Source organism: Gossypium arboreum, chromosome 1, assembly GCF_025698485.1.
Source record: "Gossypium arboreum isolate Shixiya-1 chromosome 1, ASM2569848v2, whole genome shotgun sequence".
Classification (NCBI taxonomy): domain Eukaryota; kingdom Viridiplantae; phylum Streptophyta; class Magnoliopsida; order Malvales; family Malvaceae; genus Gossypium; species Gossypium arboreum.
The window spans coordinates 119,598,082-119,670,170 of record NC_069070.1 but is presented as its reverse complement, the minus strand read 5'-3'; the positions used below and the strand labels follow the sequence as shown (position 1 = coordinate 119,670,170).

The window sequence follows — 72,089 nt, the reverse complement described above, 5'->3', positions numbered from 1 at the left end:
CTAGAGGCCATTTGCTGGTTTAGGCCAAATGTGCAGTGCCTACTACAAAAAGATGGGCCATGTTGAAAAGGTGTGCAAAAACAAGGGCAAACCAATGCATGGTCAGCCACAACAGCCAAAGGCTGAGGCTCGAGTAGTTAAAGAAGGCAGTGACTATGAGGAGCAAGTCTTTGCAGTATCTTGCTCAACTGCTCAGGAGAAAATATCAAATGGATGGCTCCTAAATAGTGGTTGCACCAACCATATGACACCAAATGCTGCTATTTTCAAGTCCTTAGATAGAAGCTACAAAACCAAGGTAAAGGTGGGAAATGGACACTTTATCAAGGCATAAGGTAAATAATATGTCTTGATCTGGACTCCTACAGGTAACAAGCTCATTTCAAATGTTCTATTAGTACCTGAAATTGATAGAAACCTGCTCAGCATAGCTCAGTTGCTTAGGAAGGGCTATAATGCGTTGTTCAAGGGAAATGAGTGTCAAATTAGTGATCCATGTGGATCTATGCTTATGTCAGTCACTATGGCTGATAAAAGCTTTGTTGTTGACTTGAATAAAGCCTCAAACTTAGCTTATACAGCTTCTCTTGATGAATCCAAGCTTTGGCATCAAAGACTCGGTCATGCCAACTATAGATCGATTGACCAGCTAACCAAATAGGATCTGGTTGAAAACTTCATCAACTCAGTTGAGAATGAGGATGTTTGTGAGGTGTGTCAACTAAGAAAGCAGGCCAAGCTGCCATTTCCTTCAAACAAGACCTAGAGAGCCTTAGAAAAGCTGCAGCTTGTGTACATTGATGTGTATGGCCCTATGAAGACTCAGTCACTGAATGGTAGTAGGTACTTCATTCTGTTTATTGATGATTACTCAAGATTTTGTTGGATTTACTTCTTAAAGAACAAATCAGAGGTGGCCTCAGTGTTTTGGAAGTTCAAGTCTGCTGCTGAGACTGAAATAGCCTGCAAACTCAAGACCCTAAGGTCTGATAATGGAACTGAGTACACCTCAGCTCAGTTTCAAGCCTTTTGTGAAGAAGCAGGAATTAAACACTAGCTCACCAATATCTATACACCTCAACAGAATGGTGTAAGTGAAAGAAAAAATAGAAGTTTGATGGATATGGTTAGGTGTCTTATGTTCGAAAAGAATTTTCCCAAAACCTTGTGGGCTGAGGCAGTTAACACTGCTGTTTACATTCAAAACAGGCTCCCAACCAACGGATTAAGTCACAAAACACCATTTGAGGCATGGTTTAGGTTTAAGCCATCACTAGCTCACCTGAAGGTCTTTGGCTGCATATGCTATACACATGTCCCAGCTGTGAAGAGGGACAAATTGTCTAAGAAAGCACAACCTGGTATTCTGATAGGCTACAGCATAGTCAAAAAGGGCTATAGGATCTTAGATCCTTTAACAAACAAGATGCTAGTTAGTAGAGATGTAGTGTTCGATGAAAGATAATGCTGGAATTAGGAGAAGAATGAGTCAGAGGTAGTTTCTGAAGACCTTATGGCTTATCAGACTGAGGCTGATCAAAATGGTCTTGAATTGGACATTGATGATGAACCAGTCAAGGGTACAAGGACTTTGGTTGAGATTTATGAGAGGGCTCAAGTAGCTCAGGAAGAACCAAGTTGTTTTGAAGATGCTGAAGCTTATGAAGGCTGGAAATAGGTAATGACTGATGAGATTGCCATGATTGAGAAGAACCAGACACAGGAATTAGTTGTAAGACCAGCCAATAGGAAAGTCATTGGGGTGAAATGGGTCTATCGAGCCAAGCACAATGCTGATGGAAGCTTGAACAAACTAAAAGCTAGGCTAATTGTGAAGGGTTTTAGCCAAAAGTATAGCTTGGACTATCTGGAGACCTTTGCACTAGTGGCCAGGCTAGACACCATCAGTTGCTGGTTGCCTTAGCAGCACAAATGTAGTGGAGAATCCACCAACTTGATGTGAAGTCTGCTTTTCTTAATGGTTTTCTTGAAGAAGAGATCTTTATAAAGCAACCTCAAGGCTTCAATGTGGCTGGTAAAGAAGAAATGGTATACAGACTAAAAAAGGCCTTGTATGGTTTGAAACAGGCACCAAGGGCCCAGTACAGCAGGATCGATGGCTACTTGATCAGCTTGGGGTTTGAAAGGAGCATTAGTGAGCCAACTTTGTATATCAATAAGGAAGGAGTCAAAACACAGCTCATTGTGTCTTTGTATGTTGATGACTTGCTGGTGACAGGAGGAGACTAAGTAATGTTAGCAAACTTCAAAGCCAAAATGGAGTAAAAAATTGAGATGTTTGACTTGGGACAAATGTCCTATTTTTTAGGCATGGAAGTGACACAATCTCAGGAGGGAATTTTTCTAAGTTAAAAGGCCTTTGCTAAGAAGATTTTAAACAAGTTCTCAATGTAGAATTGTAAAGTAACAAGCACACCAGTTGCTGTTAGAGAAAAACTATCGAGCCAAGGTGATTTTGAACAGGTTAGTGAATCTGCCTATAGGAGCTTGGTTGGTTGTATATTGTACTTGACTGCCACTAGGCCAGACATTATGTTTGCTGTAAGTTTGCTCTCAAGGTTCATGCATTGTTGCAATGAGAAGCATTTTCAAGCTACAAAAAGAGTACTCAGGTACATCAAAGGTACCCAAAGTTATGGAATGTTGTATAACAAGGCTGAAAGCCTAAGACTAATTGGCTATACTGATAGTGACTGAGCTGGTTTGAAGGATGATATTTTTTCACCCTTGGTTCAGCTATTTTTTGTTGGAGTTCGAAGAAGCAAAATGTAGTTGCTCAGTCAACTGTTGAAGCTGAATATGTAGTAGCTGCTGAAGCTATGAATCAAGCATTATGGCTAAGGAAAATTTTGGCTAATCTGAATCTGCACCAAGAGGGAGCAATAGAGATAAAATGTGATAATCAATCTGCTGTTGCAATTGTAAAGAATCCAGTTTTCCATAGAAGGACAAAGCACTTCAGCATTAAACTTCATGTTGTCAGAGAAATGGAGCAAGCAAAGGAAGTGGAACTAATTCATTGCAATTCTGAAGACCAAATTGCTGACATCTTGACAAAACCTCTTAGTGTCTCAAGGTTCATCGAGTTGAAAAGGAAAATAGGAGTATACAACATGCTAGCCAATGAGGAGTGTTGAAGTTGGCTAGCTTGTGGCACAAGAACCATCCAAAGACAGGCCATGCAGCCCGAGCCAAGCATATGTAGTTGAAGAAACTGTTCCATTTTAGTTTATTTTGTTACTCTAAGTTGCGTTTATGTAATTTAGTTTATTTTCAACTTGTTACTAATGCATTTGATGTAATTATGTAGTATTGAGCTGATAAATCAGCTTGTCAAAGTGTACAAGAAATGTTTAACAAGTTTCAATGTTGTTTAGTGGTGGTAGGTAAATGTTTAGGTAAAAATTTGTTCATTTTGACCAGCTTATGTCTGGTATATGTAATGATATTATGCCAACTTCAAGTTTAATGAAAATTATCATCATTTTTCATTCAACATATTCTCCATCTTTCTTTGCTTTTGTTCATTTTTGTTCTTGAGTCTTGGTTGTTTCTTCAGCAAGTCTCGAGCCTTGCTGTTCAAGCTTCAGCTGAATCTTGCTTTCACTTGTTCTTAACACCAATAGATTGCCTCGAGTTGCAAAAACATGAGCATCTGGAGCAACATGATTGGAAGGCAATAACGGATCCATAATCGATGGCTTTTCACAAAGCATTAATATATTCCAATATGTTTTTCTTGATAGGTGTTTCCATCATACTGAGGCTCTTCTTTGGGATACCTTGTTTGCTTGTGCTTGTAATCTACAAATGGAGAAGAAGACATTTATCCATGGATGATAAGATTGAAGAGTTCCTTCAAAGCCACAATCCAGCTCCAATTAGATACTCTTTCAAACAAGTTAAAAAAATAACTAAAAATTTTAAAGATAAATTAGGTGAAGGGGGTTATGGTTCGGTGTTTAAAGGAAAATTTCTTAGTGGGCATCATGTGGAAATAAAATTGTTGTGTACATCAAAGGATAAAGGCCAAGGTTTCATAAATAAAGTTTCTTCTATTGGAAGAATTCATCATGCTAATGTGACAAAACTTATTGGATTTTGAGTGGAGGGATCAAAACAAGTTCTCATGTATGATTTCATATCAAATGGATCGTTAGATAAGTTCATTTTTTCTAATGAAAAAAGGAACACTTTAGGTTGGAAAAAACTATTTGATATTGTGCTTGGGGTTGCTCGAGTAATTGACTACTTACATCAAGAATGTGACATGCAAATTTTACATTTTGATATCGAGCCACACAACATTTTTCTAGACGAGAATTTTAATTCAAAAGTTTCAGATTTTGGTCTTGCTAAGTTGTACTTAGTAGATGATAACATTATATCTCTCACTGTAGCACGAGGAATAATAGGGTATATGTAACACCCTAAACCCGGCTTGGACGTTATGGTCGAATCTTGATATTTTACAAGGAATGGGTTTTGAAAACAAGTTGATTCAGTTAACCAATCACTATTAAAACTCACATTCCTTCATGTTTATTACAGAAACATTATTTTAACAGTTCATTTTCCAAAACACTTATTACAGCAGAAGTTATACAAAACCAATACATTTTACAAATCTGTTTCATATTTTTAAAAACCTCTTTTTGGCGTAAAATCTGTTTCCATAAAACATTTTATCAAGCATGCAAAATATATCGAGCAATTAAGTTCAAAATCAAGTTAAAACAAAACAGTCCAGAGAGTCCCCAAAAATTACAACTCTCAAATAAGTCCAAAATTTAAAATAAACCAAAAGTACTAAGTTTAACAGTTTTGCGATATAGTGGACACTGCTGAGTCTTTGTCACACCGATCTGCCTAAATCTGTGGATTACCTAAATAGAACCAGACAAACAGAGTTGAGTTTACGTAAACTCAGTGTGTAACCCAGCAGAAATAAGCAAGCAATCATACAGAATCATATACACAGATAGTATTAGATTCAGATTCAGATAACAGATTCAAAACAAATATGCAAAAGTCCTACCCCCATCCTCTACACACTAACTCCGACCATTCCATCACCGTATGGGGTTAAAAACACCCACTCATCCCTACACACCATGCTATTCCATTAAGACACATACCAGATAGTATGTAGCCAAGCTGCCAGAATAAAGGAGATTAACGTCGAACATAATATTTCCTCCGCATATACAAATCCCACCCCAAAGCAAATACAGAAACAAATACAGAGTAACATTCTAGACATGCTCAACATGTTATGTACATATATCAGAATAATCAGATATGTATGGCATTATCATACTTAAAACAAACTATCAGATTTACAGTTTTTTTATCATACTTAAAACAGACTATCAGATTCATAGTTTTAGGGTTTGATTAGCCCTTATTGACCTACAGTAGGCCTACAGTTGATTGGGATGACCCATGCGACCTTAGGAGAAATTTCAGAAATATGGTCCCCCATGCCCATGTGGCTTACCTGTGTGGCCCACAAGCCCAGATTAGCCTTGCCCGTGTGGTCCACGCAGCCTTGCCCAAAAACCACACGCCCGCGTGTCATGCCAGTGTGGGCCCACACGCCCAGTTTAGCCATGCTTGTGTGACCCACATGGTTACACTCGAGCCACCACACGACCGTGTTCTTGCACACGGCCTACCACACGAGTGACCACACGCTCGTGTGGCATCGACAAAATAGTGTTTCAACTTTTACCGAATCTCGCTTTTCTGTGTTTAGGGTACATACCTGGTTCATTTTAATGCTAAAACGACCCCGAGCCTTCTGCAACCTAAAAATAAAGTACCTAACATATAAATTAACAATTAAGTCACGAATTCCTCAAACCCAAATCGAGCCAAACACAATCACTTATTGTGATCACATCCGTCTACTCGCACAAATTAGACCGTTGGGTGACAACCACTGCCTCACCGCCTTCTCCTATACCACATAATTTAACTATTACGACCATTTATCGGCCATCAATAAGATCTCCAAAAATTCCAACAATCAGTTGTTAACAATCAACCCAATTTCACTTACCATACCGATTAACGAATCCAAAAGAGATCGTAGTAACAACAGTTACACCAGGAAACAACTGAAATCTGAAAAAGAAGCATAAAGAGATTGAAAATGGAAAAAGAAACAGCAGAGAGAACGAGAAAAGAAAATAAGGTAAAAAATTTTGGGAATTTTCTTCAAATATAATATGACACTAAATCCCTTAATTTCCTCCCACTTACCCACTATCTCAACTTCTTAGACTTTCAACTCAATTGAGACTCTACAAGCCAACCGGGCAAAAATTAATCTCCCACGCTCACGCAAGGATTCGAACACAAGACCTCCAACACACCAACACCTTTACCATTCAAACCAACAAGCTCATTCTAATATAGTTTCACAAGCAATTTAATATAAGCCCACTTAGAAAGGTAAGGCTTAATTCCAAAAATAACAAAAATTTACAAACATGGGACTTGAACCCAAGACCTCTTACACATACCCTAAAACACTTAACCACTAAAGCATATACACATTTATGTTAAATTTTACAGCAAAAGAAATAAATTATTTGGGGCATTACAGTATATTGCTCCTGAATTGGTTTACAAAAATCTTAGAGGCATTTCATATAAAGCTAATCTTTATAGTTTTAGAATGTTGGTGATGGAAATGGTAGGTAGGAGAAAGAATTTGAATGCATTTTCCGACCACACTAGCCAAATATATTTTCCATCTTGGAGTTATAACCAGTTAGATAAAGGAAACGACATGGAGCTAGGAGATGTTTCTGATGATGAAAAAGTATTGGTAAGGAAGATGATAATAATAGCCATTTGGTATATACAATTATTACCTTTTGATCGTCCTTCAATGAATAAAGTGTCGAAGATGCTTGAATCTAATGTTGAACTCTTTGAGATGCCTCCAAACCCATTTCATCAACTTCCTCTTGAAACATCAGTAGAGGTTTATAGCTGTGAGAACTCCAATGATAAGGGAAGTATGTCGTTGGATGTTGTTACTATAACCAGTTTTAATGTCGTTTAAGATTGGAAACATTTACTTTCATTATCTTGGCTTTGTAGCTTTATATAATTTTTGCCTTTCATATGTGTATTGGTATCTTGTTATGTGTATTGCATATATATGTACGTAGATATGTATTTAAAAAAAATGTTGTTTTGATTTTAAATAAATAATATTGAAGTGATACTTTGTAGGATTCTTGAGCTCCTTCACAACCTAAGTGTCTTATGAATTGACGCAAAAGGAGGCTTGAAATAGATTGGAAATAAGGGAAAACTAAATAGAGAGGAGAGAAAATATATGTTATAGTGATTAGTTGAAGCACTTAGTCTTCTTCATATAGCTGAATTTGGCTACTCAATATAAGATTTGCTTTGATATATAATATACAAATTTGTTAGCTTATGATATCCATTCTCCATAATCATCTCCCTTACAATTTTACTTAGCATGCCAAAACCAGAGTCTCATTATAGTGGGGAAAGCAACCAAGAGGCAAGAGTGCTGTCTTGCTGCTCAAAATGCTCAAAATCCAGATTGACTTTGGACACTCCAACAGCATTTGTGATCTATTGAGGTGGGTAATTGTTGAAGCATCAATAAATTTCTGATGAGTTTCGAGGGCTAACAACACTTGTTGACGCCATAGAAGGTCATTAAAGACATCAAGAACAATGTTAATTTTCTTGGTAGAGAACAATCGATTGTCCACAGCTCCTTCAGCAAGATCGATAAGATTGCCTCGAGTTTCAGAAACACAACAATCTGGAGCAACATGATTGGAAGACAATGGCGGATCCATGATCGATGGCTGTTGTGCCATGTTAAGATACAGCTAAAATATCATGTTTTGCTACTAAGAAAGTAAAATAATTGAGAGAAAGAATCAAGAATTTGTATTCATCATACTTGAGAATATGAGACTGACAGACTTACAATTTATAGAACTTGAGCTGCACAACTAACTATTGTTATAAGCTGAACAACCACTAGTAATTACAATCTAACTAACCAACTGATCAATTGACTTAACAGTCAAGCTAACAGTTGATAGTCTAACCAAGAGGAATTTAGACTAGTATTGCATTGGTCGTCCTCAATATAGTTGAGATGGTAATTATATTTATAAGAGTATGTGATCCAAAATTATCGCAAATTTTTTCAATGTCTTCGAAGATGTTCATCATCCTTTATTCCTTTTCTACATCTTTTGTTCTTTCAGCATTTGTTCCTTTTTTACGTATTTTGAAGATTTGCTTTGATTTACTAGGGCAGAATAATTGATATATAATGTACTCGAAAAATAATCAAATTCGTTGCATCATCATTCCTAATACTCTTTTTTATTTTCGTTTGTTGAGGGTCGATCAATTTCTTCGAAAGAAGTCTTTCGAGATGTTGTATATTGAGAAAGAGGATTTTGAGCTTTCTCAACATTCCTTAATCCATGCACTGCTAGTTGTGTAACCAAAGACTGCAGTTCTTCATGGTGCGGAAATCTTACCATTAGGTACCCATTTCGATTAAAGATTAAAACTTGAAAATGGATTAATCAAAACCTAAATTCAATTTTTTATTAAATATTCAAACAAAAAAATTAAATTTAAATTTAAAATTTTTATCTCAAATTCAAGTTTGCAAATGAAGCATAAATCCAAATAAAACCAAAAGAATTTCGAATGTGGCTTGTGACGTATTGGTCAAATTCTTTTGCTAGTCCTTATATATTGAAAAAGTTATGGATCTAATCTTTATACTTTAATTAGGTCAATTGTTTGTCCGTTTTCTTTTCAAATTGATCAATTTTAGTACCTATCTTTTAGCATTTTAAATTTTAATCTTGACTGGGTAACGGTTAAATTGTCCAATATTTTTGAAATTGATCAATTTAGTCCTATACTTTTAGAATTTTAAATTTTAATCTTGACTTGGTAACAATTAAATTGTCCATTTTCTTTTCAAATTGATCAATTTTAGTCCCTGCATTTTTAGAATTTTAAATTTTAATCTTAACTTGGTAACACTTAAATTCGTTTAATTAAAATAGACTACTAGTCTTATAATATTTGTGAAATTATAGATTAAGGGTCTGTTTGTTTACATGTAAAATGTTTTCTGTATTGTGCTGTGTTTGTTTCACAGAAAACAGCCTGGTCAACCGGAAATGACTTACAGGTCAATGATCAACCGTAATATATACATATTTTTACCCCATGCTTGGCATATTTATGAATGATTTTTCCTTGGTTTTAGTGAATTTGATGCTCCTAATCCTTTAATTTCATGTTTTATACTCAGGAGAGCTTAGGATAGCAAAAAGTGCGAGAAACGGGCCAAAAACAGACAAATTGGGCCTAATTCAGTGTTTCACATGGCCTAGGCTCTTCCAGACGGGTGATCCACACGCCCCGTGTGTGACACACGGGTAGACCACACGCCTATGTGTCATGGCTGTGTCAACACTAAACCAAGTCAGAATTGCACATGGCCTGAGCATATTCACATGGGCGTGGCACACGATCGTGTCCCTGTGGAGCCCAAGTCTAATTCTACTCGAAAAAGGCTAATTTTGGGCTAATTTGGGCATTCCAAATTCTATGACACGAAGAACAAAAGGCAGAAAATACTCAAGAACAGCCATCGGGATCAGCTTAGAAGGAGGATCTACATCAAGACTAAAGATTTCTATCCAATTTCCTAGAAGTCCTTTGCGTTTCTTTATGTTTTGTTGTTTTCCAATTTTTGAGATGTTTTCCATTATTATGAACTAAACTCCCTAAATACCTAAGGGAGATGAAACCTAAGATGAATCTTATTACTAATTGAGTTATATGATAAATACTTGTTCTTATTCTTAATTGTGAGTTTAACCCTTGTTTTAATATTCTAGGATATTAATCCAGGTTTTTTATGTGCTTATTCAGTGGAGGAAAAGTCCCTATTTAAGAGTAGATCATTCATATTACTAATTGAGATAGGATGACATAAATCTACCGGTTTAGAGTCAAATCTAATAAAGGAATCCATAGATCGAGTTAATGTGACAATAGGGGTTTTAATTAGAAAGAGATTTCATTTAATCAACCTAGAGCCAGTTGTTTTTAGTCTCGAGAGAGATATTAACATAAATCAGGGATTTCTACGGATTAAGTCAAGTGAATAAATCGTCTAATTCAAAGGTAATAAGTGAAGTCTAGGTGGATTCTTCCTTGGGTATTGTCTTCTCCATCGGTTTTCCAAAAGTATTTTCCAACTTTAATCTCTGTCACAATCTTAGTTAATTAGATAATTAGTGTTAGTTTAAAAACAGAGCCAAAGTCTATTTCTCCAATTTGATCATTCTTAATCCTTATTTTTTTGGAAATTTGAAATTCTAATCTTAATGCAACATTAATTGACTTGTTTTTAATAATATGAAGAAATAGAAAGTTGTCATGATATTACACATGTTATAATATATTTGCTATATAATATTTTGAAAATAATAGCATAACTTATTGAATTTAAGAACGATCATTTGGTCAAGATTGAAATTTTAAATTTTGAAAATTACAAAAACTAAAAATCACCACAAGATTGAAACTTTAAAATCTGCAAAAGTTCAAAACTAAAAATTATACTAAAAATAACCAAATTTAAGCACAAAGACTAAATCCACAAGTTATGCATAATTTAGGGATTAATAGTAGAATTTAACCAATACTTTTTTATGACTACCTAATAATTGTTGTTCTCTATATTAAGTTCCAAAATAAAAAAGGGGAAAAGAAATGAGGGTTGTGGCTATCAACCTCTTCAATGTTTTTGTCTTTTAAAGAAGACTTGCATTGTCTTGGTTGTCTGTCATTGTTGTTTATGAAAAGTCTTACCCTCTTGAGGTATTTCTAGGAAGGAAAAAAAAGTAATAAACTTGTTATTCTAGTTAAAGCTCACATTCGTCAAAGTCTTCTATCCTCATTAATGCTTCTTCTCATCTTGAGATATTCTCTACATATTTCCCTGATATAGATAGTGTTGATAATTTCATGGTAAATTGTTGAAAATTGCATGGTTTTGCAGCATCAAATTGCATGGCAGATTATTAACATTTATGGCAGCCATCAAGTTTGACTTAAATGTCAAAAATAGGAGGTGCAATTGGTACAAAAAATTTACTTGAAAAATTTGGCATGGGATATTTTCTTTTTTGGTCCTTGAGATAATGGGCTATTTAGGGTTTGTTCCTTGAATTTCAACTATAAATAGGCCTTCCCATTTCTCATTTCAAAATCCCAACCATTCTTTCTCTATTATTTTCTCTTTTTTCCCATTTGAGAATTCTTAAGGAATTCAATTTGTTTGTAATATTTTGGAGATAGTAAAGTTATCATCTATTGTTAGTGCCCGAGGACGTAGGTATAATTTACTGAACCTCGTTAAAACTCTTGTGTTCTTTCTTTTCTTATTTTTCTTTTAATATTTGAGGGTATAATAGTAGTATTTAATTGTGGTATTAAATTACTATAGAAGGGATATTCTGACTAATGAAAGACTTGGTACTTAAGAGATCCTTGTGATCCACCTCTCTTTCTTGGGAATTAAACTTTGTGTGATTTTTTAGTACAATAATTTACACGCTTCCAACCCTATTGGAACAACAAGTGGTATCAGAGCCGAAGGTTAATCATAGTATGCTCTGTGGTTACAGTTTAAACTGATCTTCCACATCAGAAAAGATTTCCTTAGGTATATTGAAAGATTATAGAGATAACGAACGGTTTAGGAACTTCAACATCATCTACGTGGACAAGACCGACAATGGCAAGTACAAGATTGGCCGTGGAGATCTTTGATGGCACGAGCATTTCAGTATGTGGCAAAGTGAGGTTCTAGATGCCCTTTTTCAGCAGGGTCTAGACATTGCCATTGATGAAAAGAAACCAGATGATGTACAAGAGAAAGATTGGAAGACGATCAATCGGTTGGCATGTGACACAATTTGATCATGCCTTTCTCGAGAGTAGAGGTATGCTTTTTCAAAGGAGACTTCTGCAAATAAGTTGTGGGTGGCACTTGAAGAAAAATTTTTGAAGAAAAACAGTCAAAATAAGCTCCACTTGAAGAAAAGACTGTTTCGTTTCACTTACGTCCCAGGTACCACAATGAATGATCACATCACCAAATTTAATCGCTAGTAACCGATTTCTTTGAATATGGATGAGAGATTCAAAGATGAAGATTTGGCTTTGATGCTGTTGGGGTCACTTCCTGAGGAGTTTGAGTTCCTAGAAACTACTCTACTTCATGGCAAGAGTGATATATCTCTGAGCGAAGTCTATGCGGCCTTATACAGTTATGAACAGAGAAAGAAGGACAAACAGAAAAACTCAATCAGAGATACAGAAGCTTTAGTAGTCCGAGGCCGTTCATACACTCGAAGAAAAACTCAGAAGGGGAGATCAAAGTCAAAGTCCAAACTTGGGAAAGATCAATGTGCCTTTTGTCATGAGAAAGGCCACTGGAAGAAAAATTGTCCAAAGCTGAAGAATAAGGGAAAAGTTACTCTAGATGCTTGTGTTGTGAAGCATGATACCAGTGACTCTGAACTATCACTAGTTGCATCATCATCATCATTCCATTCAGATGAGTGGATATTGGATTCGGGTTGTACCTATCATATTTCCCCTAACCAGGAGTGGTTCTCTGATTTAGTAGAACTAAATGGAGGAGTTGTTTATATGGGCAATGTCAATGCCTGTAAAACTGTTGGGATAGGTTCAATCCAATTAAATAATAAAGATGGATCAACCAGAGTTCTGACTGATGTTCGGTACGTGCCCAGTTTGAAGAAAAATCTCATCTCATTGAGAGCCTTGGAATCCAAAGGTTCAGTTATTACTATGAGAGATGGGGTTTTGAAAGTGACATCTGGCGCACTTGTGATATTGAAAGGCATCAGAAAAAATAACTAGTATTACTACCAAGGTAGTACAGTTATTGGAGCAGTAACTGCAGCTTCCGGTAACAAAGAATTGGACTCAATGCAGTTGTGGCATATGAAGTTGGGACATGCCAGTGAAAAATCCTTGCAAATTCTAGCAAAGCAAGGATTGTTGAAAGGTACAAAGGCTTGCAAATTAAAATTTTATGAGTATTGTGTTTTGGGAAAGCAAAAGAGAGTGAAGTTCGGCACTGCTATCCATAATACAAAAGGTATTTTGGAATATGTTCACTTAGATGTGTGGGGGCCTTCCAAAATACCTTCATTGGGAGGAAAACACTACTTTGTTACTTTAGTTGATGACTTTTCCAAAAGAGTTTGTGTGTATACCATGAGAACTAAGGATGAAGTGCTTAGTGTTTTTCTTAAATGGAAAACTATGATCGAAAGCCAAACTGGCAAGAAAATCAAGTGCTTAGGACGGACAATGGAGGGGAATATAAAAGTGATCCGTTCTTCGATGTGTGCCAAGAGTATGGTATTGTTCGACACTTCACAGTTAGGGATACATCACAGCAGAATGGAGTGGTAGAACGTATGAATCAAACATTACTGGAGAAAGTTCGATGTATATTGTCCAATGCTGGGTTGGGCAAGCAATTTTAGGCTAAGGCTGTGACATACGCTGGCCATCTTATTAATCGTTTGCCATCATCTGCATTAGAAAGAAAAACTCCTATGGAGGTATGGTCTGGAAAACCGGCTACAGATTATGATTCCTTACATGTGTTTGGATCCACTGCATATTGCCATATGAAGGAGTCAAAATTAAATCTGAGGGCAAATAAAGCTTTCTTTATGGGAATCACCTCTCGAGTAAATGGATTTCGTCTTTGGTGCTTAGACACAAAGAAAATGATCTTTAGCAGAGATGTTACCTTTGATGAATCTGCCACATTGAAAAAGGTAGCAGATGAAGATATTCAGACAAGTGATACTCCACAGCAGGTAGAGCGTACTCCAAAACAGGTGGAGTTTGAGCAGGTGGGGATTTGCCTAGTTAATAAGTCTAATTCTCCAGCCACAATGGAGGAATTAGAGGTTGAAAAGGTTCTGACCCAAGAATCGTTGAGTATACCAGAACCAGTTGTAGTTGCAAAGCCAGAGAGAGAAATTTGCAGACCTGTTCGATTTACTGATATGGTAGCCTACGCCCTTTCCATTATTGATGATGATATTCCCGTCACTTATCAAGAAGAATGCAAAGCTTAGAAAGTGACAAATGGAAAAGTGCCATGGATGAAGAAATGTAATCTCTCCGGAAGAACAATACTTGGGAGTTGGCTCAATTACCGAAAGGTAAAAGGGCAATCGGATGCAAGTTGGTATTTGCAAAAAAAAAATGATCTCCTAGCAAGAAAGATGTTCGCTACAAGGCAAGATTGGTAGCTAAAGGCTACGCTCAGAAGGAGGGAATTGACTATAATGATGTATTTTCCCCTATTGTGAAGCATTCCTCCATTAGAATTTTGTTGGCCTTGGTAGCACAATTGAATTTGGAGCTAGCTCGACTTGATGTAAAGATAGCTTTCTTGCATGGTGAGTTAGAAGAGGAGATCTATATGACTCAGCTCGAAGGATACAAAGATGCTGGTGGTAGAAATTGGGTTTGTAAATTTGAACAAATCGCTATATGGATTGAAGCAATCCCCGAGGCAGTAGTACAAGCGATTTGATATCTTTATGAGAATATAGAAGTATACAAAAAGCAAATATGACAATTGTGTGTATTTGCAGAATCTGTATGATAGATCTTTCATTTATCTTCTCTTATATGTTGATGATATGTTAATTGCTTCGAAGAGCCAAAAAGAGATAGATAAGCTGAAGGCTTAATTGAATCAATAGTTTGAGATGAAAGATCTAGGTGAGGCTAAGAAGATTCTCGGCATGGAGATAAGTAAAGATAGACAGAGAGGCAAGTTTTGTTTGAATCAGAAGCAATATCTAAAAAAGGTATTACAATGTTTTGGTGTAAATGAAAACACAAAACATGTAAGTACCCCACTTGCTTTTCATTTGAAACTTAGTGCTCAATTATCTCCGAAGACTGAAGAAGAAAAAGAATATATGGCAAAAGTCCTATATGCAAATGCAGTTGGGAGTTTGATGTATGCAATAGTGTGTACGCGGCCTGACATTTCACAAGCTGTTGGAGTTGTGAGCAGGTATATGCATGATCCTGGAAAAGGAAATTGGCAAACTGTGAAATGGATTCTACGGTATCTTAAAAAAACCGTAGACGTTGGTTTAGTTTTTCAGCAGGATGAAGCACTTGGCCAGTTTGTAGATGGATATGTTGATTCCGACTTTGCTGGTGATTTAGATAAACGTCGTTCAACTACGGGGTATCTGTTTACTCTTGCTAAAGCCCAGTGAGTTGGAAGTCTACCTTACAATCTACAGTAGCTGTGTCTACTACAGAGACAGAATATATGGTAGTTACAGAAGCTGTTAAGGAGGCTATTTGGCTTGATGGATTGTTGGAAGACTTGGGAGTTATTCAAAGTCACATTAGTCGCTATTGTGATAGTCAAAGCGCTATTCATCTAGCGAAAAATCAAGTCTATCATTCAAGAACCAAGCATATCGACGTAAGATATCACTTTGTGCGAGAAGTCTTTGAAAAAGGAAAAATTCTACTTCAGAAGATTGGGTTTTAGCGTGCAAGGAGATTAGGGAATTATTATCGAGGAGTTAATGAGGATCGATGGCATATGATCGGGTGCTTGGGGGCTCCTATTTTTTTGGGTGAGTGTTCTCTTTTTGAGCTTATGCTTTGGTATTTCTTTTGTAGTAGGAGTAATCTGAATTTTGTCATGGAATATTAGAGGGTAGGGTCGGCTCCCAAAATAGAGGCTGCGAATAGAGTTATTAGGGAGACAAGAGGCGGACGTGTGTTTTCTTCACGAAACCAAGTTAGTGTTGGTACCAATAGAATTAGTTAGAAATATATGGGGATGACAATTTCGACTTTAAGATTTACTGCTATAGAAAAGTCGGGGTTTGTTAACAATTTGGAACAAGAGCAATTTCGTGGGGTAAATATTATGTATAGGCGAGATTTTTCGTGGTCGAAGGCAAATGGACGCTTGAAGGGAAGGAGGTAGTGCTAATAAACATTTATGCCCCTAATTGCATTTCGGATCAAAAATTCTTTAGGATGTGATTGCCAAACTGAATAATCATTTTAGAAGCACTTGAGTAAGGAGATATTAATGTTGTTAGAAATGGAAGTGAATGTAGGAATTGCAAGTGTATAGAGTAGGGCTCTAAAGTTTTTTGGGCGAGTTTATTGATAGGTGTAATTTGATTGATTTGCCGCTAATAGAGAAAAATTTTGCGTGGGTTGGTCCGAGGATGTAAGCGTAGCAGATTGGGTGATTCCTATTAGAGGAGGAATGGTTGTTTTTCTTTATGGACCTTCAACAAGTAGGGACTAAACCGTTCCATTTCAGATCATACTCCAATCTGTTGCTTTATGAGTCATTAAATTGGGGGTCCCAAACTTTTAAGTGTATAAATGCTTGGTTTAATAAGAAAGATTGCATGAGATTGATTGAGAAATAATGGTCGGATCTAGTCAGTGTCAAAGGAAAATTAGAAGTGAAATTGAGAAAGTTTAAGGGGGTACTGAAGAAGTGGAATGTGGAGGATAGTAATATGTTGGAAATTAGAATTATTGTTAGCGAGTGTAGATTAAAGGAGTTGGATGAAATTAGTAAGATAAGAGAGTTAACAGCGGAGGAAATGGAGGAATTAAAACATTTGAACACGAGCTTTGGGAAGCAATATGATTCAAAGAATCCGTGTAGCGTAAATCAAGATTGTCATGGTTAAAAAGGGTTGCCTTGACGCCTTGTTTCATAGAGCCGTGAAAAGAAGTTGGTTCGGTGGTGGCTTTTGCGTGTGCGTTAACAAAGCGGCGAGGCCTTGGTCACTTTAGCCGATTTTTGCGAAATTGAGTCGCAATTTTGTAGGTGGGTAATGTTGTTTTCTCTCGGCTGATCGGAAGGTATTGTTTTGGCTTCGTCTTTAGCGATGGATGGTGTTAATCACCGCAAATGTTTAAAGCGTGGTGGTGAGGTTTTCTGTTCAAGAATTAGCAGTTTCGTATGTTGTATTTGGATTGTGACTTTATTATGCTTTTTGTTGCTTCTTTTTCTGTTTTTGGATGTTGCTCTGTTTTCTTTGACAAGGCAAATCGAATGTTGCAAAAAAAAAAAACATAATTTACATTGTTTGGAGTTTGCAATCTTTTCATCAAATTAATTGGGCAATAACTTAAATGATTTGGTGAATGTTTGCTAGCCCATATTTGAAGACTCATATTGTGGAGCAACAAATATTTGAAGATCGAGTGAATTAAATCAAGAAATCAAATTTCTTGAGCTAAGGAGATTATAAAATTATAATGTCAAAAATTAATTTTATAAATTTTATAAGAATTATAAATAATTTTATACCTATATTTTGGGTTGACTTAAACTTAAGTAATTATGTATAGTATTTATGAACTCGACCCGAACGTAAGTCAATCTATCATCTCAACCATTTGTAATTATTCATCTTAATAATATTTTTAAAAATAATTGATATCGAAGACGATGACTAATTGTTACGTAAAACAATACAATTCATGTGTCAAAAGAAAAATATTATAGGAGGCACCAAAAAAATTCAGAGGAATTTTAGTCGTTTACTTTGATTTTTCAAAGTTTCATTTACCCTAAACAAAACGTTTCAATGCTTTCTTTACGTATTAAACTTGACTTGTCTTAAACGTCATTCATTGTAGTTGGGGTAATTAAGATGATTGAGATTTGTCTACGAATATGTGGTCTAAAATTATTAAACTTGTTATCAATTTAGAAATAATTTCATTTTGGATTACTAAATAAATTTTGATGTCGTCAACGAAATTAAATTATATTTTTAATGAGAGTTAAAATATAAATTAATCTTTAATACTTTTAAATTTTTAAAATTAAGTTTAAGTCTGATTCTTTTATTGGAAATCTTGTCTTATTTAAAGATATTGAATGCTGTTGTAAATTTATTGATATAATTATAATTTAAAAATTATTTGGTTTGGTTCTATATATATAAAACAAGAAAGAAGTAAAAAAATGTCACTCGGTCATCAGCTATATATATTCCTCGTCTGTTATTTAAGTACAAAGATTAAACCCATAAATTATGCATAAGGATTAATAGTAGAATTTAACCAATATTTTTTATGAATATCTAAGAATTGTTGTTCTCTATATTAACTTACAAAATAAAAACGGAGGAAAGGAAATGAGGGTTGTGGCTATCAGCCTCTTCAAAATAAAAACTTGCATTGTGTTGGTTGTCGGTCATAGTACACTTTTATGAAAAGTCTTGTCCTCTTGCTTCCCACTCCACATGGTGCCATATCTCATCTTGAGATATTCTCCACATATATCCCTGATTTTGTTAGAAGCTTCATTGTTGCTCTTCTTCTCTACCAAAATATTAGCATGTCATATTTAAAAGCAAAACTCCCATTGTTTGGTCACCTAATGCCCACTTTTGCATTATTTCTTATTCTATTCCCTGGTGCTTCTCTCGCTAGGCATCTTTTTAACCAGGACTGCGGCTCTACTTTCTGTGGGAATTTGAATATCAGTTATCCATTTCGATTAAAAAACCAACCTCCTCAATGTGGCTGTTATGAACTGGAACTTGCGTGTGAGAATAACAACCGCACCACTTTGGTTTTGAGAGAAGGGAAATTCGTTGTCCAAAATTTTTTTTACGAAAATAAAACAATCCAAGTGATGGATTCAAATCTGGATAAGAATGATTGCAACTCCCTTCCTCTTAGTTCCATATATTTCAAGTATTTAGATGGACAATTGTATTCCGTTTTTTCTTCTCCTCATTATTATTCTCATTCTCATCATTATTATACTTCTTATTATTATTATAGTAGAGAGTTAGAGGCTAGCATTATGTATGTTGTGAATTGCTGGAAACCTATAAAATCATCTCAATATATTGATGCCTCTCGTTGTATCACCAAATCCAATATCTCTTTTCCTCCAACTTTCTTCTATTTTTTAGACAGAAATACAGTGCAGAATCTCAATCAAGCTTGCACCGTGGAAGCGGAAGTTCCAATTATGGTTAAAAGTATATCAGGCATGCCTACGTTGGCTATCTACAATAAGCTATCTCAGGGTTTTTACCTTTCATGGTATGAGAACCCATACTTGGAACTTTCTGGGTAAGTTTCTACTAGTATTTAAGTTATATACCCTTAAGTTGAGTATGATTAACTTTCTTATTTCTCAGCTAAAGTAAAATATATTACTAAATTCCGAAAAGGGTAGATCTGACCCAAACGGATAGAGAAGTAAAAATAGATGAGCATTGAAATTTTGGCTCAGAGAAACTCCAAGCAAAATAGTGAAAATTATGATTTTAAAAGTTTTTTATATAGACAACACAACTATTTAATTAATATTTACAATTTATTAGACTTTTCTATCTAATAAAATAATATTACTATAACATTATAAATAGCTGACAGAAATGACATTATCCATGAAGATTAAATAATTGTAATTAAATTTTTTAATATTTAAAACACTACTTTTATAGTTAAATATTTTTCCTTTTATTTTGTGCAAAATTTAGTATATAAAAAAATCACATCAAATGTCAGTAAACAATAATAGTAATGAAATTTGTGATTTTAATATGAAATACATGTGTTGTTAATATAAAGTTGTATAAAATTTAATTGTGCTTGACTCATTCTACTCGATATTGCAGATTGCGATATGTGATGTTTTGCTTTGGACTTTGTCTTAATGAAATTGGTATGCATATGGTCTCACTTTTATATATATCGTACTGCAGAATGCGATATATGATGTTTTGTTTGGAACTCTGCCTTTACGGAATAGGTATGGAAATGGTCTTATTTCTATATATACCGAAGCATAAATCACAAGTGACCAACAGAAAAGCATAACAATCACCCAAAATCACCAAGCCCTTATGTCAAGTAAAATAGTCACCGAAGAATGCCACACTTTTACCAGATCGGATTTAGAAACTAAGCCAATCCTCTTGTTTGCAATAAAGGCATCCACCACCTTCCCATGTACCCAAATAATTGTTTCAGCCAACGCCAGTTCATCCTTTCTAAGCCATTATTGTGAAAAACAAAACTATTCAACTTTAATTTTAGGAAAATTAAAAGATTCTTTATATCTATCTGATTTAGAAAAAGAAAAATACAAGGCATCAATGGGAATATCAAATAATTGAATTGCTATTTTAAAATTAATTGCATAAATTAGCGAAAGGATGTGTTTTAAGGGAATGAAACTGTCACATACATAGAAATTTTGAGAATGTAGATAATATGTTCATTTTACAATGCATCGACGTTTTCCAATATGTTTTTCTTGAAAGGTTTTTCCATCATCTTGAGGCTCTTCTTTGGGATACCTTGTTTGCTTGTGCTTGTAATATATAAATGGAGAAGAAGACATTTATCTATAGATGATAAAATTGAAGAGTTCCTTCAAAGCCACGATCTAGCTCCAATTAGATACTCTTTCAAAGAAGTTAAAAAAATGACTAAAAATTTTAAAGATAAATTAGGTGAAGGGGGTTATGGGTCGGTGTTTAAAGGAAAGCTTTGTAGTGGACATCATGTGGCAATAAAATTGTTGTGCACATCAAAGGGTAAAGGCCAAGATTTCATCAATGAAGTTGCTTCTATTGGAAGAATTCATCATGCTAATGTGACAAAACTTATTGGATTTTGTGTGGAGGGATCAAAACAAGCTCTCGTGTATGATTTCATGTCAAATGGATCGTTAGATAAAATCATATTTTCTAAAGAAAAAAATAACACTTTAGATTGGAAAAAACTATTTGATATTGTGCTTGGGGTTGCTCGAGGAATCGACTACTTTCATCACGGATGTGACATGCAAATTTTACATTTTGATATCAAGCCACACAACATTCTTCTGGACGAGAACTTTAACCCAAAAGTTTCAGATTTTGGTCTTGCTAAGTTGTACTCAGCAAATGAGAGCATTGTCTCTCTCACTACAGCACGAGGAACAATAGGATATATTGCTCCTGAATTGGTTTACAAAAATCTTGAAGGCATTTCATACAAAGCTGATGTTTACAGTTTTGGAATGTTGGTGATGGAAATGGTTGGAAGGAGAAAGAATTTTAATGCATTTGTTGACCACACTAGCCAAAAATATTTTCCATCTTGGATTTATGACCAGTTAGATCAAGGAGAAGACATAGAGTTGGAAGATGTTTCTAATGATGAAAAGTATCTCGATAAGGAAGATGATAATAATGACCTTTTGGTGTATACAATTATTGCCTTCGATCGTCCTTCAATGAATGAAGTGTTGAAGATGCTTGAATCTAATGTTGAACTCCTTGAGATGCCTCTAAAGCCATTTCATCAACTTCCTCTTGAAACATCAATGGAGGTTCATAGCTGTAAAAACTCTAATGATGAGGAAAGTAGGTCGTTGGATGTTGTTACTATAACCGCTTTTAATGTTGTTTAAGATTGGAAACATTTCTGTCATTACCTTACCATTGTAGCTTTATATAATTTTTTCCCTTCATATGTATTAGTGTCTTGATGTGTATTTCATATAAATCTTGTTTTGATGTTTAAATAAATAATATTGAAGTGATATTTTGTAGGATTGTTGAGCTCCTTCACAAATTAGTGTCTTATGAATTGATGCAAAGGAGGCTTGAAATAGATAGGAAATAAGGAAAACTAAACAGAGAGGAGAGAAAATATATGTTATAGTAATTAGTTGAAGCACTTAGTCTTCTTCACATAGCTGAATTTGACCACTTAAAATAAGATTTGCTTTGATTTACTAGGGTAGAATAATTGATGTATAATATACCAATTTTATTAGCTTATGATATTCGTTCTCCATAATCATCTGCCTTACAATTTTACTTTCCATGCCAAAAACCGGAGCCTCAATTGTCCTCTCTTTTTTTTTTCCTTAAGAAGAATTGATTTGCATTGACTTAGTGGGTCGTGGGGTTGGCAATGAGGTCTCCTTATCACTTTTTTTAAGAAATATTATTGATTAATTTTGGTTATTAGTTTTTATACATGAATTTGGTTATCTTAACCTCTATACTTTTCGAATTTAAGAGTGCGTCATTGCGAATGATAGTCATTAAATTCATTAAGTTCTACTTGTTTCAAATTTTGGCATGGCAAGCATATTACCACATGTGTATTACAGTGTTAACTTTCTATTTCGACAAGTTACTCACAAAAAACCTAGTTAATAAATTTAATTCTTGTCATTTGCATTAAGATTGACATGTCAAAATTTGAAAAGTATAGGAATTAAAATTTATGGACTAAAACTACAATTTTACAAATAGTGAAAATTAATAGTAGAATTCAACCAACCAAATTTAACTACTACCTTTATGTTAGGACAAAAATTTTAAATTTTGAAAAGTACATGGAGTAAAATTTATTGAGGCAAGTTTTGGACGCAATGATTCGAGCAATGACCACTGCACTTGGCACTACACAAGTTTTATAAATTGTTTTATTTGTTGACATGTTTGACCAAAATATCTTGATTATTTTCTTGCATATGTTTTGAGGATTTTTGTGTACAGGATCTTATATTTATCATGGAAGAAGAGATTGAATCAAATAAATTTACTTTTCAAGGATTCCTATGTGATCTATTTGTCTTATATACTAAGATATGCAATCTAAGACGATTTGGGCATATCATCATGGATAGAAGTTTGCTTAGTGAAGCTTGATTCATGCTCGATATATAAGTCTTGTTCAACCTTAATAGAAGTTTGATTGTTGAGGTACTGTTAGTACAACAACAGGTAACATAATTTGCATTATTTGAAATTTGCAATCTTTTCAATCAAATTAGTTGGGAACAATTGAATTTGGAGCTAGCTCGACTTGATGTAAAGATAGCTTTCTTGCATGGTGAGTTAGAAGAGGAGATCTATATGACTCAGCTCGAAGGATACAAAGATGCTGGTGGTAGAAATTGGGTTTGTAAGCTGAACAAATCGCTATATGGATTGAAGCAATCCCCGAGGCAGTAGTACAAGCGATTTGATATCTTTATGAGAATATAGAAGTATACAAAAAGCAAATATGACAATTGTGTGTATTTGCAGAATCTGTATGATAGATCTTTCATTTATCTTCTCTTATATGTTGATGATATGTTAATTGCTTCGAAGAGCCAAAAAGAGATAGATAAGCTGAAGGCTCAATTGAATCAATAGTTTGAGATGAAAGATCTAGGTGAGGCTAAGAAGATTCTCGGCATGGAGATAAGTAAAGATAGACAGAGAGGCAAGTTTTGTTTGAATCAGAAGCAATATCTAAAAAAGGTATTACAATGTTTTGGTGTAAATGAAAACACAAAACATGTAAGTACCCACTTGCTTTTCATTTGAAACTTAGTGCTCAATTATCTCCAAGATGAAGAAGAAAAGAATATATGGCAAAAGTCCTATATGCAAATGCAGTTGGGAGTTTGATGTATGCAATAGTGTGTACGCGGCCTGACATTTCACAAGCTGTTGGAGTTGTGAGCAGGTATATGCATGATCCTGGAAAAGGAAATTGGCAAACTGTGAAATGGATTCTACGGTATCTTAAAAAAACCGTAGACGTTGGTTTAGTTTTTCAGCAGGATGAAGCACTTGGCCAGTTTGTAGATGGATATGTTGATTCCGACTTTGCTGGTGATTTAGATAAACGTCGTTCAACTACGGGGTATCTGTTTACTCTTGTTAAAGCCCAGTGAGTTGGAAGTCTACCTTACAATCTACAGTAGCTGTGTCTACTACAGAGACAGAATATATGGTAGTTACAGAAGCTGTTAAGGAGGCTATTTGGCTTGATGGATTGTTGGAAGACTTGGGAGTTATTCAAAGTCACATTAGTCGCTATTGTGATAGTCAAAGCGCTATTCATCTAGCGAAAAATCAAGTCTATCATTCAAGAACCAAGCATATCGACGTAAGATATCACTTTGTGCGAGAAGTCTTTGAAAAAGGAAAAATTCTACTTCAGAAGATTGGGTTTTAGCGTGCAAGGAGATTAGGGAATTATTATCGAGGAGTTAATGAGGATCGATGGCATATGATCGGGTGCTTGGGGGCTCCTATTTTTTTGGGTGAGTGTTCTCTTTTTGAGCTTATGCTTTGGTATTTCTTTTGTAGTAGGAGTAATGCGAATTTTGTCATGGAATATTAGAGGGTAGGGGTCGGCTCCCAAAATAGAGGCTGCGAATAGAGTTATTAGGGAGACAAGGGCGGACGTGTGTTTTCTTCACGAAACCAAGTTAGTGTTGGTACCAATAGAATTAGTTAGAAATATATGGGGGATGACAATTTCGACTTTAAGATTTCTGCTGCTATAGAAAAGTCAGGGGTTTGTTAACAATTTGGAACAAGAGCAATTTCGTGGGGGTAAATATTATGTATAGGCAGAGATTTTTCGTGGTCGAAGGCAAATGGACGCTTGAAGGGAAGGAGGTAGTGCTAATAAACATTTATGCCCCTAATTGCATTTCGGATCAAAAATTCTTTAGGATGTGATTGCCAAACTGAATAATCATTTTAGAAGCACTTGAGTAAGGAGATATTAATGTTGTTAGAAATGGAAGTGAATGTAGGAATTGCAAGTGTATAGAGTAGGGCTCTAAAGTTTTTTGGGCGAGTTTATTGATAGGTGTAATTTGATTGATTTGCCGCTAATAGAGAAAAATTTTGCGTGGGTTGGTCCAGGATGTAAGCGTAGCAGATTGGACTGATTCCTATTAGAGGAGGAATGGTTGTTTTTCTTTATGGACCTTCAACAGTAGGGACTAAACCGTTCCATTTCAGATCATACTCCAATCCTGTTGCTTTATGAGTCATTAAATTGGGGGTCCCAAACTTTTAAGTGTATAAATGCTTGGTTTAATAAGAAAGATTGCATGAGATTGATTGAGAAATAATGGTCGGATCTAGTCAGTGTCAAAGGAAAATTAGAAGTGAAATTGAGAAAGTTTAAGGGGGTACTGAAGAAGTGGAATGTGGAGGATAGTAATATGTTGGAAATTAGAATTATTGTTAGCGAGTGTAGATTAAAGGAGTTGGATGAAATTAGTAAGATAAGAGAGTTAACAGCGGAGGAAATGGAGGAATTAAAACATTTGAACACAGAGCTTTGGGAAGCAATATGATTCAAAGAATCCGTGTAGCGACAGAAATCAAGATTGTCATGGTTAAAAAAAGGGGTTGCCTTCAGCGCCTTGTTTCATAGAGCCGTGAAAAGAAGTTGGTTCGGTGGTGGCTTTTGCGTGGTGCGTTAACAAGGCGCTGAGGCCTTGGTCACTTTAGCCAGTTTTTGCAGAAATTGAGTCTGCAATTTTGTAGGTGGGTAATGTTGTTTTCTCTCTGGCTGATCGGAAAGGTATTGTTTTGGCTTCGTCTTTAGCGATGGATGGTGTTAATCAGCCGCAAATGTTTAAAGCGTGGTGGTGAGGTTTTCTGTTCAAGAATTAGCAGTTTCGTATGTTGTATTTGGATTGTGACTTTATTATGCTTTTTGTTGCTTCTTTTTCTGTTTTTGGATGCTGCTCTGTTTTCTTTGACAGTGCAGTCGAATGTTGCAAAAAAAAAAAAAAACATAATTTACATTGTTTGGAGTTTGCAATCTTTTCAGTCAAATTAATTGGGCAATAACTTAAATGATTTGGTGAATGTTTGCTAGCCCATATTTGAAGACTCATATTGTGGAGCAACAAATATTTGAAGATCGAGTGAATTAAATCAAGAAATCAAATTTCTTGAGCTAAGGAGATTATAAAAATTATAATGTCAAAAAATTAATTTTATAAATTTTTATAAGAATTATAAATAATTTTATACCTATATTTTGGGTTGACTTAAACTTAAGTAATTATGTATAGTATTTATGAACTCGACCCGAACGTAAGTCAATCTATCATCTCAACCATTTGTAATTATTCATCTTAATAATATTTTTAAAAATAATTGATATCGAAGACGATGACTAATTGTTACGTAAAACAATACAATTCATGTGTCAAAAGAAAAATATTATAGGAGGCACCAAAAAATTCAGAGGAATTTTAGTCGTTTACTTTGATTTTCAAAGTTTCATTTACCCTAAACAAAACGTTTCAATGCTTTCTTTACGTATTAAACTTGACTTGTCTTAAACGTCATTCATTGTAGTTGGGGTAATTAAGATGATTGAGATTTGTCTACGAATATGTGGTCTAAAATTATTAAACTTGTTATCAATTTAGAAATAATTTCATTTTGGATTACTAAATAAATTTTGATGTCGTCAACGAAATTAAATTATATTTTTAATGAGAGTTAAAATATAAATTAATCTTTAATACTTTTAAATTTTAAAATTAAGTTTAAGTCTGATTCTTTTATTGGAAATCTTGTCTTATTTAAAGATATTGAATGCTGTTGTAAATTTATTGATATAATTATAATTTAAAAATTATTTGGTTTGGTTCTATATATATAAAACAAGAAAGAAGTAAAAAATGTCACTCGGTCATCAGCTATATATATTCCTCGTCTGTTATTTAAGTACAAAGATTAAACCCATAAATTATGCATAAGGATTAATAGTAGAATTTAACCAATATTTTTTATGAATATCTAAGAATTGTTGTTCTCTATATTAACTTACAAAATAAAAACGGAGGAAAGGAAATGAGGGTTGTGGCTATCAGCCTCTTCAAAATAAAAACTTGCATTGTGTTGGTTGTCGGTCATAGTACACTTTTATGAAAAGTCTTGTCCTCTTGCTTCCCACTCCACATGGTGCCATATCTCATCTTGAGATATTCTCCACATATATCCCTGATTTTGTTAGAAGCTTCATTGTTGCTCTTCTTCTCTACCAAAATATTAGCATGTCATATTTAAAAGCAAAACTCCCATTGTTTGGTCACCTAATGCCCACTTTTGCATTATTTCTTATTCTATTCCCTGGTGCTTCTCTCGCTAGGCATCTTTTTAACCAGGACTGCGGCTCTACTTTCTGTGGGAATTTGAATATCAGTTATCCATTTCGATTAAAAAACCAACCTCCTCAATGTGGCTGTTATGAACTGGAACTTGCGTGTGAGAATAACAACCGCACCACTTTGGTTTTGAGAGAAGGGAAATTCGTTGTCCAAAATTTTTTTTACGAAAATAAAACAATCCAAGTGATGGATTCAAATCTGGATAAGAATGATTGCAACTCCCTTCCTCTTAGTTCCATATATTTCAAGTATTTAGATGGACAATTGTATTCCGTTTTTCTTCTCCTCATTATTATTCTCATTCTCATCATTATTATACTTCTTATTATTATTATAGTAGAGAGTTAGAGGCTAGCATTATGTATGTTGTGAATTGCTGAAACCTATAAAATCATCTCAATATATTGATGCCTCTCGTTGTATCACCAAATCCAATATCTCTTTTCCTCCAACTTTCTTCTATTTTTTAGACAGAAATACAGTGCAGAATCTCAATCAAGCTTGCACCGTGGAAGCGGAAGTTCCAATTATGGTTAAAAGTATATCAGGCATGCCTACGTTGGCTATCTACAATAAGCTATCTCAGGGTTTTTACCTTTCATGGTATGAGAACCCATACTTGGAACTTTCTGGGTAAGTTTCTACTAGTATTTAAGTTATATACCCTTAAGTTGAGTATGATTAACTTTCTTATTTCTCAGCTAAAGTAAAATATATTACTAAATTCCGAAAAGGGTAGATCTGACCCAAACGGATAGAGAAGTAAAAAATAGATGAGCATTGAAATTTTTGGCTCAGAGAAACTCCAAGCAAAATAGTGAAAATTATGATTTTAAAAAGTTTTTTTTATATAGACAACACAACTATTTAATTAATATTTACAATTTATTAGACTTTTCTATCTAATAAAATAATATTACTATAACATTATAAATAGCTGACAGAAATGACATTATCCATGAAGATTAAATAATTGTAATTAAATTTTTTAATATTTAAAACACTACTTTTATAGTTAAATATTTTTCCTTTTATTTTGTGCAAAAATTTAGTATATAAAAAATCACATCAAATGTCAGTAAACAATAATAGTAATGAAATTTGTGATTTTAATATGAAATACATGTGTTGTTAATATAAAGTTGTATAAAATTTAATTGTGCTTGACTCATTCTACTCGATATTGCAGATTGCGATATGTGATGTTTTGCTTTGGACTTTGTCTTAATGAAATTGGTATGCATATGGTCTCACTTTTATATATATCGTACTGCAGAATGCGATATATGATGTTTTGTTTGGAACTCTGCCTTTACGGAATAGGTATGGAAATGGTCTTATTTCTATATATACCGAAGCATAAATCACAAGTGACCAACAGAAAAGCATAACAATCACCCAAAATCACCAAGCCCTTATGTCAAGTAAAATAGTCACCGAAGAATGCCACACTTTTACCAGATCGGATTTAGAAACTAAGCCAATCCTCTTGTTTGCAATAAAGGCATCCACCACCTTCCCATGTACCCAAATAATTGTTTCAGCCAACGCCAGTTCATCCTTTCTAAGCCATTATTGTGAAAAAACAAAACTATTCAACTTTAATTTTAGGAAAATTAAAAGATTCTTTATATCTATCTGATTTAGAAAAAAGAAAAATACAAGGCATCAATGGGAATATCAAATAATTGAATTGCTATTTTAAAATTAATTGCATAAATTAGCGAAAGGATGTGTTTTAAGGGGAATGAAACTGTCACATACATAGAAATTTTGAGAATGTAGATAATATGTTCATTTTACAATGCACTGACGTTTTCCAATATGTTTTTCTTGAAAGGTTTTTCCATCATACTGAGGCTCTTCTTTGGGATACCTTGTTTGCTTGTGCTTGTAATATATAAATGGAGAAGAAGACATTTATCTATAGATGATAAAATTGAAGAGTTCCTTCAAAGCCACGATCTAGCTCCAATTAGATACTCTTTCAAAGAAGTTAAAAAAATGACTAAAAATTTTAAAGATAAATTAGGTGAAGGGGGTTATGGGTCGGTGTTTAAAGGAAAGCTTTGTAGTGGACATCATGTGGCAATAAAATTGTTGTGCACATCAAAGGGTAAAGGCCAAGATTTCATCAATGAAGTTGCTTCTATTGGAAGAATTCATCATGCTAATGTGACAAAACTTATTGGATTTTGTGTGGAGGGATCAAAACAAGCTCTCGTGTATGATTTCATGTCAAATGGATCGTTAGATAAAATCATATTTTCTAAAGAAAAAAATAACACTTTAGATTGGAAAAAACTATTTGATATTGTGCTTGGGGTTGCTCGAGGAATCGACTACTTTCATCACGGATGTGACATGCAAATTTTACATTTTGATATCAAGCCACACAACATTCTTCTGGACGAGAACTTTAACCCAAAAGTTTCAGATTTTGGTCTTGCTAAGTTGTACTCAGCAAATGAGAGCATTGTCTCTCTCACTACAGCACGAGGAACAATAGGATATATTGCTCCTGAATTGGTTTACAAAAATCTTGAAGGCATTTCATACAAAGCTGATGTTTACAGTTTTGGAATGTTGGTGATGGAAATGGTTGGAAGGAGAAAGAATTTTAATGCATTTGTTGACCACACTAGCCAAAAATATTTTCCATCTTGGATTTATGACCAGTTAGATCAAGGAGAAGACATAGAGTTGGAAGATGTTTCTAATGATGAAAAAGTACTGATAAGGAAGATGATAATAACAGCCTTTTGGTGTATACAATTATTGCCTTCTGATCGTCCTTCAATGAATGAAGTGTTGAAGATGCTTGAATCTAATGTTGAACTCCTTGAGATGCCTCTAAAGCCATTTCATCAACTTCCTCTTGAAACATCAATGGAGGTTCATAGCTGTAAAAACTCTAATGATGAGGAAAGTAGGTCGTTGGATGTTGTTACTATAACCAGTTTTAATGTTGTTTAAGATTGGAAACATTTCCTGTCATTACCTTACCATTGTAGCTTTATATAATTTTTTTCCCTTCATATGTATTAGTGTCTTGATGTGTATTTCATATAAATCTTGTTTTGATGTTTAAATAAATAATATTGAAGTGATATTTTGTAGGATTGTTGAGCTCCTTCACAAATAAGTGTCTTATGAATTGATGCAAAAGGAGGCTTGAAATAGATAGGAAATAAGGGAAAACTAAACAGAGAGGAGAGAAAATATATGTTATAGTAATTAGTTGAAGCACTTAGTCTTCTTCACATAGCTGAATTTGACCACTTAAAATAAGATTTGCTTTGATTTACTAGGGTAGAATAATTGATGTATAATATACCAATTTTATTAGCTTATGATATTCGTTCTCCATAATCATCTGCCTTACAATTTTACTTTCCATGCCAAAAACCGGAGCCTCAATTGTCCTCTCTTTTTTTTTTCCTTAAGAAGAATTGATTTGCATTGACTTAGTGGGTCGTGGGGTTGGCAATGAGGTCTCCTTATCACTTTTTTTAAGAAATATTATTGATTAATTTTGGTTATTAGTTTTTATACATGAATTTGGTTATCTTAACCTCTATACTTTTCGAATTTAAGAGTGCAGTCATTGCAGAATGATAGCTGTTAAATTCATTAAGTTCTACTTGTTTCAAATTTTGGCATGGCAAGCATATTACCACATGTGTATTACAGTGTTAACTTTCTATTTCGACAAGTTACTCACAAAAAACCTAGTTAATAAATTTAATTCTTGTCATTTGCATTAAGATTGACATGTCAAAATTTGAAAAGTATAGGAATTAAAATTTATGGACTAAAACTACAATTTTACAAATAGTGAAAATTAATAGTAGAATTCAACCAACCAAATTTAACTACTACCTTTATGTTAGGACAAAAATTTTAAATTTTGAAAAGTACATGGAGTAAAATTTATTGAGGCAAGTTTTGGACGCAATGATTCGAGCAATGACCACTGCACTTGGCACTACACAAGTTTTATAAATTGTTTTATTTGTTGACATGTTTGACCAAAATATCTTGATTATTTTCTTGCATATGTTTTGAGGATTTTTGTGTACAGGATCTTATATTTATCATGGAAGAAGAGATTGAATCAAATAAATTTACTTTTCAAGGATTCCTATGTGATCTATTTGTCTTATATACTAAGATATGCAATCTAAGACGATTTGGGCATATCATCATGGATAGAAGTTTGCTTAGTGAAGCTTGATTCATGCTCGATATATAAGTCTTGTTCAACCTTAATAGAAGTTTGATTGTTGAGGTACTGTTAGTACAACAACAGGTAACATAATTTGCATTATTTGAAATTTGCAATCTTTTCAATCAAATTAGTTGGGTAATGACTTATATGGTTTTGTGAATGTTTGCTAGCCCATATTTAAAGACCCATTTTGTGGAGCAAGCAAATGTTTGAAGATCGGGTTGAATTAGATCAAAGAATCAAATCCCTTGAGCTAAGGAGATCATAAAAATTATAATGCCAAAAAAGTAATTTTATAATTTTTATGATTTTTTATATTTTATATTTTATATAAATAGATTTTGAAATAAAAAAAATTATATGATCATAAATAATTTAATACCCATATTTTGGATTGACTTAAACTTAAGCAATTGTTATGGAAGACCATGACTAATTGTTAAGTGTAAAACAATACAATTCATGTGCCAAAAACGTCCAGAGGAATTTTATTGGTTTAATTAATTTGATTTCTCAAAGTTTCAGAAGCTTTCATTTACCCTAAACAAAACGTTTCAATGCTTTCATATTTCCTTGATATTTAAAACTTGATTCCACACTACTTACGTATTAAACTTGACTTTGTCTTGAACATCATTTATTGTAGTTGTGATAATTAAGATGATAGAGATTTGTCTACAAATATGTGGTCTAAATTTATTAAACTTGTTATCAATTTCAGAAAGATTTTCTTTTGGGTTAGTAAATTAGGTAGTTCTAAGGCGAAGTTATAATTATTCTTTTCATAGTCGTCGGAATTAAATTACATCATTAATAAATATGATTCTTTTAAAATTTAAGATTAAGTTTAAGTCTCATTCTTTTAAAGGAAATCTTGTGTTATTTAAACATATTGAAAGCTGTTCTAAGTTGATTGATATAATTATAAATTAAAAGTTACTTGGTTGGATTCTATATATATATATATATAAAACAAGAAAGAAATGAAGAATGTCACTCGGTCAACAGCCATATTTATATTCCTCCTCTAATAATATTTTACAATTAGAATAAAAACTTTTTATGGGATCATTTTCAGCTTCATTATTTTTATACATTTCCTTTTAAAACATCATTGTCAGCTATGCATGAAAAGCCCATTCATTTTTGAAAGTTTTATTAAAATGATTTTTTATTTAACTAATTAACTTTTAACCTTGTTAGGGATCTTATATTAATCAATTCTTTTATTTTATTTATTTTTAAATAATGAAACTCTAGTCCATTTTCATCTTCATTATTTTTAATATATTTCCTTTCGTTGGGGCTTTTGAAACATCATTGCATCAAAGCCCCACCTTCAAACCTGATCCATTTGGTGTAAACTTCCTTGAAAGTTCTATTAAAATGATTTTTTAATTTTTTTAGAATTAGGATTAAATTGAAAAATATATAAATATTGAGGATTTAATTTATTATTATATAAACTAAAATTCTGTACCATTGAAGAAACTATTAATTTTAGTAATTAATCGTCTTTATTTCTTCTAGGAATTAATATATTTTTTCATTTTTATAGTGTCTGATTTACTAAGTATTGAAATTGAATCATAACGAACAAAAATATTGCAAAACAAGCAAAATCTAAAACATAAGACAACAAATTTCAGTAAAAAAAACAAATTAAAAATCGCAGTAAAAAATAAAAATAAAGATACTCAAGCATCTATATAAATATTCCATCCTACTTTTTAAATATATTTTATATTTAATATATCATTTAGTTTTTGAGTTTAGTCCTAATATTCGATTTGATACTTAAACCAAACAACTTAACAAGTGTTTGTTACGTGTATTCTAGTAAAAGAATATAAATACTCAATTGAGATAAAATTTCAATTATCAAATTAAACAGTTAAGCCAAACCCAAGTATTTAACTAAGATAACAAAACTCTAATATCAAATTGAAAAACAAAAACTCATGTACCAAAATCAAGAATTAGCCTGAACTCAATAATATATATATATATATCCGATTCAGGGGCAAAGCCAGAACAACTTTTTAGAGGGACCGAATAAAATTTTAAATTTTTATAGTCTATATCTTTATAACTTTTAAAGAATCAAATCGATTTTTTATAATTTTAGTAGGCCAAAGTACAATTTTACCTCTATTAATTTTAAAATTTAAAAAAAAATTAGAGAGCTTAAATAACAATTTTTCATTTTAGCCCCCCAAAAAAAGAATCGCCTCTGATCCGGTCGTTCATGGTGAAAGAACAAACATTTAATATTTCTCAGAATTCCAAAGCTTATAAAAACTTATTATATATAAAAGATTGGTTAAGTTTGCATTTAATCTTTGTATTGATAGCAACTTCGGAAAGTAAAGATGGGTGGGCAGTTTGCGCCTATCATCGGTCTCTTATTCTTTGTTGTATTTGGGTTTGTAATTGCGTTGGCAAGTCACAAAAAGAAAGGAGAACAGAAGGAAGATGGTGAGGAAAAGCAACCTGAAGATACTACTAAAGTTAACGATGCAGATGACGTTTTGGAATCCACCAAAGAAATCGCTGAAGCCAGCATCGATATTGCTGAAGCCATTGGTGATATTGATGGCGGTGAAACTGTAGAAGTTGGCGTGGAGGTCTGTTGTTTCTTTTGTGCATGATACTTGCCTATGTATGTATTATGCAGATGAATATATGAAGTTCAAGGTACATATGAAATGAATGTTATAATAGTTTTAGCTGCCAGATTCTCTCATACCTATCCCTCTTCTTCCAACTTATTTTTCTTGAAAATATAAAATTAAAACTTATTTCTTAAATTATTCTTTTAATTTTTATAAATTTTAATTTGTAAATGGGTTATTTAACAGGGTGGGTCTACATGTTACTTTATATTGATTGGGGTACATACCCCATCCGTTAGAACAAATATAGAACTATTTATCTTTAAATTATGTATTTGAAGTTATTTTTATCAGCCAAAATAAAAGTTTTTATTAAAATCTCAAAGAGGTTATGTATTTGAAGTTGATTATTTAGAGAAGGATTGGAACATTCACTCACATATCGGCTTCATATCAATATTTATTTTTGCTCTCATCAAAAAAATAGACAATAAATTTATTTTATTTTTAAATAATATATCTAAAGAGGTTGGTCCACGTTTTGTGTCTTAAGTTGATTCAAAATCATTAGAAGAATATATCTTTAATATTTTTTTTTACCTCTTATAAATAAAATATATCTTAAAATATATAGTTAAAATGGCGAATTGAGTCTTCCAAACCATTTCCACAGGAAATCCGTACTGATTTCTTTCTGAGCCTTCGATAAAAAAAATTCATTTTCTTAATAAAAAATAAGAGGTAGAGCCAAAAAAGATTTCTTTTTTATTCATCTCTGGAATTGAATACCTCATTCAAAAATTGTTTTTGATCCAATCAGTAGGAATCAATAGAAAAGACAAATTCCTTATAATACACCAGATTTTGCTCGGTTATTAATAGAGTGAATAGATCGATCTACCATTTTTTGAAATCTCTCTTTTGATTTAAAATCATGGTGTAACGTGTATCTCCCTATTATGGTCATAGAATAGATGAAATAAATCAAAAAAATGGATCTTTTTTCAAGAATGAAATCTTATTGGAACTGCCCAGTTCATCCTTCGGAATAATATCACATCTCGGATATGATGAAATAGGATGAATTGAGACGATATTTTGTAAATACGTAATTATCATTTACTATTTCTTTATTTTTCTGATTGTCTGGAAGGGCAAAAGAAACATATTGTTCTTAATTTATTCAACAATTTTTGATCTCTAGTGGACCGCTCAGCAGGATTTGAACCCAGTTGAAGTTTTGACCATCTATAAGAGAAAAAAAAATGAATAGATCTTGTAGGATTCCCAAGAAATTCTTTAATTTCGTTGGCTATACAAAGATTAAAATGCATATGCAATGAATATATATATATATATACACATAATATGCTTTTAGAGGCATTGGAATTGTGGGGAAAGATTGGGAGTTTCGTTTTAATCTATGCTATGAATTTGATAAAATATTAGATGCTTTGGGGTATATACTCATTCATTATGGTACTCTTTGTTTGGTATATTTAGACTTGTGTGCTCAACCTTTGTAATCTTTTGTTTGTTTTAATGTATCGTGACATTCTTAACGATATTTTAAATACCATGATTGTATAATTAATTAGTACCATGACAACAACTTGGATTAGACTCATGATGTTGAAGTAACGTTTTACAAATTTATTTTTATTATTCCAAAAGTTGTTATTTTAGTCAAAGCATATATATTTCGTTTATTAATTTATTAATTATTAATTATTATTGTGATAATGTGTATCAACGTGAGTGAAAAATGGGAGACATAATGGTCTTGAAGAAGGTTTTGAATACGGAGACAAAAGATTTTCTGGAGAAGAAGAAGATAAGCCATGGAATGTCTCACGTGTCCCCCTCCCCTAAAATGAAACGTCTGGGATTATTTAAATCATGGGTATTTTAGGTCGAATCTCGAGTTGAGTTCTTTTTACTATAATTATATAACAATTATCTATTGCATTAAATATGCATTCAAGATAAAATACTTGCATAAATTATATTATTTTATTAAACTCCTAAATAAATAAGTATCACAAGTGAATTAAGCACCAAATCAATTAAAAATTACTAAAATATTCTTTTATATGTAACGTAAACTATATTATTATGAGATTGTTTTTGTCTTTTTTATATTTTTATTTAAAATCAATAAAATCTCAATCATATTAAATCTTGAATTCATAATACAATGCATTTTAAACATTTAACTTTACCATTCAAATCAAATAAGGAAAACTATACAAATGGTCACCCAACTATGCCCTTATTCCTGTTTTGGTCACCCAATTTAAAAAAAAATTAATTTAGACACTAATGTTTGTATTCATTCATGTTTTGGTCATCTGTTGTTAAATTGATAATGAAAATAATGGTGTGGCCTTTTTCTAATTGGTAGAATAACATATTTAGTTCTTAATACTTGCATATTCTATCAATTTGATTCTAATTCTAAATAATTTAATAAATTCAACTTTTTATATTTACAAATTCTATCAATTTGATCCTCAAACATCCTAACCGAAACTTTTAAATTTTAAACAAATGGCATTCCACATTTATAAATTTATAGAAACCAAAAAAAAAAAAAATTCTGTCAACTAATGATCTATTTTTCGAGTCGAATCTTGGTTTAACGGTGTAAAAAAAAGGACTGATCAGAGCTCCTTGTTTTAAATGAAATGCTGCAGCCATAGGAAACTAACTTCAGTAAATATTGTTCTAAGAAACTTCTTGTATTTGTTATTACTTGATTGATGCATATTATGCAGGAAATGGGAGATTTTCTAGTTGATATTTGGCACGACGATAGGCTGTACGATTAAATAATCAATAATAAACTATGGTGAAGTTCCGACATCCAAGACTGTTAGACAAATGGAGAAGTTTTTTTATTTTCTTTATTGGGTTTTACAAATTTATAAATATAAAATTCCTCTATTTTAAAAGTTGAAATTTTTAATTAGGAAGTTTGAAGATCAAATTGATAAAATTTGTAAATGTAAATGGATAAATTATTGAATTATTTAGAATTAAAATTAATTGATTGAATATGTAAATATTGAAGACTAAATGTGTTATTATAACAATTAAAAATGTCGATCATTATTCCGTTATCAAATTAACAACGGGTGATAAAACAAGAAACAAATAAAATATTAATGCCTAAATTTAAAATAAATAAAATTGAGTGACCAAAACAGGAATATGAATATAGTTGAATGACCATTTGTATATTTTACCCAATCAAATACTTATTTAATTCTTACATAAAAATTTAATAAATATATGCATTTATTTTTCTGGCGAATATTGTTATATGCCATAATCCATAAGATGTTTGAAGCTTTTGGCAACGGTAGCGTCGCCAATCTTTAATTTCAGAAGTTCCCGGCTATACAAAGATTAATTGGAAATTCATTGAAACATTTATATACAACTATTGTATTTGGGGTTATAATTGTAACCCAGAAAGACCAGCTATCTAGGTTCTTAAAGAAAGCTGCAGAAGCCATTAAAGATGCCAATGATGCGGCCGATGTTCTGGATAAGGTTGAAGCCACCATCGATATTGCTGAAGCCATTGTTGATATTGAGGACGGTGAAACTGTAGATGCTGGCCTGGAGGTCGTCTGTTGTTTCTTTTGTACATGATATTTGCTTATGTATGTATTATGCAGATGAGAATATGAAGTTCAAGGTATATATGAATGTATGTATTATGCAGATGCCAATGATGCGGCCGATGTTTTGGATCAGGTTGAAGATGTTTCCGGTATCGGCGAGGATGCCGATAAGTGCTTCCTTAGTTGTGTCATTTGTCAATGATGCTTGGCTATGTTTGCTGTACATAGATGAAGACATGAAGTTGAAGTTATATATGCTTTGTTAATTTTAGCTCCAAAATTGTGAGATTAATTTCTTTTTATAGATGAAAATATATGTGCATGTTAGGATACATTCGTTTTTGTGGGAAAGGGCTTTAATGTATATACGTTTGTTGCTTAAATTGTGGTTCTGTGAATGGAATGTAAACTTAGGACCAGTGAAAAAAAAATTCAATTTTTTATTGAAAAATGTCTTGAAATTTTCAAAAGCATAAACATTTTCGAAAGTTTTAAACTGTTTAAAGTTTACGTTTTCTTTTTCTTGTGTATGAATCTAAATTTTTCGAATAACAATCAAAAGAAGGGGGTTATACAAAATCTTCTAAATATATAAGAATAATGTTATCTATGTACGCTAAAATTGAAATTGATTGGAGTTAGGAAGAAAATTTATGTAAAAATTTATATGAAAATTAAATATAACTTTGGTTGAATTTATAAAATTTATAAAATTAAGATTTTGAAATTTAATTTAATTTATATAGAGTAACAGCTTAAGCTCTTATACAATATTTATTTGATACGTATTCAAATTATGTTATTCTCCTCCCAATTTTGATAGTGTAAAAAATAAAATATCCTCAAAATTATTTTTATTACTTAATAAAAATATTAAGTTTTAGATGATTTTACAATTAAATTAGAAAATGTCACCAAAACTTAAATAATAATAATAATATAGATATACACTAATACAGAGATAGCTAAAGTGAAATTATTTGGAGCTAATCAATATTGCTGTCACATTCTATACACTATTTTCTGTTTACCTTTATATATATTTTATTTGGTTTAATGCTTGACCTTAAATTAAACCTTTTAGTTTCATATCTCTATCTATCTGCTTTTGGTTTCTGAAAATCATGAAATTTGAACCAATAACCTTAAAAATTATCAATATGCAAACCTTAAAAATTGAGTTGCAGAGTGAAGGTCATCTGTGGGTACCAAGGAAACATTGGGAGAGGTACCTACAGGAGTGGCATCCTTGAGAGTAAGTGTCATCTTCCCTTTTAGGATGTGAGCTATTGCTAGCTCCGATTTGGTTTTTTTTTTTAAGCTAGTTCCTTGATTATGTAAGTGAGGTTTCTGACTCTTGTCTTGTTGGTTTTGAATGGTGAGGGTAGCACTCCTCGCTTTCATAGGTTAGGGAGTTTTGAAGACACATGGTCTCCTTAGTGTGAAGCGTGAACATTCCCCAACAGAGCTTTTGGTGCCCTCTCACGTTAGGGTGGAGGACCACTTTGAGAGGCAGGCTCCACTACTTTCTTTGGAGGCATAGCGCCTTGAGTTCGTCTCTTAATGGAAGCACCAAATGTTGCAGACCAGAAAAAGAAAGAATCGCAACGAGGGAGCATCCATACTTAAGAGCAGGTACCACTAGCAGCTAGGTGAAAGTAGATGAAAATTGGAGTTACTGATGGAGAAGGAAGATAGTTTGAGGTTACCTAGGTGCAAGATGCAGCCTAAGGGTTGAGAGCGGATGACGATGAGGCACTGGAGACGGATTTGCAGACTCCTCAGACTCTTCTGACTGCTTGAGAGAAAGAAACACCGGAATGAATTGAAGAAGAAACGACGGAGATCTAAGGGCCCCCATTTTGGATCCTGCAGTCTCCTTGGTGGGAGGATTGTCAATTCTCGTAGTATTTGAGGGAGGCAAACCTTGAAAGTATGGGAGAGATGAGTGAGGCATGCTATGCAGACTCTTCGAACTCCTAAAGGATGAGGGACTTGAACTTCCTTGGCCTAAAGTTTCAAGGGGAGAGAAACTATAGCTGGTGAAGAGAACTTGTACGGCTTGAGCTCGAAGTGAGGTGTTAGAAAACGTGGAGAGGACTAATCCAGGGGTCTTTTTTGTGATTTGTAGACATCTCAAACTATGAGGTATTTGATCCCTATAGTGAAATAGGTTTAAGAATAATATTAATAATACATTTTATATTTACCTAAGGTTGGAATATAGGTCTAAATTTACTTGGGTCTACCTATATTTATAAATGGTTAGCCTATTTTAAATTTATCCATATCATTTTTAAAATTTATTATATTTTTAATTTTAATTCTTAATGGTTATATATACTTTTTATTTATTAAAATTTGTATATAGGAATTTTAATAAATTTTCGATATTTATATTATAGTATTTTATATTACTATAAATCTAATTTTTATGTGTTATAAATTTTATAAAATATAAAAAATAATATAATATAATATATTATAAATTTAGAAAACGGGTTGAGTTGGATTAAGCTTGAGCCTTGAACGTTTGAGTTCAAGCTCGACCCATATTTTAAGTAGTTTTTTGTCCAAATCTATTTTTTAAATTTAACATTTTCATATAAATCTTTTTAAATTTCGAGCAAGCCTTCGAAATTGAACAAGTAACTTAACCTATGAACAAGTTTAGGTGTCAAGGTCTCATGGCTTATAATCCTAAGGTTAATTGGATGAGACGCCTTAATGCAATAAAGGGTTTTTCCCGTCGTTTGCTTGTGGTAATGACTTGTGGGCTCTTTGGACTTGTGAGAAGGGAATCGTAATTACACCTTTTGGACACACTTTACTCATGATTGGGTGACTTATAATATGTTTAAAAATGGCAAGAATGCTTACTATTTATAAGACCTTTGGTGACAACTTGAGAGTATATGTCAAGCTCCGATTCGGAACTTAGAAGTTGCTAGATGTGATGCTTCCATTGGAGACTTAGGAGGTGCACCATTGCGTGTTCAATGTGCCTTCTGAACGCTTGAAGCAATGGATCTACTATTGGTATGGGCATCATTTGCTTCATGGGCTTCTTTTTATAAGTCATGGGTGATCTTATGGGCAGCTGCCTATCTGGCGGTCAGTAATTGGCGGATTATCAGGCAGATTGTTCAAATGGAAACAAGATTTTCAGATACTCAAGATGCGAGCTGTCTTGTGAACTGACATGCTCCAAACTAGAGGGGCAAACTGACTTTGCAAGATGAGATGCTCCAAATGTTTTTAATACACGTTGGTAATATTTTTCATATATAAGGCTGCATTTTGTATGTAAATGCTGTATTAAAATAGGAAAATATAGCAAGTCACATTCGATTGCTAAATTTTGATTTGTCTGTTCTTTCTTACACAGAAAAACCAACACAGTAGTAGTTTCATGACTACTGTTGAGCCAAATAAGTATGTGTTTAAGATAGAATTTCTCACTAAAAATTGTCTCCTTTATTATAAAGGAAACATTCTGAATTACATGTCTGGATTAGATTTGTCATGTAACAATTTGACAGGCCAAATTCCTCAGAGTCTCGGGAAGTTGTTCGCCATTCATGCACTAAACTTATCCCACAATCATCTTACAGGGTTTATCCCTGTTTCATTGTCGAATCTATCCCAGGTTGGGAGCCTGGATTTTTCTTACAACAAATTAAGTGGAAAAATCCCATCAGAGTTGGTCAATCTTAACTTCTTGGAAGTCTTCAGTGTCGCTCACAACAATTAATCGGGAAGAATTCCAAGCAACGGACAATTCGCAACATTTTCCATCAACAATTATGAAGGAAATCCATTTCTTTAGGGGCTACGATTAGAGAAAAATCACACCAAAGTCATGGATATGCCTTTTGCATCAGATGAAACCGAAGGAAAATGGTATGAAATTGATCGTGCTTCTTTCTTTGCAAGTTTTGTTGCAACGTATTGTGTCTTCTTGTTGAGTTTTGGGGTTGTCTCTACATCAATCCTTATTGGCGAAGGAGATGGTTTTATTTAACTGAGAATCTTATTTACAGTTCCTATTACTTTGTTGTTGATACTTTTCGCAAGTTAGCTATCAATTTCAATAATTAGTGTACTTGTTTTTTTTTTTCTCCTTTAAGTTGATTGTAGTCAAGCTATTAAGGTTGATGGACAAGTATGAAGTTTGAATTTAGATTTGGTATAAAAATCATATCTTTATTCTTCTTATCCTCTATGATAAATTACATAAAATAAGAGTCGACAATAACCCCAATGATTTTATGAAGGCTTAATTCATAATTTGGTATATGAGTTTGAAACTTTTTTCTAATGTGGTACCTATTATTTTTTTTATCCAATGTAGTACTTGTATTTGACAAAAGTTATACATTTTGGTACTTGAAGTTAACGTTGTTAACCTTTTAGTGTTTAATTCATGTTTTAGAGTTGACTTGATGAAAAGTCATAATTAGCTCATAATATTAGCAAGTAACTGTCGTCAAATTAATCGTAAAATTCGAATTAAATCACATCATTAGATTGTACTTAACAAATTAGATGCAAAATAAATAAACTCACAATTAACATTAAATTTATTCTACTAACAAACTTATGAAATATTCAAATCTAATAATATTACTAATTAACTTTTACTGAATCAATCCTAAAGCTCGAGTAAATACTAAAAAGTTAACAATATTACCTTCGGTACCAAAATATATAACTTTTATCAAATACAAATACCACATTAGATAAAAAAAAAACACAAATACTACATTAGAAAAAAGTGTCAAATATGAATACCACATAATATATAAAGCATATTAAGATAAACCACCATTCTTCAAATTATTGTGATTAGTGTTTAAATTATACATTATTTCGTGGTTGATTACTCCTTTATTAGCTATTTTGAGTTGCTAACTTGGCATTTTTCATTCCTTTTTGATTTAGGACATTGAATTGCAGAAATTGAGCTTAAGTCAACGACATTGAGCAATTTTGGATTTTCTGGATACATGGTCGAATTACTGGGCGTGACTTGGGGCGTGTTGTCACTGACGTGGCGTCCAGTCAGCAATTTCTAGAAGGTCTAGTCAGCAATTTCTAAAAGGCATTTGGCATGGAGAAAGAAACTTAACCGCCCATTTAAATTCAAATTAGGATTAAGATTTATATTTATTTGTTTATTTAGGATTTTTCTCTTAATTTTGAATACTACTTTTTAGGATTTTTGAGGACTATAAATACCCCATTAGGGTAAGCCTCAAAGGGGGGGACCGATCCATCGAGCAGTCTTCACTTTGCATTTATTAAACTCTTTGTTTCTTTCTAGTTTTAATAAATTTCTCTTTTTGATTTAGTATTTACTTTATTTTCTTAAAATGCTAAGTATGGTCTCTACCATGCTTAGCTAAGTTTCCCATAGCCAAAGGCTAAAGCGATGACTCGATTCTAAGTCGTAAGAATCGAAAAGCACTTCATACCCTTGAAGGTTACATTTTTAGTTTTCGGGAATCAAGGATTGGTAATCGACCATCCTTTTATAATCAAATCGGTTTGATTTCAAAAAGTGCACGTTGGAATAAAATTCGGTTTCGATTAACAGTTGGGAGGAAGGATCGGCCTGTGGCACTTCGACTTCCTGTGAACACACTTAGCGGCGGTCCGCTAAGGGAAACTAAAATCGGGTTAGACTCTTATTTGAGATGACAGAATCCGAGTCGGGTTTTTCCAGATTTTCAAAGCATTGAATTAATAAGCGATTGACGCTATTAGCTCATAAAGAATTAAGATCTAAAAATTGATTTTAGATTCTCGATTCACTTGAGAGAAAAACAAGTTATAGGGGTTGGGCCCTATAGGCTATAACCGGCATGTGCCTAGAGGTAAAATCCCATTCAAGGATCGATTTAAATCAAGGCAAGGTCTTTAGCCCAAGGCTAACTTTTATCTCTTGATTTCAATTTCAATCTTTTTAATTTACTTGTTTAATTTCAATCATTTACTTCACTTCAAACAAACCCCCCTTCTACTCCTTCCTTTACTCATCACGCCTAAGCAAAGTTAAAAGCAAGAAAATCATCAAACTCCTAGTCCCTGTGGAATCGACCCTTACTCTCCCTATTCTACTAATTCCAATCATTGTATCGAGATTAAGGCTATTTATTTTTGACATCCTAACGACAGCATGTCAAAATTGGCGCAGTTGCCAGGGACTTTGGCAAGTTACTGATTTAATTTTCTTGTTTCTGATTTATGACCAGGCAAAATCTGGGCACATTTTTAGAATTTGATCTGGAAATCGAAGCGCGAGCAAGAAGAATTCACGGTTAACCACTTCGGGATAAAAAGAAACGACAACAACAAACAAATTCTGAAGAATCAACTAGCGCTACCAACGAAGAATCAACGGATTCCACCAGTCCGATCGACTTCGATAACACTCCCATTGCCGATCCAACACCTGACTCACAATAAACAAAAGCGATGGGCGATCAAACAATCCGCGAGTTAGCCGCGGCTCCTGCGGAACAACAACCCCTTTGCATTACATTTAATAAAAAGATTAGCCGGTAAAACTCACTACTGCTGTCTTGATGGATTTTCAGGTTTCTTCCAAATTCCGATGGCACCTGAAGATCAAGAAAAGACGACGTTCACATGCCCTTTTGGAACGTTCGCCTATAGACCAATGCCCTTCGATCTATGCAATGCGCCAGCCACATTTCAACGTTGCATGCTTAGTATCTTTTCTGATTTTATCGAGAAGGGTATAGAGGTATTCATTTATGGTAACACATTTACCGAATGCCTCTTTAATTTATCAAATGTTTTGAAGCGATGCCTAGAATACAACCTTGTTTTAAACTATGAAAAATGCCATTTTATGGTCGATAAAGGGTTGATTCTAGGACATATAGTTTCTTCTAACGGTATTGCGGTTGATGAAGCCAAAATCGATGTTATTCGCTCACTTCCTTCCCCGACTACGGTTAGGGAAGTACGTTCTTTTCTTGGTCATGCAGGATTTTACCGACGATTTATCAAGGACTTCTCAAAGATCGCACAACCGTTATGCAGTCTTCTTCACAAGGACCAAAACTTTGATTTCAATCCAAAATGCAAAAAGTCGTGGAACACCTTAAAGGAAAAGCTAATTACGGCTCTAATTGTACAACCACCGAATTGGGAATATCTATTTGAGTTGATGTGTGATGCCTCCGACACTAGCGTTAGTGCAGTTCTCGGTCAGAAAATCGACAAAGAGCCGCACGTCATTGCCTATGCGTCTTGAACTTTAGACTCGGCTTAGAGAAATTATTCCACTACCGAAAAAGAGTTTCTTGCTATAGTATTTGCTTTAGAAAAATTTCGTTCGTATTTATTAGGTACTAATATTATCGTTTCTTCTGATCATGCAGCATTACGATACCTGATGAGCAAGAAAGAAGCGAAGCCGAGGCTAATTAGTTGGATTCTACTTCTCCAAGAATTTAATTTGGAAATAAAGGATAAGAACAGACGAGAAAATCTGGTGGTCGATCACTTGAGCCGAATTCCATCACTTCGTCTGATCCGTCGATCAAATAGGAGTTTCCCGAAGAGCAGTTAATGTTAGCGCAACAAGGGAATTTACCATGGTTTGCTGACATGGTAAATTACTTAGCTACAGGTAAAATTCCGATGCACCTACCAAGAGTGGTAATTAATAAAATTAAGAGGGAGTCTCGATATTAAATTTGGGATGACCCTTATCTTTGGAAACACTGCTCCGATCAGGTAATTCGGCGATGTGTAGCCGAAAAAGAGGTAAATTCGATCCTTAATTTCTGTCATTCTTATGCATGTGGCGGTCATTTTGGACCGAAGCGAACTGCTCATAAAATATTAGAATGCGGTTTCTTTTGGCCAAATATATTTATAGATGCTTATTTTTATTGTAAATCATGCAAAAAGTGTCAAAGAGCAGGTAATTTAAGTCGTAGGAATGAAATGCCTATGAATCCAATCCATGTATGCGAAATTTTTAATGTGTGGGGTCTTGATTATATGGGACATTTTGTGTCATCTTACGGTAACACTTATATAATTCTTGCAGTCGATTATGTTTCAAAGTGGGTCGAAGCGAAAGCAACACATAATAATGATGCGAGAACTACTGTTAATTTTCTAAAGAATTTTATTTTTTCCAGGTTTGGCACACCAAAGGCGATCGTTAGCAATAGAGGAACCCATTTCATCAATCGAATTGCCACGACTTACCATCCGCAAACAAATGGGCAAGCGGAGGTGTCAAATCGTGAAATTAAGGCGATTCTGGGAAAGATTGTCAAACCGGACCGCAAGGATTGGAGTTTAAAGTTATCCGAAGCATTTTGAGCGTATAGAACGGCTTACAAAGGGCCGATCGGAATGTCTCCATACCGTCTAGTTTTCGGTAAACCGTGCCACTTACCGGTTGAACTTGAGCATCATGTTTATTGGGCGATAAAGCAATGTAACATGGAGATGGAAGCGATCGGAGAAGCACGCAAATTACACATTCAAGAGTTAGAAGAAATCCGACGAAATGCTTACGATAATGCCAAAATATATAAAGAAAAGACGAAAAAACTCCACGATCGAAGGATATCCTTTAAATCATTTAATGTTAATCAAAAGGTTTTGCTATTCAATTCTAAAATTAAGCTTTTTGCAGGAAAACTTCGATCAAAGTGGCTCGGACCATTCAAGGTAACTCAAATTTTTCCTTATGGCGCCGTGGAAATAGAAGATGACTCAGGAGTTCGATTCAAGGTTAACGGGCAAAGATTGAAGCCATATTATGAGAACGCCCCTGTCGGATTGGTTGAAGAGATTGAATTGGAAGAACCCAAGCTTTGAAATCGGGTCGTCGAGCTAACGACGTTAAACAATGGTGCTTAATGGGAGGCAACCTATTTTGTTTTCATTTCTTGTTTTCAATCTTTAGTTTTTTTATTTATTAATTTTGCTTAATTATTTTTAATTCTTTGATTTGAATTTTGTAAGTACCCCGGGCATTTTAATTCGAACAAAGCCAAAGCAAAGAATTGGTTCAATTAAAGCATAAATTAACCGTATTCAAGGCTAATTTCCAGCGAATATCGTGAAAGGGCAGCAGCAGGGTCCCCTATGTTCTAGACGCACCATAACATTAAGTGAGGGGAAGCGTTCGGCGCACATTAGAAGCAAGAATAGGGCCGGCGTAAGATAGCACAACCCAAACCCACCTTTTGTCCCCTTGCCGCCAACACCCCCACATTAATCAGAGAGTACTTTCACCCTCTCTTGTGCCTTTTAATTTTTATTGTTCATATTGGGGCAATATGATCTTAAGTGCCGGGGGGGTGGGATTAGACTCAAGTTAACTCTTGTTTATTCGTTGATTTGAAATTGAGCATTTCTTGATTATGACTGTTGACTTATCTTGGTTGCCAATCTCTAATTTATTGAGTTTCTTTGTGTTTCTTTGTGAATTCAAGCATGTTCTTGTTGAATTTAGGATTCAAGATAGCATGGCATGATTAATTTGAGTAAATTTTTCTTGGTAATTTTATGCTTTCATTGATCGAATTGGATGCATGACTTAGTTCACAAGCCTTTCATGTGAGTTTTTGAACCTATTGAGCATATCTTTTATTCTTGCTCTTTGTTTTAATTGAGTATGCCGAACCAATTGATTCCATTCTAGAACTTGTGACTCAATGCTTGTTGAGATTATATTGTTGATTATGATGCTATGATGTGATAGAGGCATTAGGATCTAACCCACTTCTTTTCCCAAATAAAACAGCCTACCATCTTTGTTTTACCCCTTAGTGAACCAATTTGAGCCTTATCCTTTTCTTTGATTCACCACACTTAAAACCCGAGGCTATTTTATTTTTACCATCTTTTTTCTACCCTTTTTCATGACAAGGTGAGATTGATTCGGGAAAGAAAAAAATAGGAAGAAGTTGTTCAAAATAACAGTCCAGATTCAAACAAAACCAGCCAGGAGTTAACCCTGTTCGAACAGAAGTTCTTTCAAACAGTGCAGTTTTTCGTGCAGATTTTTTTAACAGTGCAGTTTTGATTCGAATGAATAGGAAAATAGTTTGGTTTGAGCAGAAAAGAAGAAGAAAAAAGAATGTTTCGAAAAAAAAGGGAAGAAAGAAAAAGAAGAAAAGAGAGTGAATTGTGCTCTGATTGAATTTCTTGTTTCTCCTACCTTCAATTTTTCTTTGAATAATTTTCGGAATAATTTTTTCATTGTCTTGGAATTTTGAAACCTCATTTTTCAGCCTTTATCCTACCTGAACTTAGCCCCATTACAACCCTTTTGAAGTCCTCTCGATTGTTGCATCATTTTCATACTAAGTAGTGGAGATGAGATTTAGTTACAAGCCTACATTGGTTAGTTCAGGTTTGAGCGATTCTTTCACCCGAAACACTTGAGCGGAATGAGTGAACCCATGAGAGGAACTAAGTCTTGAATTCTTTGGAATTGATGATTGATTGAAATGCCATGGTTGATTTGCACTTAATTGATTATATCTTGCTTGATTGAGCTTGAATTTCGACATTTGCTTGGTTGGGTTTGCTTAGAAACCTTGGAAATTTTCTGAAATTGGAATTGGCAATTTTGAGTTTTTGCATGATAATTGAGAAATGCTTGAGGGCAAGCATTGGATAAGTGAGGGGGAATTTAATTAGTGTTTAAATTATACATTATTTCGTGGTTGATTACTACTTTATTAGCTATTTTGAGTTGCTAACTTGGCATTTTTCATTCCTTTTTGATTCAAGACATTGAATTGTAGAAATTGAGCTTAAGTCGACGAAATTGAGCAATTTGGATTTTCTGGATACATGGTCGAATTACCAGGCGTGGCTTGGGGCATGATGTCGCTGACGTGGCGTGCAGTCAGCAATTTCTAGAAGGTCTAGTCAGCAATTTCTAAAAGGCATTTGGCATGGAGAAAGAAACTTAACCGCCCATTTAAATTCAAATTAGGATTAAGATTTATATTTATTTGTTTATTTAGGATTTTTCTCTTAATTTTGAATACTACTTTTTAGGATTTTTGAGGACTATAAATACCCCATTAGGGTAAGCCTCAAAGGGGGGGACCGATCCATCGAGCATTCTTCACTTTGCATTTATTAAACTCTTTGTTTCTTTCTAGTTTTAATAAATTTCTCTTTTTGATTTAGTATTTACTTTATTTTCTTAAAATGCTAAGTATGGTATCTACCACGCTTAGCTAAGTTTTCCATAGCCAAAGGCTAAAGCAATGACTCGATTCTAAGTCGTGAGAATCGAAAAGCACTTCATACCCTTGAAGGTCACATTTTTAGTTTTCGGGAATCAAGGACTGGTAATCGACCATCCTTTTATAATCAAATCGGTTTGATTTCAAAAAGTACACGTTGGAATAAAATTCGGTTTCGATTAACAGTTGAGAGGAAGGATCGACCTGTGGCACTTCGACTTCCTGTGAACACACTTAGCTGCGGTCCGCTAAGGGAAACTAAAATCGGGTTAGATTCTTATTTGAGACGACAGAATCCGAGTCAGGTTTTTCCAGATTTTCAAAGCATTGAATTAATAAGTGATTGATGCTATTAGCTCATAAAGAATTTGTAATGGCCTAAATTCAAAGTTATCGGAACAGTAGTTTCGTAACCACAAATCCGATTTAAAGAGAAATTTATTTCAATATTTTTGCATGAAAATTGATATGATAGGAAAATTGTATGAAAATATTGATAGAAAAATTTTACCGATTTAGTGGTTAGTTAGAAAAAGAAATTATTGAAGAAATTGGGTAAAAACAAGGTATCGGGACCTCTATCTCGTAAAACCGAGTCGAAAATAATTTTATAAATATTTATGAAATGTTAGTAATGTGGTATTAAAATTTCGTTAGGAAATTTTAATGTTTGGGTAGTCAATTAAATGAAAAGGACTAAATTGTAATAGGTGTAAAAGTTGCTAGAATGATTAAATAGCTTAAGAGTCTAATGAGAAAGGATTTAAAAGGAAATTAGACCCAAAATTTATTTGGGCTGGACGGCAAGGGTAGAGCTGATCATGGGCTAGGCGGCCCGGCCCGGCTCGAAGGCCCGCCCGAAAAATGGGAGGGTTTGGGTAAAAGTATAGGCTCGAAAAATAGGCTTGGGCAAAAAAACGAAGCCGGTTTAGAAAACGGGCCGGACCTCGGGTAAGAGTTTTTTGGCCCGACCCCGGCCCGAATTATACATTAATATATATTTTTTATTTTATTTTTAATTATTTTAATTTTTTAATATAACCATTTTTTATTATATTATTAATTTGTGTATTGTTTTAAGAATTGTTTTAGTATTATTTTTATTTGTTTTAATATTTGTTTTATGTTTTTAAATATATTTGATTTATTATATTTTTAAATTTTTTATTTAATGAAATAAAAAATTTAATATGGCTGGCTAGACTGGCTCGCTTAGTAATTTTATTTGGTAGGGCTTGGGCAAAATTTTAGGCCCATATTTCGTGTCGGGTGGGCCTAGGCCTAGTAGACGGGCCTAAAAATTTGTATGGGCCCGGCCTGAACCCGGCCCATGATCACCTCTAGGCAAGGGCATGAAATCAGCAGGAAAATTGATAAATTAAGGGCAAAATTGGAATATTACAAAATTAACTAAATAAAGCTAGGACTAAATAGGAAATATCTAGATTTCTCTTCATTTCTTTTCAATTCCAGTAGCTAAAAATGCCATAGGAGGGTTCTCTAAGCTGGTATTCCATAATTTTTGCATCAAGTGAGTTAATCCTTGCCTTTTTCTTGTAATTTTTGTGTTTCTAAGACTTTTACAACTAGGTCCTACTATTAAATTCATTAGTTTTTGATTTCATGGATGAAATTGAAAGTCACCATGGTTGAGTTATGTAAGTTTATGATGAAATAGAATGAAATTAAAGCTTTAATTTGTTTATGAGATTATTTTATTAGGTAATTTCAATAGAAATTGATTTTTAGGACCTAATTGTGAAAATAATTGGAATTAAAGTCTATTGCTGAAATTTTGATTTCTAAAGGTTGTAAAATAGTTTAAGGTGATAGAATAAAATGTTAATTGAGAAAAATCAGCTCAATTGAGAGGCTAATTGAGTAGGGACGAAATTATCATTTATTAAAAGCTTAAGGGAAAAATGGTAATAAACAGATTGCACAAAAACAGTTTGGACAGCAGCAGTAGACTAACTTTGAAAAATCACCATAAATTTTAGAAATCGAATTAGAAGATGAAAAAAATATGAAATTAAAGCTTATTGAGTCTAGTTTCTCATAGAAGAAATAGTGTAAGCAATGAATTTGTAAATTTTTAGATATAATGAATTTTGTGAGACAAGGTCAGAATGAATTCGGGTTCCCCTGTTCTGACTTTGAAAAATCATAAAACATTGAATAAAAATAATTAGGGGCTTAAATTTATATGTATAGAATCATGAATGAGTATATTTTTAAGAGAACTAAATAAGAACATCATTTGAATTCTGTATGAAGAGATAATTAATTTTTAGTGAAGAAGGGTCAGAACTGTCAGACAGCAGAACAGGGGTGAATTTAAAGAATAAACTGTACTTATTGGCTAAACAAAAAATTATGAAAATTTTATGGTAAGAAGATATATGAGTCTAGTTTTATGGAAAATTAACTGATATTAATTTTGAGTTCCGTAGATCGAGTTATAAATAATTTAGTGACTATGACTCAAATAGACAGCTTTGAATAAACTATAAATAATAATAGTTGAATTATAGAGAATGTTGCATATGAACATGAAATGTATTAAATTGATAATTAAATTTATTTATTTAGATCCAGAAGATTCAAATACGAAGCTAGATCGAGGAAAGGAAAAAGTTCGGGATTAGTAGATTTTTTTTTTGTTTACAAACAAGTATCAAGGTAAGTTCGTGTAACTTGAATTATATTCTTAAATGCTTGAAATGCATGTTTTTGATATGAATATGATTTGAATGTTCATTATATGGAAAATTATAAAACATTGATATATTTGATAAAAAGGGGAAGAAATCCCGGTTAAATGAAAGGAAAATTCGATGGATCTCTGAAAAGGAATTGACGGTAAAAAGGTTCTAGCCCGGACGGGTGATCCTATCCTGATATAGCCCTCCCAAAGAATATGTGTAAAATGGATTTAGCCCGGACAGGTAATCCGAATTAGGGTCTGAATTTAGCCTGGATTGGTAATTCAGATCCAAGCTCATTAGAGTAATTGTCGTTGTAGGGGATTTAGCCTGGACTGGTAATCCCGAGAATACTCTATGAGTTTATATTGCAGGGGATTTCCCGCTGCAAGGTTGAGGTTCGCGGGAGTGTGCTCTCTAAAATGGAAATATGCGCACATGAATATGAATTGACGGACTCGGAATTGTACACTAAAAGTGTACCTCTGAAAATCCATCGAAATTCCAATAAATTCAACGGGATAAATATGGAAAAATAACAAGGAAATGGAAATTATGATATTGATGAGCTCATCAATCATAGTATATATTATTGGTACATGGAAATTATTGTACTAACTTGAATGTTGAGTTTGTGCATGTTACGGTAATAATGCATTGAATGGATATATGAATGTTTATTGTATTGTATTGAAAATATTAGGTAAGTATAATTCTTGTTACGTGAGCTTACTAAGCACGAAGTGCTTACCCCGTTTCCTTTTTCCCTGTTTTGTAGTGTTAAAAGTTCGGAGGTCGGATTTGGTTGGAGACACATCACACTATCAACCTCAGGATTTCGGTATATAAAGAAACTTTATTTTGGAAATCAATGGCATGTATAAGCTAATAAAGTAAATGCTAACGTGAAATGAATGTAAAGTTAGCCATTAGTATGGTTAACAAACCTGGTTTTGGGTATATGATGACGTTATTTTATAAATATGCATGAATTTATCTTGAAAATATGTTGAATTGGATTGGTTGATGTGGATTGTTTTTGGTTTAATATTTCAGGGAAGGTTAGATATCTATAAAGGGGTTATATTGAGTTAAAAAAAAATTTAATTCGTAAACTCCGGTAATACTTCATACCCTATTCCGGCAATGAATACGGGTAGGGGTATTACAGAATTAAGATATAAAAATTGATTTTAGATTCTCGATTCACTTGAGAGAAAAACAAGTTATAGGGGTTGGGCCCTATAGGCTATAACCGGCATGTGCCTAGAGGTAAAATCCCATTCGAGGATCGATTTAAATCTAGGCAAGGTCTTTAACCCAAGGCTGACTTTTATCCCTTGATTTCAATTTCAATCTTTTTAATTTACTTGTTTAATTTCAATCATTTACTTCACTTCAAACAAACCCCCCTTCTACTCCTCCCTTTACTCATCACGGCTAAGCAAAGTTAAAAGCAAGAAAATCATCAAACTCCTAGTCCCTGTGGAATCAACCCTTACTCTCCCTATTCTACTTATTCCTATCATTGTATCGAGATTAAGGTTATTTATTTTTGACATCATAACGACAGCATGTCATATTGCATCAACAATTAGGGGCGTAGACGGGAGCTAGCAGGGCCTCGACCCTCTTAAAATAGAAAAATTTCTATTTAGGTCCTTTTAAAATTTATAAAAATTTAAATTAATAAAAGAAAAATTAAACTTTGGCCCTATTAAAAATGATAAAATTTTGATTTAATCTTTTAAAAATTATAAAGATATAGATATTAAAATGATAAAATTATATTTTTACTATTATAAAAATATACAATTTAATTTTATTACCTAAAAGATTTTTCAACTTCGTCCTTGTAAACAATGCAACCCAATTGAAGACTTATTGAGCTTTTGATATTTATTATTTGAAACAAAAATTATATAGATGTTTGGTATGGATCTAAACTATCTATCTTGTCACCATGCATTCTAACACATTCTTTTCTTAATCTAATAATCGACATAGATTCCTTCTCATTGAAAAAAAACATAGGATTCTTTTTTTTTCTTTTCTTTTCAAAAAAATTGTTGCAAGTTCCCTTTGTTTCCCAGCAGCTTCTAGAAAACTGCCATGAAAACTTGTATAATATTGCAAGGAAAAATATATATTTTCAACAATTTCCCAACTATCATGAAGACCTTCAAATAATTTTAAAGAAAAATAATATATTATCAGTATACCACATGTATAAAAAAAAAAAGACAGGCACGTAACCAAGTGACAGTGCTTTGGCTCCTTCATTAAATGACATAAATAATATTTTTAGTTCTTCATAATTGTTAATAGTTTAATTTAGGCCCTTTAAAATATATATATATGTTTTATTTTAACCCTCCAAAATTTTATAATTTTATTTTTACCCTCTAGTACTAAATTTCTAAGTTCGCTCCTGTGCAGATATTATTCACTCTGGGCGTCAACAAACAAAAAATGAAGGATAGTTTTTTGTTTAACTGTAGTTTTAGTCCTTTTACTATCTTAAATAAACATTTTTAAACAATAGAAATAAACACCACCAAATTTTACAAGAACAATTTATATGTTACTCCTCAAAATCACTTTTGCAAAATGTGGTAATCAAAGTCAACTTTCCATTTTCCACGTGTTCATGGATTATACAATATAAAATGCTACCACCGGCAATAAAGTAAACAGAGAGTTTGGTTTGGTTTCGACGTGTTCATGGATTAAATTGTCTGCAAGCTATACAATATACAATATAAAGGGCCACCATGGGCGATAGAGTAATCAGAGTTTGGTTTGGTTTTGTAAATGAAAGGGATGCATTCACTGAAGTTGATGCTTGTTATGAATTTGGTCATCCTATTGACTCAATTTGATGGGAAAAAGGCATGTTTTGAAGAAGAGAGGATGGGGCTGTTAGAATTGAAGTCCTTTTTGAAGCAAGAAGTGGTGGATGTTTCAGACCATGATGTACTCCCTTCATGGGTTGATGACCCAAGGAGTGATTGCTGTGGTTGGGAGAGAGTTAGCTGCAACTCAACCACCCGACGGATTGTTAAAATCTCCCTCTCTCTTATAGGAGGGATTATACAAGGTTGTCATAATGATTTTGTGTTTTCATCCTATTTGAATGTTACCTTATTCCAGTCTTTTAAATATCTAAAAACTCTCAATTTATCCTACAGTTATATTAGATGGCAAGAGAACCAAGGTATGTTTATTCAATTTCACCCGAACCCATCTTTAAGTGACCCTGCCTTTCCATTTCCCGAAGTTATCTTTGAACATTTGGGTTATTGGCCATTATCTTCTTTATAGGTTTGCTAAGGCTACAACAGTTGGAGACCTTGGATCTTTCTGGTAACGGCTTAACAAGTAGCCATCTGCAGTCCTTGATGGAACTCAAATCTCTTAAGAATTTGATTCTTAGTTGCAATTCCTTCAACGGATCCTTCCCTACCCCAGGTATATATATATATATATGTGGGAGTTTAATACTATTATAATACTGCAGACATTGGAGTTTACAATAATTCTTCTCTCTTCCACACAATGCAGAACTATCTGGTTTTGAAAACTTGGAGACATTGGATTTAAGTTGGAATTCACTAAGTGACTCCCCAGGGGAGTTGGGTATGGAGCAAATTACCCAATGATTTGAATATTTATGTGTTGGAACTGGATATATGATGATGATTGACAATCATTGCTTTTTAATAATTATTCAGACGCTACGAATTTCTCAAAGCTGAGGAATGTAGTGCTGCATGACAATTACTTCAATTCTACTGAGATTCTGAGGTTGCTGGGTTCACTTCCGTCGCTCAGGTCTCTTGACCTTTCCTCTAATATGCTGGGAATGGAAAGCACTCTGTCGAATCAAGGTATGTAAACATGCAATGTCCCTCAGATGTTACAATTATCATCATCTTTTCCTATATTTTTATTTTGAGTAAATTACACTAATAGTCATCCAACTATTAGTAAAAAAAATTTTAATTACTCAACTATGAATAGTTATAAAATGGTTTCTTAACTATCCAGCTTTTCTTTTGGGTCACCTAATTATTTGAATCTTTCTTTTTGGTCATCAACTTAGCAGCTTTTAAAATTGCATAATAACAATTCTAACCCTCAATATTTATATATTGTGCCATTTAGTCTTGATTCTAAAATAATTAACACTCAACATTTACACATTTTAATAATTTAATCACTTTTTTTGACAATTTTATTTGTATTCATGATATTAAGGGTTAATTTTAAAAGAACGGAAAATATGAAAATTATTATATTAAATTTTTATATATTTTTTAGTTTTTAAGGAAAGGATTAAAGAAAAGAAAATTTAAAAAAAGACCTTAAATTACACAATATATAAATGTTGAGAGTTAAATTTTATAATTAAGATTAAATTGACAACATATATATTATTATCGAATCTATTTAACTATTAGTGACGAAAACAAAAAAAAATAAATAGTTAAATCAATAATTAAGTTACTATTTTAAAATTTTTATTTTCAATAAAATGATTAGTTGTAGGTATCTTTATTAAAAACTAAACAATTGGTAATATATGACTGCAACCAAAAACTTTATAAAAACAGAAGAGATTAGGTGCTCGGACTTCAAAGCGGGACAGCTGCCTTTTTTTTCTTTTTGTTTTTTCTATTGGAAAGGTGTGTTGAATCTATTTATTGATTTTTATTATAAATTTATAGGTTAATTACTTTTTATATTGATATGTCCATTTATTCTTATCTTGTTTATTTTATTATATTTTTGTACTATATTTGATTTGATGTATGACTTCGTGTAATGTTTTGTATGACTTGTTTGGGTGATTTTAATTAAAAAAAATCAGCGTGGTACATAATGATATGATTTTAATAGTAATCAAATTTAGAGAAATATTTTCTTCTTATTATTATTTTATTGTAAATAAATATAATTATAAAATTCTACATGTTAATTTATGATCTAAGTCCGACCAACTAGAAAAAGTTTAAAATATCAATTTATTTAAATAATTATTTTTACTTTAATTATAATTGATATATTTAAATAAATTAATCCATGAAATTACTCATGAATTAATTCAAATTTTTTAAATTTATTTATTTCTTGAAACTGAACTGCATTATTTAAAGTGGTCTTACTAATCATATCTTCATTTCATTTTCATGTTATTTTTTTGTCATGTACACTTCACGTTTTTGTTATATTTCAATTTATCTCATATTTTGCAAATTAGAAAGTAATTTTAAATTTATTTACATATTATATAAAAATATTACATATTTAAACAATAATTATTTAATGTAATTATATTAAATATTTAACGATATATTTAAATAATTTGACCCAAGTCCAACCCATATAAAAATACTAAATTCAAGTTTGATCGTATTAATTTTTTATAATATTTTTATATAAAACAAATTTAAAAATATAATACATTAAATACACTAAAAACTTTAAAATAAATTTTTCCCAACAAATTTAAAATATATTAAAAATTCTTTATATTTAAATAATACTAAGATAGTTGAAACTTAACAAACAAATGATTCTAAAATAATAGCAAAATTAACAATAAAATAAAAGCAATATAATAACAAGATGACATTAAAACAATGCAAGAAAAAATTTAGCCAGATTTGGACTAGGCTGACACAAGCAAAAAATCTTACACAAGGCCTTGCCTGTTTAGAAAACGAACTTTATTGTTTTATCCAAGTCTATTTTTTAATTTATATTTTTGTCTAAACTCTCTCGCTTTTAGCGTAAACTTTCGAATCTGAATAGGTGACTTCGTCCATTATCAAGATTGAAGACATATTGCACAAAGGATGTTAGATATTTGTGATTTTAGCTTCCTTCGCCTGTTTTGAGTAACTTTTGCTTAGCTTCGAGCAGTGAAATCTTCCAATTAATCAAAAAAATATTCCTTATACTTACATAACACTGTTATAATTTTAAATTATTGAATGAAAAAAATGGTATAGATGTACTAACTTGCACACCATACTGCTTTGAAAAAAAAATGTTTTCTTAGGTTTCCCTATTTGTTGCATCTCCTAACATGCCTTATCTTTGCTTTGTTGGTAGATTTGATAACTTTAGGAAGATTGGAGCTATTAGATTTAAGCAGGAATTATTTCAATGGGAGTATTCCTCAAAATCTTGGGAAGCTATCCTATCTTAAAGCGCTATATTTGGCAGGCAATCTATTCAAAGGGTCTTTACCGGTCCCAGGTAAGAGCAAAATTAAAATGTTTAGATGTATTATTTTTTCATATAAATGATGTAAACATTTTTAATTTCTCCTTGGTGACAGGCTTGTGCGAATTGAGGAGACTTCAAGTGTTGGACATTAGTCATAATAGGTTGGAAGGAACCCTTCCTTCTTGCCTGAGCAATTTGACATCTCTTAAGGTTTTAGATGTGCATGATAACCTACTCAGTGGCTCCATTACTCCACATTTAATACCAAGTCAAAAGTTTCTTCAGTTCATCGATATTAGCAAAAATGTTTTTGAAGGTTCCTTCTCTTTCAGCTCGATGTTCAATCATTCCAAGCTTGAGGTGATCGTACTTGGAGGCACAACAAACAAGCTACAGATTGATAATGACAACCAAGCTGGGAATGGGATTCCGTTGTTTCAACTAAAGGTATTGCAACTTTCTAATTGTAGCATGAAGAATGCTCCACTTTTTTTGCTAAACCAGCACCGATTGATATGGGTTGATATCTCACACAATAAGTTGAGCGGAGCCATCCCTTCCTGGTTGCTTCAAAGCAACACGGATCTAAAGTTTCTGAATCTTAGGAATAATTCTTTTACTGGGAAACTTGACCCTTTTCCACAACATCCTCTGAGTAGTATGGTTCATATGGATGCATCATACAATCATATTGATGGCCATCTTCCTAAGGATCTTGGAATTGTACTTCCAAATTTACAATATCTTAATTTATCTTATAACTTCTTTAAAGGCGAGCTCCCATCCTCAGTTGGTGCCATGAGGAAGTTGTTGTTGTTGGATTTATCCTTCAATAATTTATCAGGGAAACTTCCAAACGAATTGGTAAAAAACTGCACTGATTTGGGGGTTTTGAAGTTAAACAATAACAATTTTCGTGGTGATTTTTTTTCCACTCACTTTAACTTGAGTGACTTACGAGCTTTGGAATTGGGAAACAATGAGTTCACTGGAGGCCTAATGACAAAAGAGGAATTTTATGCTGAGATGCGAATTTGTGATGTTAGCAACAACAAAATGACTGGAAAGATTCCTAATGGAATAGATGCTAAGGTTCTTTTACTGCAGAGCAATTCTTTTGAAGGCCAAATTCCATGCGAAGGATTTTTTAATGCCCAAGTTGTTGATATTTCTCATAACTTTCTGTCGGGACAAGCACCTTCATGCTTAATATCCAAGGCTTTTTCATATGTTAAGTTGTTGAACTTAAGAGATAATAGATTGTCAGGAAATATTCCTGCAGAAATTAGTTTTTTCCCTAGCCTAAGAATTCTTTTGTTAGGAAATAATCGTTTCAATGGCCTGATTCCAAGACAATTGTGTCAATTAAGAGACATAAGCATAATGGATCTTTCCAACAACTTCTTTTCTGGGTCAATACCAAGTTGCTTGAGTAATGTCTCCTTTGGCAATTATTTCAGTTATTCCTGGGGAAATTTAACGTTTTCTTATTGGAATATCAGGCATGAAGATGGTTACAGTGATCTATATCCCCTTGTACGACTTTATGACTTTACTAGTTTCTGGGACAATGTTAAGTTAGAAGATCAGTATGTGTTTAATATAGACTTTGTCACTAAAAATAGTCTACTTTCTTTCAAAGGAAACATTCTGAGTTACATGTCTGGATTAGATTTGTCATGTAACAATCTGACAGGCGCAATTCCTCAGAGTCTCGGGAAGTTGTTCTCCATTCGTGCACTCAACTTATCCCACAATCATCTGACAGGGCATATCCCAGTTTCGCTGTCAAATCTATCCCAAATTGAGAGTTTGGATTTTTCTTACAACAATTTAAGTGGAAGAATCCCATCAGAGTTGGTCGATCTTAACTTCTTGGCAGTCTTCAGTGTCGCGCACAATAATTTATCAGGCGGAATTCCAGACAAAGGGCAATTCGCAACATTTGGAATCAACAGTTATAAAGGAAATCCATTTCTTAATGGGCTGCCATCAGAGAAGAACCGCATCAAACCTGTAGAGATACTATTATCATCAGATGAAACTGAAGAAAAATGGTATGATATTGATCGTACATTTTTCATTTCAAGTTTTGTTGCAACGTACGGTGTCTTCTTATTGACTTTTGGGGCTCTTCTCTACATCAACCCTTATTGGCGAAGGTGGTGGTTTCGTTTCATTGAAAATTTTATTTACAGCTCTTAATACTTTGTTGTTGGTTGTTTTCGCAAGTTAGCTATCAAATTTAATAATTAGTTTTCTTTCCTAATTTTATGTTAATTTTACCAAAGCTACTAAGGTTTTCTATGCTTACAAATGATGGGCAAGTTTGAAGTTTGAATTTTGAATTTATGCTTATTTTGAATTTATGATGCTACAAGTAGTTAATTGTTCATATGATTGATTGACTTTTAGTTTGATTGGTATAGACATTTTTTCAATATAAGAAGACGTGAGTTCGAGTGCGTTGTGTTAGGTGTGGATCTCACTATGTGGGAAACCCATATTTTCTGCCACAATGTTTTGTTTTTTTTTGGTTTTGTCAAAAGCCAATTTTTTGGCCTTTTAACGTGGGAGTGGGCAGCATTCTTAATTGAGAGCAAAATTCTCAATTACATCCAGAGAGAAAGAGAGTGAGATTGAAGCTCGTTGGAGAAAAAGAGAGAATAGAAAAATCAGTTTTTCAAGCTTGGTACAGCAGTGATCAACTCTTCGATCGAAGGTCCATCCGTGGTTCGATTGAGCTGATTTTTGGACAGCAGCTAGGCGATAAGGTGTTCTTGACTTTGTACGGTCGGATTTTTCATCCGAGTCTTGTAGCGTCGGAAATACCCGTTTTTCAGCAGCTATGTTTTTGGTGATGTTCTCTCAATTTTCTCTCTTTTGCTAAAGATTACATATTGTTAGCCTTGTCGGAGTTGAATGCTTGTTGTAGGCTTGATATTGTGATCTTGTAGTCGAACATTTGATGATAGTGGAGCTCTTTATCGGACTCTAAAGTTCCGTGGTTTTTACCCTTGATTTAGAGGGGTTTTCCACGTAAAAATATCGGTGTTTCTATTTATTTTTGTTGTGGTTGCATTAGTTGATTTGTGGTTGATTAAGGTTCCTAAAGAACATATTTTGTGCTATTGTGCTTGCCATAATTTTTGACAGGAGTTATAGGGAGAGAAAGAACACCGGTTGTGCTTTCGCTTTATTTCGGTTGTTCGTTTTCTTCCCAACAAATTGGTATCGGAGCTTGGTTATTGTGTCAGATAATTATGGAAATTAATACGAGCAAGATGATTATGTTAAATGGCACAAATTATCAACTTTGGCGGAATAAAATGAAGGACTTGTTGTTTGTTAAGGCTTTGCATCTTCCGGTCTTTACTACTCAAAAACCCGATTCGAAAAGTGATGAAGAATGGGAATTTGAGCATCAACAAGTGTGTGGCTTTATTCGGCAATTTGTTGAAGAAAATGTTTACAACCACATTGATCAGGAGACACATGCTCGAACATTGTGGGAGAAGCTTGAAAGCTTGTATGCTTAGAGGTCGGGCAATAACAAGTTGTTTTTGCTGAAGAAAATGATGGTATTTGAAATATAAAGAAGGAATGTCTATAGTGACCATGTTAGTGAATTTGAGTGTGATGAATCGGTTGCTTGGTATGGGTGTCAAATTTGATGACGAGATTTTAGGACTTTGGTTGCTTGCTACTCTACCAGACTCTTGGGAGACCTTTCGGGTCTCACTCATTAATCTGCCCTTACAGGTATTATTACTTTGGATTTGGCTAAGAGTGGTGTGTTGAATGAAGAGGTTAGAAGAAGATCTCGGGTTCTACATCACACCGAGGTGTTGGTTATCGAGAACGGGGGAGAAAGCAGAGACAAAGATGGAAAGGGTAGAGATAAAAGCCGAAGCAAGTCAAGATCGAGATACAAGAATCTTGAGTGTCATCATTGTGGTAAGAAAGGTCATATCAAGAAATATTACTTCAAGTGGAAGAAAGAGAACAAAGGTAGTGGTGATAAACACGATCGGAATAACGATGAAAAATTCGAGCGTGTTGCTACTGTTACTCGTGAAGATCTGTTAGTTATTTGTGATGAGAATTTGGTCAACCTAGCATGTGACGAGACTAGTTGGGTGATTGATATTGGTGCATCACTTCATGTCACGTCGAGGAAGGAATTCTTCACATCTTATACTCCTGGTGATTTTGGGGTATTGAAGATGGGTAATGATGGTTTGGTTTCCGTTATTGGTATGGGAGATGTTAGCTTGGTGAGTAACAATGGAACAAAGTTAACTCTCAAGGATGTCAGACATGCACCGGATGTCCGTTTGAATTTGATTTCTGCAGGAAAGCTTGATGATGAGGGATTCTGTAACACCTTCAGTGAAGGGCAGTGGAAGCCGGCTAAAGGCTCCTTGGTTGTGGCTTGAGGAAAGAAGAGCTCAAATTTGTACTTGATGCAAGCTTTGACTTCTCGAGAGACGGTGAATGTGACACTGAATGATAGCTCAACTGAGTTGTGGCATAAACGACTCAGTCACATGAGTGAGAAGGGGCTTAACTGTTTAGCGAAGAAGAATCAACTTTCGGGTTTAAAGAATGCTACACTAAAGAATTGTGCTCATTGTCTAGCAGGAAAGCAGAGAAGAGTTTCATTTAGAAGCTATCCTCCTCATAGGAAATCAGAGTTGCTAGAGTTGGTCCATTCAGATGTTTGTGGTCCGATAAAAGTAAGATCACATGGTGGTGCACTTTACTTTGTGACTTTCATTGATGATTGTTCAAGAAAGCTATGGGTTTACACTTTGAAGTCTAAAAATCAAATCTTTGAGGTGTTTAAACAGTTTCAAGCATCAGTTGAAAGGGAAACTGGGAAGAAGTTGAAGTGTATTCGTACTGATAATGGTGGCGAGTACACAGGGTCGTTTCATGAGTATTGTCTGCGACAGGGAATCAGACATCAGAGAACACCACCAAAGACTCCACAGTTAAATGGGTTAGCTGAAAGAATGAACCGAACATTGATTGAGAGAGTCAGATGTTTGTTGTCAGATACAAAGTTGCCAAGATCGTTTTGGGCTGAAGCTTTGAATACAGTGTGACACATGTGATAAATCTGTCTCCTAGTGTTCCTTTGAAAGGTGATGTGCCAGATAGAGTTTGGTTTGGTAAAGACGTGTCATATGATCACCTACGTGTGTTCGGTTGTAAAGCATTTGTTCATGTTCCAAAGGATGAAAGATCCAAGTTGGATGCCAAGGCTCGACAATGCATTTTTATTGGTTATGGTCTAGATGGTGAGTTTGGTTATAGACTCTATGATCCAGTTCAGAAGAAACTCGTAAGAAGTAGAGATGTTGTCTTCATTGAGGATCAGACTATTGATGACATTGATAAGACGAAGAAAGTGGATTCACAAGGTAGTGGTGACTTGATCGATGTGAATCCAGTTCCCCTAGACTCTTCACCAGATCCTATCCAGGATAATGTGCATGGTGATGTTAGTGATGACCATCAAAATATAGGTGACTTTGATACTCCCATGGATGATGTTGTGAATGATCAACAACAAGCACCTATAGCTCCACCAGCAGTTCCACTTCGAAGGTCTTCCAGAGATCGACGATCTTCTGTTAGGTATTCTCCTGATGAATATGTTCTTTTGACTGACGGGGGAGAACCTGAATGTTATGAAGAGGCTATGGAGAGTGAATGCAAAGATCAGTGGGTTGAAGCGATGAAAGACGAACTTCAATCCTTGCATGAGAACCATACTTTTGAATTGGTGAAACTGTCTAAGGGCAAAAGAGCTTTGAAGAATCGGTGGGTTTACAAGTTGAAGCAAGAAGAGAAGTCTTCATCTCCACGATACAAAGCTAGATTGGTCGTCAAGGGTTATACTCAGAAAAAGGGGGTTGATTTTGAAGAAATATTTTCTCCGGTTGTGAAGATGTCCTCTATCAGAACTATACTGAGTTTGGCAGCTTGTTATGACTTAGAGGTTGAATAAATGCATGTGAAAATTGCTTTTCTTCATGGTGACTTGGAAGAAGAGCTTTACATGGAGCAGCCAGAGGGTTTTGTTGCACAAGGGAAAGAGGACTATGTGTGCAGATTAAAGAAGAGCTTATATGGTTTGAAGCAAGCTCCAAGGCAATGGTACAAGAAGTTTGAGTCTGTTATGGGGGAGCAAGGCTACAAGAAGACTACTTCTGATCATTGTGTGTTTGTTAAGAGATTCCTGGTGATGATTTTATTATTCTTTTGCTCTATGTTGATGATATGCTTATTGTTGGTCAGAATGCTTCTAGAATTGAGAGGTTGAAACAAGAGTTGAGTAAATCCTTTGCAATGAAGGATTTGGGGCCAGCAAAGCAAATTCTTGGCATAAGATTGGCACGTGATAGAAAGGCCAAGAAATTTTGGTTATCACAAGAGAGGTACATTGAGAAAGTACTTCAAAGGTTTAGTATGGACAAAGCTAAAGCGCTGAATACTCCCTTTGCTATGCACTTTAGATTGAGTGTTAAGCATAGTCCTTCCACAGAAAAGGAGAAGGAAGAGATGCAGAAAATTCCTTACTCTTCAGCCGTGGGTAGTTTGATGTACGCAATGGTTTGCATGAGACCAGACTTGGCTTATGCCGTTGGTACAGTTAGTCGATTTCTTTCTAATCCAGGCAGAGGGCATTGGAATGCAGTGAAGTGGATTATGAGATATCTTCGTGGCACTTCCAACATGAAACTTTGTTTCGGCAATGAGAAACCTGTTCTTGTTGGGTATCTGATTCGGACATGGCGGAGACATTGACTCGAGGAGATCTACTTGAGTTACTTAATCACTTATGCACGGGAGCTGTGGCATGGCAATCGAGATCGCAAAAGCGTGTTGCATTGTCCACCACCGAATCGAGTTCATTGCGACAACAAGGCGTGTAAGGAGATGTTTTGGATGAAGAAGTTTGTGCATGAGCTTGGTTTTACTCGGAGAAGTATGTCCTGTCTTGTGATAGCCGAGTGCTATTCATCTTGGTAAGAACTCAACTTTTCATGCTAGATCTAAGCATATTGATGTGAGGTACCATTGGATACTGAGATGTTCTTGAAGCTAAGCTATTAGAGCTTGAAAAGATACACACTAATGATAATGGTGCTGATATGTTGTGAAGGCCTTACCAAGAGGAAAGTTTGAAGCATGTTGTTTGAACTCCGGCATGGAGGCATTCCCCACATAGTTGGAGGGGGAGATTTGTTAGGTGTGGGTCCCACTATGTGGGAAACCCATATTTTTTGCCACAAAGTTTTGTTTTTTTTTGGTTTTGTCAAAAGCCAATTTTTTTGGCCTTTTAACGTGGGAGTGGGCAGCATTCTTAATTGAGAGCAAAATTCTCAATTACATCCAGAGAGAAAGAGAGTGAGATTGAAGCTCGTTGGAGAAAAAGAGAGAATAGAAAAATCAGTTTTTCAAGCTTGGTGCAGCAGTGATCAACTCTTCGATCGAAGGTCCATCCGTGGTACGATTGAGCTGATTTTTGGACAGCAGCTAGGCGATAAGGTGTTCTTGACTTTGTACGGTCGGATTTTTCATCCAAGTCTTGTAGCGTCGGAAATACCCGTTTTTCAGCAGCTACGTTTTTGGTGATGTTCTCTCAATTTTCTCTCTTTTGCTAAAGATTACATATTGTTAGCCTTGTCAGAGTTGAATGCTTGTTGTAGGCTTGATATTGTGATCTTGTAGTCGAACATTTGATGATAGTGGAGCTCTTTATCGGACTCTAAAGTCCCGTGGTTTTTACCCTTGATTTAGAGGGGTTTTTCACGTAAAAATATCGGTGTTTCTATTTATTTTTGTTGTGGTTGCATTAGTTGATTTGTGGTTGATTAAGGTTCCTAGAGAACATATTTTGTGCTATTGTGCTTGCCATAATTTTTGACAAGAGTTATAGGGAGAGAAAGAACACCGATTGTGCTTTCGCTTTGTTTCGGTTGTTCGTTTTCTTCCCAACACGTTAAAGTGCATTATCCTCTTGTTTATGATTTGGGAGGGACTATGAGTAGTTGTAAGCATTACATACAAAAAAAAAAAGAACATATAAAATTTTGAATCATTAGATAAATTTAGAGCTAATTTATTTTTAATTGAGTGAGTTTTTTTTTTTTTTAAAGGTGAATGCGAGGTGGGGTAAATAATCAATGTCACCCTGATTTGAGTTCTTATTCTCCGAATTGAAACATCACCTTATTTCAATCTTTTAAAGATCTAAAAACTCTAATTTTACCTTACAATCGCATGAGATGGAAAGAGTAGCAAGGTATGCCTTTTTTTTTCAACAGAAGCTAGGTATGTTTATTAGATTCATGATCACATCTGGTGTTCATTCTGCTATTTATATATGTATGAAATTGTTTTTTTGTTGTCTACCACGTGTATTTGTTTATGTTATAATAAATGTCGATAATGACAATAAAATGATTACAAAATAATAAGAAAAGAAAATATAAAGGAAAAAGAAAGTTAAAAATAATTTATGAAATTAATATAAATGGATATATTTTATAATTTTAAATAAAAATAATTTAAATTAGTATTTAAACTATTTTTTTATATTTATTTATATAAAGAAAAAAAGAAAATTAACAATTAAAAATGTTTTTTATAAAATTATTATAAAACTAATTTTCTAATTAACTATAAATTTGAGAAACATTTTAATTATAACATAAATTTTTATTTATATTAATTTATAAAAAAAGTAAAAGAGTAACGGAAAAGGATAGGAGTAAAATAAAATGTGAAGGACATTGACATTTGTCAGAGTAAAATAAGTGTAACGAATTGATATAAAGGAAAATTTATCAAAATTGTTGACAAACGGATATAATTAGAACAATACTGAGAGACTGAAGGCATCTTGCACAAAGGATTTTTTTAGATATTTGGTATTTCAGCTTCCTTCCCCGGCTTTGAATTACTTCTGCTTAGCTTTGAGCTGTGAAATCTTCCAATTCATCAAAACCTCTTCCTTATACTTCTACTTCAACTAAAGGCATTGCGACTTTCTAATTGTAACATGTAGAATGCTAATTTTTTGCTAAACCAGCACCGCTTAGTATGGGTTGATATGTCATGCAATCAGTTGAACAGAGCCTTATTGCCTTCTTGGTTGATTGAAAACAACACTGATCTAAAGGTTCTGAACCTTAGGAATATTCCGTTACTTGGAAATTTGATCCTCTTCCACAACATCCTATTAGTATGGCTTTTATGGATGTATCATACAATCATATTGACGAGCATCTTTCAAAGGATATTGGAATGATATTTCCAAATTTAAAGTTCCTTAATTTATCCTATAAATTCTTAGAAGGCGAGCTCCCACCCTCGATTGGTGCCATGAGGAAGTTGTTGTCGTTGGATTTATCTTTCAATAATTTATCAGGGGAATTTCCAAAAGAATTGGTAAAAAAACTGCATTGCTTTGTTTTCTTTGACGTTAACCAATAACAACTCTCATGATGAATTTTTTTCCACTCACTATAACTTGACTAACGTACAAGAGTTGAAGCTGGGGAACGATGAGTTCACTGGAGGTCTAATAACAAAAAAGGAATTCTGTGCTGGGATGGAAACTTTTGGTGTTAGCAACAACAAAATGACTGGTAAGCATCCTAATGGATTAGCTGCGACAACAATTCTTTTGAAGGCCAATTTCCGTGCGAAGGTTTTTTTGGTGGGCTAGTTATTGATATTTCCCATTACGTTCTTCCAGGACCAATACTTTCGTGCTTATCGTTATCCATGGATCCTTCAAATGTTTGGTTGCTGAACCTACAAAATAATAGATTGTCTGGAAATATTCCCATCCAAATTGATTTACTTTGTGCCATAAATTTTCTTTTGCTAGGAAATAATCATTTCAGCGGCTTGATTCCTAGACAGTTGTGTCAATAAAGAGATATAAGGATAATTGATTTTTCCAACAACTCCTTTTCCGGTTCGATACCTAGTTGCTTGAGTAATTTTGACTGAGATTGGTTCCGCTCACGCTGTAGAGTTATTTTGTTCATTTAGCTGGAGTGAAGCTGGTTATGATTTTGTAAAACCCCTCCGAGAACTTTATGACTCGCGCAGTTTGATGGATAGTGTTATGTTAGAAGATAAGTATATGTTTAAAATAGATAAGCATAGGGTTAAGATAGAGTTTGTCACAAAAAATAGTCTCCTTCCTTACACAGGAAACATTCTGAATTATATTTCTCAAATAACAATCTCACAAGCGTTATGGAATTTAGGGCCATTAGGGCCATTCATGCACTTAACCTGTCCCGCAATCATCTGACAAGACTTATCCCGGTTTCCTTATCGAATCTATCTCAACTTGAAAGTTTGGATTTTTCTTCCAACAATTTAAGTGGAAAGATCCCATCAGATTTTGTCAATATTAACTTTTTAAAAGTCGCGCGTAATAATTCACGTAAAATTAAATGTTGATGGTTAAATATTTTTAGAATCAAGATTAAATTGATATATTCATAAATGTCAAAGGTTAAAGTTGCTATTATATAAATCTTAAAAATTATCACCGCTAGTCAGTTGATGACCAAAAAGATAAATTTAAATAATTGGGTGACAATTTTATAACTTTTATAGTTAGACGATAAAAAAAATACTAATAGTTAAGTGACTACCATTGTAATTTAGCCATTTTAGTGTATCTCAATTATCTTATATTTGACATGGTTTACAATAATGATTAAATTTTAACCTTAAATTTGTTTAAAAAAATATAAATTATTATTTAAATTTCTTAAATTCAAGTACTAAGCTCATTTCAATAAATATATTGAGCTAACCAAATAGAATAAAAAGTTTATTTATTTTAATTTTAAACGATGTATTTAAAATTTTCAATCACACAGTTTTAGTTACTTAATCAAGGTTTATGGGTGAGAAAATCTTTTACTAATTTTTATATTTTTAATAGTTTTTATTTTTTATAATTTTAATTTTTAAATATATGCTGATGAACATATATTTAAGAAGGACCCAATTTTATTATTTTTATCATCGTGGACTATACACTTTTCTCTTCCTTAAAAGCTTAATTGATTTTGCAATTTTTATTAAGAACTTTTTTAATCTTAAGCCATTAATCAATTGCCACAAATATCGACCATTTGTATTACGAAATTCTATATATCTCAATAATGTACAAGATTTGTAAATTACGGTTATTTAATTACTACTAATTTGTGTACAAAAGCTATTGTAAATGGAAATTAATGAAGGTGATAAATGATCCATCTAGCTAGCTGTAAATTCCAATAGCATCTGTTTCAATCCTTGAAAGTGTGTACATTTGTTCAGGGAGCACAGCATCCTCAAAGGATACATCGAAATAATCACCTCCATAATCAATCAAGACGCCTACTTCATTTCCCTGATTATCCATGTGCCAATTCATGTCATGGTTTGGTGATGGGGATGACATTGACTCCAAATCACCCCACTGAAACTCAACATCAATTGGTTTTGTACCATTGCTTTCCTCTCCATCGCTAAGACTTTCTGGACCCATCCTTAAGTCTTGGATACCAATCGGGTTCGGATTGATTTCGGCTTCTAACGATCTCATCCAGCTATCCAATTCTTTACTGTCGTACTCTTCGTTAGGTGATTCTTCAAGGAAGGACATGAGAAGAGCATTGTTGAACTCAACATCACAGCTCATACGCAAGGAATTTTCTTGCACTACAAATGCCATAGTGATTAAGACAAGGAAATGTGAGAAAACAAAGTGAATTTGCTGAAATGATGAAGATTAGGATTGAAAAAGTATTGGAACACAATTGTTCTGGTTCTTCCAAAAGGAAATAAAACTTTATATAGGGAACTTGCAAACGTGCAATGCCTCTCCAATCATTCAATTCGCACAAATAATTGTGCAAAGTAAATAAGAATCAAAGTGGAAACATACAATTAATTAAATAGTGATAAGATTAAGATAAGAGAATAGAATAAAAATTTTGTTGATAGGCAAGATTTAGCTTTTGTGGAGTATGACCAAAGACATGAAAGACACAGGAATCAGCAAAGGACGATATGTTAATCAAAGGCAGCCGACACTATACAACACTATTGACAAGATTCATTGACAAGTTTGTGCACACATTATTATTTTTTTAATGAAATGAATCTTTTGTGAAGTGGGGACTTGAATAATCAATGACAAAACAAGCTTGTGTCACATGTTTATGCTGGATGTTGAGAAGGAAATGGGCAACCAAACTGACCAGATTAAGCTACAAATGCATTGATCCATAATTTTTTATTATTCAACCAATACTTTGGTGCTCATGTTGCCACAACACACAAAAATGAAAATCTATTTTGGGTCTTAAGTAACAATGATTGAAGCAAGACCCATGTGCTCTGGTTCTTCATGACAATTGGAAACGCCTTTAAAGATTTGAGAAATCAATTGAGCCACTTTATTAGTTTGAAATTAAGTCGGATTACTGTTTAAGGTAGTCGGTGTCAACAAATCCATTTTGGAGTGTTAGTTTGATTTTATATTGCTTAAAAATATATATAGATCAAATCAGATTATTGCTAATTGCTGGTTCAGTTAAGACCTATATATTAGGACATTTTTTATATCATAAGGTGAAATTCACAGCTGGGCTTATTTTTCTAGTCTGTCATATAAGCCCAACACGTGTATGAGAGTGTTTTATAAATTATAAAAAATTATTTTTATTAAAAATGAAAATTTTAATATTTAATATTTAATATTTTAAAATTTTTTATTATTTTAATTTTTATTTAATATAAAATTTTCAACAAAAAGTGTTGAGTAAGATAATTAGCTAGTAGCTAATTATCATTTAATGTAGAAAATATTAAGTTGATTTTTTATTTAAAAATTAAAATAAATTATTTTAAAAATTAATTATTCAAACTACCATATGTATCTTTTATCTAACACTATCCAAAATAATATAAAATATTATATTAATAAGATTAAAATTAAAAATAAATAATTTTTAAAAATTAATATTTACTTTTATCAAACAACATAATTTTATTCCGTACTTATATTTATTAATTTATCGAACAATTTTTAATATAAATTCAGCACTTATAAAATTAAACAATAAAAATTCAGTACTTAATTTTTCATTACTTAAATTTCAATTTATCAAACACATCCTTATTTCTTATTTGAAAAGTGTTTAGTTCTATATATTTTTATAATTGAAAGGCATAATGACTTTTTAGCCCTCTAAATTTTACCTATTTTATCCCTTGAACTTGCATTATTTATCAAATCACCCACAAAATGCATAGAAAAGTTAACAAACATTAACTTTGCTGACATGGCATAACATGTGGACTACCATGTGTATACCACGTTAGTAATTAATTATTTTTATAATTAAAAATATTTTTACTTTTAATATTTTTAAAAAATTTTAAAAAATTAATTAATTACTTACGTGACAATTCATGTGCAGCAAAATTAACAAACGTTAACTTTTTAATCTATTTTGGGGTGATTTGACATGTTTAAGAGCTAAAAAATAAACTAAAATAACTTTTTTATAAAACTAGAATACCAAATAAATTATTATACCTAATAAAGTTATAATTTTTTTTTTAGAAATCTACTTTAAACATATAACACAAAATGAGCATCATATTATTCTCCTTTTATTAGTTTGGTAAAGATATGACCTGAATGCATCTTATTCCATACAAATTAATCAAATTAAAGTGGTCCTAATTGACTTCCACAATATTTGATTAGTACAATTATTGTTTTAATGTAAAGACTCAAAGAATAAAATATTAATAAAAGGCAAGCCCCAAGTTGGCAATGGTGCTTAAAATGTCCATTTCATATAAGATATTGTTTGGTCTCTATTTGGTTGAGTCAGATACAACCAATGCTGGATATTATTGCCTGCCTGGAAAGTAGTTTGTTGCTAGACCAAGTGGGGATATTTTTTTCCTTTGGAATCCTTCACTTGAGATATGCTTAAAATCATGTGGTGGAAATTAATTAATCCAACTTTGATTTGTCACCACTTCAAAAATAATTTTATGTTGTTTGTTCCATGTTTGCCTGGCACGACCATTGATTAAACAATTTATTATCTTTTATTGTCCAATTGATTATCTATTTAATTATTGGTAGAGCACATGT

General features: G+C 33.3%; 5 protein-coding genes and 1 pseudogene across 7 annotated transcripts; all 6 read left to right on the top strand.

Moving 5' to 3' along the window:
• Positions 1-3,718: 3,718 nt before the first annotated feature.
• LOC108481666 (rust resistance kinase Lr10-like) lies at positions 3,719-7,099 on the top strand (annotated as a pseudogene).
• An 11,168-nt stretch (positions 7,100-18,267) lies between these two features.
• Positions 18,268-21,661, top strand: LOC108481665 (LEAF RUST 10 DISEASE-RESISTANCE LOCUS RECEPTOR-LIKE PROTEIN KINASE-like 2.1). The gene is made up of 3 exons (XM_017784766.2): positions 18,268-19,311; positions 19,863-19,996; positions 20,511-21,661. Exons 1-3 carry the CDS (start codon positions 18,434-18,436, stop codon positions 21,644-21,646), a joined length of 2,148 nt encoding a protein of 715 aa, XP_017640255.2. The 5' UTR covers positions 18,268-18,433; the 3' UTR covers positions 21,647-21,661.
• A 5,191-nt stretch (positions 21,662-26,852) lies between these two features.
• Positions 26,853-30,326, top strand: LOC128295612 (rust resistance kinase Lr10-like). Of its 3 annotated transcripts, none has more exons than XM_053031319.1 (3): positions 26,853-27,814; positions 28,371-28,417; positions 29,022-30,326. In XM_053031319.1, exons 1-3 carry the CDS (start codon positions 27,711-27,713, stop codon positions 30,155-30,157), a joined length of 1,287 nt encoding a protein of 428 aa, XP_052887279.1. In that variant the 5' UTR covers positions 26,853-27,710; the 3' UTR covers positions 30,158-30,326. The 3 variants fall into 3 exon arrangements, with proteins under 3 accessions (XP_052887279.1, XP_052887277.1, XP_052887282.1); XM_053031317.1 differs by having other exon boundaries at positions 27,550-27,814; positions 28,371-28,504; XM_053031322.1 differs by lacking the exon at positions 28,371-28,417 and adding an exon at positions 28,458-28,504 and having other exon boundaries at positions 27,554-27,814.
• A 10,357-nt stretch (positions 30,327-40,683) lies between these two features.
• On the top strand, positions 40,684-41,413 carry LOC108481664 (receptor-like protein 9b). Its single transcript, XM_017784765.1, has 2 exons — positions 40,684-40,851; positions 41,048-41,413. Exons 1-2 carry the CDS (start codon positions 40,684-40,686, stop codon positions 41,411-41,413), a joined length of 534 nt encoding a protein of 177 aa, XP_017640254.1.
• Positions 41,414-46,065: 4,652 nt separating this feature from the next.
• Positions 46,066-46,536, top strand: LOC108481662 (uncharacterized). Its single transcript, XM_017784764.1, has one exon. It carries the CDS (start codon positions 46,066-46,068, stop codon positions 46,534-46,536), a length of 471 nt encoding a protein of 156 aa, XP_017640253.1.
• Positions 46,537-54,448: 7,912 nt separating this feature from the next.
• On the top strand, positions 54,449-61,410 carry LOC108481661 (receptor-like protein 56). The gene is made up of 8 exons (XM_053019526.1): positions 54,449-54,851; positions 54,959-55,105; positions 55,199-55,273; positions 55,369-55,524; positions 57,755-57,901; positions 57,984-60,033; positions 60,829-60,878; positions 61,028-61,410. The coding sequence occupies exons 1-8, from the start codon at positions 54,449-54,451 to the stop codon at positions 61,408-61,410; spliced, it is 3,411 nt and encodes a 1,136-aa protein (XP_052875486.1).
• Positions 61,411-72,089: the final 10,679 nt, after the last annotated feature.

Excerpts from the sequence above, each read along its gene's own strand:
- LOC108481665 (XM_017784766.2), top strand. The coding sequence starts at position 18,434 with ATGAAAAGTCTTGTCCTCTTGCTTCCCACTCCACATGGTGCCATATCT. Across the intron at positions 19,312-19,862 it reads CCATACTTGGAACTTTCTGG|ATTGCGATATGTGATGTTTT; the intron begins GTAAGTTTCTAC and ends TCGATATTGCAG. Across the intron at positions 19,997-20,510 it reads ACTCTGCCTTTACGGAATAG|GTTTTTCCATCATCTTGAGG; the intron begins GTATGGAAATGG and ends TTTTCTTGAAAG.
- LOC128295612 (XM_053031317.1), top strand. The coding sequence starts at position 27,711 with ATGGTTAAAAGTATATCAGGCATGCCTACGTTGGCTATCTACAATAAG. Across the intron at positions 27,815-28,370 it reads CCATACTTGGAACTTTCTGG|ATTGCGATATGTGATGTTTT; the intron begins GTAAGTTTCTAC and ends TCGATATTGCAG. Across the intron at positions 28,505-29,021 it reads ACTCTGCCTTTACGGAATAG|GTTTTTCCATCATACTGAGG; the intron begins GTATGGAAATGG and ends TTTTCTTGAAAG.
- LOC108481664 (XM_017784765.1), top strand. The coding sequence starts at position 40,684 with ATGGATCTACTATTGGTATGGGCATCATTTGCTTCATGGGCTTCTTTT. Across the intron at positions 40,852-41,047 it reads CTCAAGATGCGAGCTGTCTT|AAAAACCAACACAGTAGTAG; the intron begins GTGAACTGACAT and ends TTTCTTACACAG.
- LOC108481662 (XM_017784764.1), top strand. The coding sequence starts at position 46,066 with ATGTCTCCATACCGTCTAGTTTTCGGTAAACCGTGCCACTTACCGGTT.
- LOC108481661 (XM_053019526.1), top strand. The coding sequence starts at position 54,449 with ATGAAAGGGATGCATTCACTGAAGTTGATGCTTGTTATGAATTTGGTC. Across the intron at positions 54,852-54,958 it reads TAGATGGCAAGAGAACCAAG|GTTTGCTAAGGCTACAACAG; the intron begins GTATGTTTATTC and ends TCTTCTTTATAG. Across the intron at positions 55,106-55,198 it reads CGGATCCTTCCCTACCCCAG|AACTATCTGGTTTTGAAAAC; the intron begins GTATATATATAT and ends CACACAATGCAG.